This window comes from Monodelphis domestica, chromosome 1 (assembly GCF_027887165.1).
Source record: "Monodelphis domestica isolate mMonDom1 chromosome 1, mMonDom1.pri, whole genome shotgun sequence".
Lineage (NCBI taxonomy): Eukaryota > Metazoa > Chordata > Mammalia > Didelphimorphia > Didelphidae > Monodelphis > Monodelphis domestica.
In genome coordinates this window covers 587643178-587700177 of record NC_077227.1, presented here as the reverse complement: position 1 = coordinate 587700177, position 57000 = coordinate 587643178, and the positions used below count along the sequence as shown (strand labels likewise).

The window sequence follows — 57000 nt, the reverse complement described above, 5'->3', positions numbered from 1 at the left end:
GGCAGATATTTATTAGAGGTGCCTCTTGGCAAGGAAATGCCTCACAGGAGTACCTATGTCACCTACAAAGAGGGAGAAGGTTATTGCAACAGTATTAACTGTAGGACTCAGCAGACAACTATTCACATCCAGCAGAGATGGAAAAACACTTGGGCATGAAAGACCTTGTTCAGCAACCATCCCTGATAATGCTACAGAATTTTGCTTAGCTTACCGGACTATCTGATTTGCAGAATATTCTCCATTTCCCTTTTTATACAGAGAAAATTTTTTCCAGCCTTGGAGTATCTCTACTCTTCAGTCATTCCAAGATGCCTGCCCACAGATCAGTAGTCACATTTGCTAACTTTTTTAGTACCTACAGTAGTTTGACTTAACCTATTGAGTCCAAAGAAGTTCTTATCTCTTGATATCAAATTGATAGCCTTCATAAAACCCAGATAAATCATTCCCTGGCTCCGGAAGCTTCTGTGGCATATCCTCTAGGTTAAAATATAAATGCTATTCTAAAAAAGTCCTTTCCTATGTGGCTTCAACCAACTGCTTTCATTCTTTCAGCCAACCTGGCCTACTTGCTGTTCCCCAGGACAAATATTGTCTACCATCTTGGTGCCTTTATACAAGCTGCTCCCAATTCCTGCTGTCAACCTGAAAAATAATCAACACCACCACAGCAGTTTAAAGAACAAGTCTTTAATCAGGAAGAGGTAGACCATGATCATTGCCACCATGCAGTCTTGAGAAAGACAAACACAAATAATGTAATTACTGGTAATTTCCATTGAAGGGAAAAACTCAGGGTCCTAGATATACTGTAGAGGAGAACAGGGAAGGAAAGACAACCCACTAATTACTACTGAAAACTCTTGAGACAAAGGGTGTGACCAGAGGCTAGGGTGCCAGGAGGTGGGGGACTGGGGTTTGGGACCTAGACACTATAAGAGAAACTAAGAAGACAAAAAGGGTACTTAAGATTTGATTTTATCAGTCAATCTTGTCTAGGCTGATTGGGAAACACTAAAGAGTGGAGAGATCTCTCACAAAATCAGTCCCTCTGGGTAGAGGTACAAATTCTAGGAAATAGATCAGAACTATTCATAGTTCAGTCCATTTAGACTGGGAAACTTGTCAATTTGGGATTCCTTGAAGACAGTTATCAAAGATCAGGGTCAAGTTGGAGGCTATAAAAAACAAGGTTATTATTGGAATGCACCTTCCCCCCTTCCCCATACCTCCTGGAATCCTTCCCTCTCTTCCAAGTGTGGCCATCTCCAGAAGAAAATATTTTTTCTAATTTTCCATGTTAGTGCTCCAACAACCCAAAATTTTTTGTGTACATTTAGCATTTTCTTCTCTGTACCCATCTTTTTTCCCCACAGGAAATTAGAAGTTGCATTTTTGTTAAATATTTTCCGATCACATTTTTTTAGACCTTTGCCTTCTGCCTTAGAATTGATACTAAGTGACTTACTTACCTAAGATCACACAACCAGGAAGTGTCTTAGGTCAAATTTGTACCCCAAACCTTCCATCTCCAAGCCTGATTCTCAATCCACTGATCTCCCTTCTTTCCCCCATTACATTTTAATCCTGTTCAAGCATCACTGTGGGCTGTTGCAGATAGTAATAGGCTCATTTGACATCTTTGATCTATACCTTCACTCTGCCCCCAAAATGTTTCACTTCCATAATTCACAAATTAGAAATTCCTTTATCTGACCATAATTTCCTATCCTTTCATTTCTGCCTCTGCCTCACCTTGCCTTCATAGCCTTCTATATCCTTGCCACAACCTCCCTTCATATCACTACTGCTTTCTCAGAATGGTGTGGTGGGTCAAGAGCTAGCCTTGAATCTATATGAAGACTCAGGTTCAAATCCTGCTTCTGACACCTATTTTCTGTGTGATGTTAGGCAAATCACAACCCCTTCATCAAATCAATTAATATTTACTGAACATTTTTACTGTGTGCCAGGCATTGTTCTAAGCACAAAGACAAAACAAAATCTGTCCCTGGTGTCCAAGAAGGGAGAGACAATGGGCAAACCACTATGTGCAAATAATATACACAACATAAATTGAAGGATGGTCTTGAGAGGAAAGGCACTAAGATTAAGGAGGACTAGGAAAGGTTTCTTGCAGAAAGTAGGAATGCCAAGGAAGTCAAGAAGAAGAGATGAGGAGGGAGAGCATTACAGTGATGGAGGACAGCCAGTGGAAATGTTCTAAGTCGGTTGCGAAGATAGAAAGGGCAAGATTTAAGAACAGATTTTTCATGTGGGATGAGTGTATGTGAAGAACCAAGGGTGATGCCAAGTTTGGAGCCTGGGTACCAAGGTAGATTGTAGTGCTCTGAAGAGTAATAGGAAAGTTGGGGGAAAAAGCCTTGGGGGAAAATCTGAGATGGATTTACAGAGTTGAGTGGCCTTGTTTCTATATGTAATGGCCAGGAATTGGCTGAACCATCAGCAGGGACAATGGACTGGGTATAGGTTGCATTTTTACCTTAGATTCCCCCACTCATTTACAGGAGTTAGCTGAGAATCCTGAACCCTTGAACACTGTTGTTTTGTGGTTATTGGAATTTAAGACCATTTCCTTGTTTGTATTGTAATCTGCCGAAGTGCAAATTTAGGTAATGATTTGAATTATTACCATTTGTCCTAGTGAGGCCTCTTACCCTGGGGACTCAACCAGCACCCAGAAGGGTGGAGAGAAAAGGACATTAACTTTCTACATCCTGTTTTTTGTTTCAGAGAGCTTGGCTCCTGGGGCTAAAAATCTTCACTGGGACTTGAGTAAATTAACTGACTAAAAGGGTTGGACAGTACCCCCATTTGAAGGTGGAGGGGTCAAGAAATGGTCCAGGGAAACTGCCTGAGAAACTGCTGCTCCAGCAGAGAACTGTAGAAAATGAGAGACCCAGAGATGAATACTGCTCCAGCTACAGAAAAACCTAGGTTTAGGGTGGAATCATAATGTGAGGGGCAGCGAAAATGTATAATTATTTGTCTTGTTTTTATTTTTTAAGCAGAATTGGTTTACCTAAGACTAAGTTCAAATGCAAGAAGATAGATTCTTTTTAAAAAAAAACTGGTCCTGATGATGATAATTCAGAACTCATAGAATTTATCTAGTAAAAGGAATAGTGAACTTGGGACTTAGGGAAGTGTGGGAAATGCTTTATTATATTGTTCAGAAAATGTATTAATTGTTATTAAATTTGAAAATAAGTTTTTATATTTAGGTTAATTTTTTCACATTTCATGTCAGAACAATTTTTAATAATAATTTTCTGACATTTTATGATCCATGTTCTCTCCCATTACTTCTCCTTCCCCAAGACAGCAGGTAATAAGATATAGGTTGTACATGTGTTATTATACAATATATATTTACATGTTCATCATGTTGGAAAGATACATATTGCTTGCATTAGAAAAAAATTCATAGAGGAAATAAAGTGAAGAATGACATGTTCCAATCTGCATTCAGACATTGTCAGTTCTTTCTATATGTGAGATTAGAATCCGTTACCCAAAAAAACTATGATCCCCAGCAAAAATTACGATTTCCAAAACCCCACTCACTTCCTGTAGTTACATGCTGACATAGACAGGATAAATTGGGTGGAGTTTGTCTAAGGATCTTTCCTTCCTGTTGGCCGCTTTGGTGGAGCAGGCCCTTTTGAGCAGGTAGATTAACTTAGTTACATGGTTCTATTTTGTCAGATAATAAACTTTATAAAAATAATACTTGAAGTATTAGATATTTTTAACTCCTACATTTATGTCAACCATGAAGGAATGTTGAGAACCCTTAATTCTCTCTGAGTAGATTAGTTTGACAAAAAGCCGAATTTCTCCTGCCACAGCTTTTCACACTCCCACCCCCCCACCCCAGCTGCTACCTATTGCTGCTGATCCAGGTGCCTGCTGCTAACTCCCTGGGTGGTCCCAGCTACCTATTCCTCCTCCTGATGCTGCTGCTGTTGCTGTTGCTGATTATTACTGCTGCACCTTCAGAACACACAAGCTGGGAGTCCTTAGACCCACTTTTGCTCTCTGGGCAGCTGGTAAAGTACATTACCAACAGCTGAGTGCTTGCTCACTACTTACCTTGGAATAGCCTCCTAACCCGAGGAGAGCTTCTACCCTCTTAACTCCCTGTCTACGTGGCAGGGGAATCAAGCTGCTCCCTGGCCTTTTACCCTGAGGAAGAAAGGGAAAGAAGGTTATTCTTCCAAACAGGAAGTAGAATTGTAAGCATGGCTTACTCTATGAAAGAATAGTACATTGCCTATTTCAAACAGCTCCCAGTTTTAAAATGTTTTTTCTTCCTACCATTCCTGGGTGCACTGGTCCTTGTGATTAGCTTGCCTGAGATTCAGAGGAGAAATTCATTTCACTACACCCCCTTGCCATTTTGGCCTGCCCAGTCTCTACAATACATCCAATATGGGATTTTTCCACACTATGTTCAGCTCAGAATTCTCCCTCATTATTGGAGATCCCAAAAGGAATCTAAATGGGTAATGATCCTGGGGAGGGGAAGGAACCTTAAAGAGTTTGGAGGTGAAATTTTTAAGCTTTTTCAGACTCCATTGTTTTATGGAAATCTCTGTCGGAATTAGAAAAAAAAGACTCTTGAATTCAGTGCCTGTATCCTTTCACATGTATTGTATATGCTGATTACTTGTTTTAAGATTTTATTTTGTTTGTTAAGTTCTGTTACACTATGTCACTTTAAGTTACTGTGTCTTGACAATTAGCTATATATAGTTACATACTCTTTATTTGTACCTCCTCGTATGACTGGACTGGAGAAAATACCATTGTAAAAATCCAGAAAAATTTAATGATCTAAAAACATTTTTTTAAATTAAATTTATTTTAAAGGACCTTCTGGAATGAAATGCCTATATTCCCCACCTCAGAATTTATAAAAATCTGAAGTGATTTTCACTATTGTAGTCCTTGCCTCCAAAATACATTATGGGACACAAAAAAGACATGCCTTTAGAGCTGTTACAATCTCATGCCAAAGGAGGGAGAAAATCCCAGGGGTTTGATTACACTGTGATGGGTTATAGTCTTATATGAGAGATGGGAAAGTTAAGGGGCATGGACCTCTAAATAGTCCCCAAGAGGGAGCATTTCAGTTAAGATTGAAAACCATGAACTTCAGTGGCTATCTGAATTGATCAGTGTGTTTGTCAACACCTTCCTCAGAGGGGATTGTATAATTGTCATGAAATTCTAGTTTTATAAAAGTTAAGAAACTTGCTATCTCCCAGAATCCAGGAATTGAACTGCTTGGAGAAGGCATTATTGAGATACCTGCAGAAACCTCACACTGCACCAAAAGATCCAGAATGAACTTTGAATTGTAGTGAAATTGAATGGGGCGGGATTGGGGTGGGGGGGTTGTAGCACATTTATTTTGTAGGTATACTCTTATGCTGAAGGGGACTGTCCCCCAATTGGCTTTTTGTCAAGGTGTCTAGCAATCATTGATTTTGTTCTCTTTCCCTTTTATCTACAAATTATTGTAATTTATATGTTGGTTATGTTTGTAAGATCCATTGGGGAGACTAGTCTTCCAAAGGATCTTAGGAGAGATTGTGAAATTAGAATTTGTTACTGTAAAAAACTACAATCCCTAGCAAAACTATGATTCCCAAAACCCCACTCACTTACTGTTGCTACTCACTGACATAGATAGGATAAATTGGGTGGAATTCCATGTCTAGCACTCTTTCCTTCCTGTTGGTGGCTTTGGTGGAGTGGGCCCTTTTGAGCAGGTAGATTAACTTAGTCACTTGGTTCTAGTTTGTCAGATAATAAACTTTATTAAAATAATACTTGAAGTATTGCACATTAATTTAACTCTTACATATAGCAATGGATTGGGTGTAGGCTGGTGACTTGCTTCTTGGAGGTGACTTTGGACTTGGACCTTGGCTTTAAATTGGGACCTTGGCTCTTGGACTGCTTCTTTTTTTTTTTTTTTTAACCCTTACCTTCCATCTTGGAGTCAATACTGTGTATTGGCTCCAAGGCAGAAGAGTGGTAAGGGCTAGACAATGGGGGTCAAGTGACTTGCCCAGGGTCACACAGCTGGGAAGTGTCTGAGGCCAGATTTAAACCTAGGACCTCCTGTCTCTAGGCCTGACTCTCAATCCACTGAGCCACCCAGCTACCCCTTACAGAGGCTTGTTTTCTGAATGCCAGAGTTACCACACAGTCCTTAGAGCAGCTGCCCAGAACCAGTGCAGCTTCTCCTGGCACTGTAAGGAGATGTGTAATTAGTATTTGCTCCCCAGAACTCTAAATACCAGTTTCCCATGTTTCCTTTCACATTACATGCTAATATAGGGAGGATATAAATTTTGTTTCACTCCGCCCTCTTGCTCTTTTCCCCTGATCATGGCTGGGAAAGCGGGCTTTATGCTAGCTAGGAGAATTTACACATGTAGGTTTGCTTTTTGTTAGATAATTAGGTTTGAACTTCTATTTCTTTTATTTTCTTTCTACTTCAAGAAATTATGAATAAATGTTATAAAATATAATACTTGGAGTTATTGGATATTAATTTAAATCTTACAGAGGACTCCACCCACCACTCCAGAGAGAAACAGTTCAGAGATTCAAAACTAAGATCATTTGCTTTAAAACCCAAAGCTGTCTTGACAGGCTAGTGTTAAATTTTCACAATAGCAAGCTGGGGATAGGGACATGCTAGACACTGATAACACCTCTCATGTTGCCTGTTTCCCAGGGTCTTACTTTCCCTTCAGTTACCTGAAGTGGAGTTTGCATTGTCTCTGTTTTCTCTCAAAGTTAGAAGTCAGAAGTAGCCGAAGAGACTGAAGAGACTTTTCTAAGAGACTGAAAGAGCCTGTTTGGACTCCAAACAACTCTGGCCCATCCCTCATGCAGGTGGAGTAGATTGATCTTTACTAGTAAAGAGAGTCCCAGATGAATGGACTCTAGGATTTGTATTAAATAAGTTTTAGTTACTCTGAAAGGTTGGGACCACAGGAATTTTATAGATGGCAGAAAAGAAGGCAATGATTTACACATCAAAGAGTAAATAGCATCAAGGGAAGATCTATATACCCTGGGTATAGCTGGAATTTGCAAACTAACCATTTTTCTGTTTGATGTCTCACCTTGATTTCATAGACTCATGAGCTGTTCTTCTTAAGTAAATGGTGGTAAGAAAGTTAAACCAGAAATTCTCTGACACAGTGGAGAAAAATCACACAATGATTCTGATTGTGTCCACTACAGATTTATGTTACACAAACTCAGCTCTCACTGCTGTTAAGCAATCCTTCTAAAACCTCCTTTATTAATTCTACTGTCTGCAGTAACTCTTCCAAACCTTTTCATCCCTCCTGAAAGTCCCCATGGCTCTCCATCCCTCCACCTTTTCAGATGAGAGACTTGATTCCATCACCCATCTTTTTGAACTCACACCACCTTCTTCCACTATCTTTTCCTTTACTTCTGTCTCACATGGAGAGGAGGCCTTACTCCTCACCAAGGTTAAACTCTCTACTTGCCCAAGGGATTCCATTATATCCCATTTCCTCTAACAGAGTGCTCTCTTTCATCCCCACTGTAATGGAGGGCGGGTTGGGGATGGGATTAGATGGTTCAGATAGGGCCAGTATCAGAAGATATAACTGATTTGGGAAGGCCAACAGAACCAGTGAGTTGACAAGCTAACAGATCCAGGCCAGGCAGAGCCTGTCCTGAGGTAACAAACACAGACCACTATATAACAGGGATGGATGTTGGATTTATTATGACAAGGGAGGTGAAAAGGGAATTTGGATAATTCTAAGCTAATAACAACTACTTAAACCTCCCCCAGATCTAAATGTCTCGTCATGGAGAGTCTTCACAGATTTTGAGCTAACCTAATCCTTACCTATCAGTCTAAAGACCCCAGACCCTAATAGAGATAAACCTACACTAACCCCAAACCCCCGCTTTTGATGGTAATAGAGAGGTAGTTTTGGCAGTTTGGCAGGACAGGGCTCAGGGAGAGATCCTGGATCTAGAAGGACTCCAGATCTAATCTTACAGACAGATGGCCCAGAGGGTTCAGCATTATACCAGGAAGCTCAGTAGATGATAACAAGCCAGCAGGTAAGCAGATAGGATGGGAAAGACAAGGTAGAAACAGCCACCAAGGGAAAGCAGTCAATCCCTCCAGGTCAAACCAGAGAATGACCCAGCTCCAACCTCAGTTAACTGTTTCACCCTTTTACCCCCACATTCTAGAATCTATTCCCTGCATCTGCATCTCCCTGTAGACCCACCTCATATGTTCGAATCCTCTCTTCTGTCAACTAGAAAAAACACAGAACTATTAAATAGTCAAAATCACTCTTTAATCAAGGGAAAAGGGGTTAGAGCTACTAATACGACAACAGAGCTGCTTTCCAAGACTGCACAGAGTCAAGACGCCCTGGTCACCAGCCCCTGGGAGTGCCACCGACTCAGGATGGACTCAGGAACAAAAGAACTTGGGGAACCTATATACCACTCTAGGTGACCTGGGGGCTTTAGGATTAGAGGGACAGTTGACTGACTTTACAATGGTAAGAAAGGAAAATGAAGAGTTCCAGACAGGAATAATAGTGAGGGGCTGGGGCCCTACAAATGGACACAAAAGGGAAAGACTCAGCCTAGGGCTGGGTCACCTTGGTCATGGACCATAGCCTAGGGGGAAGAAACCATTGGGACAAAAGGGATGTTCAATATTGGATGGGATTAGCTGTTCCCACCCAAACTACCAGGAAGTTCACTGTCTGGTGAAGAGGGACCTTCCCTCAGGGGGAAATCTCTTCTGAGACAAGGTCAAAACCTGGGGTTTCTATACTCAAACTAAATAAACTGGGGATCTCTAGATTTCCATGTTGACACTTCCTTATAACACCATTCATTTAATTTTAATCTCTCCCTCTCTACTGGCTCCTATCTTGTTATATCTCTTCTGCTCTTTATGGCTAAACTCTTTGAAAATCGTCTACAATAGGTGCTTCCACTTTTTCTCTTTCCACTACTTTCTTAACCCCTTACAACCCATCTTTCTGACCTCATCATTCCACTGAAATTATCCTCTCCAAAATTATCAATGATCTCTTATTTGCTGAAACCAATGGCTTTTTCTCAACTTTTGTTCTCTTTGCCCTCTCTCTGCAGCCTTTGACACTGTTGATCACTCTCTCCTCCTTGATATTTTCTTTTCTCTAGGTTTTTGGGACACTATTCTAATCTCTCCTGGTTTTCCTATCTAATTATTCTTCTTATTCTTGTGTGCTGGATTCTCATCCAGATCACTTTCTCTAACTATGGGTGTCTCACAGAGTTTTGGCCTAAGCCCTTTTCTCTTCTCCTTCTATACTACTTCATTTAGTGATATCATTCGCATGCATTATCTGTCTACCTGCTCTGTTCTAGCTTCCCTCCTTACTTCCAAATTCCTATCTTCAACTCCTTTCAGACATTGTCAACTGGATATCTAGAAGACATCTTGAACTCAACATGTCCAAAATAGAACACATTATTTTCCCCCTAAACCCTCCCACCAAAACTTCTCTATTTCTATAGAGGGTAACACCATCCTCCTGGGCTCCCAAGTTCACAGGAGTCATCCTGGATTCTTCACTATTCCTTATCCTTCCCTTTAAAATTCAAGCTGTAATCAAGACCTGATGATTTCACCTTTGCAACATCTTCCAAATATGCCCCCTTCTCTCCTCTAACACTGCCACCACTCTAGTGCAGGTCTTCATCCACCTTCTGCCTAAACTATTGCAATAGCCTGCTAGTGGTTCTAACTGTCTCAAGTTTTTTCCCCACCCCAATTCATCCTGAATTCAGTTACTGAAATGATTTTCCTAAAACATAATCAAGTCAGACATACCCACTCCCCCACTCAATAAACTCCAGTGGCTCCCTATTGCATTCAGGAACAACTACAAAATTCCTTGTTTGGTTTTCAAAGACCATCAAAATCTAACCCCCTCCTACCTTCCAAGTTTCCTTATTCTTTATTCCCTCCATGTCTTCTTCAATCCAGTGACATTGTTCTCTTAGCTGTTCCATGAACAAATCTCTTTACTCTGAACATTTTCTCTGGTTGTCCCCATCATCCTAGAAAGTTCTCCTTCCTCCTCTAGAACTAGCAACTTCCCTAGCTTCCATTAAGTCTCAACTAAAATCTCCTTTTCTACAGGAAGCCTTTTTCAACCCCTCTTAATTCTAGTTGTCTTCCCTCTCTTAATTATTTCCCATTGATTCTGTATATAACTTATTTGTATATATTTGTTTGCTGGTTTTCTCTCCATTAGATTGTGAACTCCTTGAAGGCAAGGACTATCTTTTGTCTTTTTTTGTATCTTCAGTGCTCAGCACAGTGCCTGATACATAATAAGCACCTAATTAAGGCTTATCAACTGACTAGTCAAAAAAGACAAAAGTGGCTCAAGTGTTGGGTCAAGGGCAGGGGGAGGAAGAAAGGATCAAACTTGGTTATTCAAGGGGAATGGATGTTTATGATGACACTCACTCTACTCAGGTAGTTCAATACCTTCTCTACAATTTAGGTCTTATTTGTGTAGGATCACATTGGATCTCCCTAACTCAAAGTCCAGCTCTCTATCTATTGGATCAGGGCTACTTCTCTTTGTGGTTCTCTTACAATTACCATTTAAATTCTTGTTTCTTGGCTTTTAATCTATCAAAGCCTCCTCATATTCTGGATAAGGATAGTTTGGAAGTTTGATTTTCTTGAAATAGTTAGCCATTTGGTGAAAGAACTCTAGTGAAACTAAAGTGGGTCCATGAATTACAACATCCAGCATGTAGATGGCAGTGAAAGCTTGTGGGTGAGTGATCCAAGGTTTGTAACAAAAACAAAACTGCATCAGAATATTATTTGAAGCTAAATCTTCTATGATCAACTCATTTTCATGTTTAAGTCTCAGAGTGAATTAGCTCAAACTATTAATTGGCCTTGGTTCAAATACAGTTGCATCTTGTTACATATCATTCCTAATCATTTTATTTTAGACTCTTAAAAATTATAAACATAAGACCTTATCAACAAAAACAATCACATAGTGTTCAAAACCTCTCATTGCCTTTAAGAAGGCAAAACCAAATGAATTAAGAAATGATAAACACAATCCTAGTTCAGGCCCTCATCTCTCTTGCCTGAACTATTTACAATAGCCTTCTTTTTTCTTCTTTTTTAAACCCTTACCTTCTGCCTTAGAATATATAGTAAATATTTACTCTAAGGCAGAAGAGCAGTAAGGGCTAGGCAACCAAGGTTGTGAGTTTCCCAGGATCTCGCAGATAGGAAGTGTCTGACACCAAATTTGAAATCAGGTTCTCTAGATTCTAGGCCTGGCTCTCTATGCACTATGCTACCTAGTTGCCCCATTTCTCTTTATTAAAATTAAAACAATATATACATATAATAAATAAATAAACATATAAAAATAAAATAAATAACAATAAACAAAATAATAATAAAAATAAAATGATAACCTTTTAAAAAGCCTCCCTGCCTTCCATCTCTCCTTACTCTAATCCACCCGCTTTGAAAGAAATCAAAGAAAAAGCAAAAGGATCTATAGGTACAAAAAATTTATAGCAGCTCTTTTCATGGTAGCTCCAAATTAGAAACTAAGGAAGTATTCTTTGGGGAATGTCTAAACAAACTGTAGTATATGAATTTAATGGAAAACTATCAGGTGACAGGGTAATTATTACAAAGCAGGAGTCCTTAACCTGGGGTCCACTGATCCCCCAAAGGTTCACGTATAAATTTCAGGAGGTCCATGGACAGAGAAAAAACATTGTTATTGTGTCAGTCTTGTCTGACTCATTTGGAGTTTTCTTGGCAAAGATACTAGAGTGATCTGCCATTGCCTTCAACTCATTTTATAAATTAAGAACTAAGGCCAACAGGGTTAAGTGACTAGCCAAATGCTACACAGATAGTATCTAAGGCCAGATTGGAATTCAGGAAGATGAGGCTTCCTAATTCTGGGTCCACCATGATATCCATTGTACCACTAGCAGCCCAGAAAAAAATTACATCTTTATTTTTATTCATCTGAAATTAAAACTGAAACTTGATATTGTGGTAGAACAGGGGACCCTCTCCCTAACCCATCCCCCCCTAGAAATCTTGGAGATGGGACAAGCTGCCTGGCCCCCACCTCAAGAAGGTGGTTTGGCCTGAAAATGGGTCTACAAAAGAACAAAAACCAACATTCCCATTCCCATGCATATGCACATAAAAACCCCAGACGGATATGTAAATATGTGATAACTTACCCCATCTAGGCCTTGTTATGGGTGTGGAAAGGATACCCTTGGGGTTCGGGAAGGATACCTTTTGCAAGCATGCAATGACTCCAAACTTTAGCTTAAAAACAAAAAGAGATTAATTTAGAAAGTAATGTTGAGAGTGGCCAGGAGGATAGCAAGGTGGAACAGCAAGATGGGGAGCAGTTCCCTGGGAGGACAGCATGAAAGGAAAGGCTGTTCCTCCATGGGGACAGCATGGATGGAGAGGCTGTTCCCCCAGACGACATCAGTTCTGGGGATTTTATACATTCTTCACAACAGTTAGTCACTCAGGCATGAGGTGGGGTGATCATACTGGGGTCTGCCTGGGGACATAAAGATTCCTTAGTTTTAGGGGACAAGCAGATGTCTGATAGGATCGAGGTGTGGTCTGAAGGTGCATCTTTCTGACCATCTAGAGGAGGGAGATGGTCATCTCAGGACCCTAGGTGGGGTCATTGGATGTTTTTAGGCTCAGAGTCAGGAAAACAACAAGGGAGTTTCCTTGACAATAGTTCGCCTGGGTTTCTGGGGTACATTGCCCATGTCAGGCCTCCCCTTCCTCCTCCACCAACTCTTCCCCTTCTTTGTACACTCCATTTGTCCCACTGTATATCCTATATGAGCTCCCCCCTTCTTCCTCATTGAAGAGGCATCTCCATCTGGCCTCCCAACCATTTAACCTTTTCTCCCAATAAATTTCTTTCTTTTCTAAGATTTGTTGGAGCTTTGTAATTCCTTAGGTGAGCCAGCCCACCAGAACCGGATGGAACACTCCTCCCACTACAACTTAACCCCAGTTGCCTAGCCCTTTCTGCTCCTCTCTCTTAGAACTGGTACTAAGGCAGAAGGCAAGGATTTTTTTTTTAAAGAAGAATGTGTTTGTTTGTCCTGGAATGATGTTTCTGAGTAATCTATAAACATTTGATCTTTTCTTTTTTTTTCATGATCCTGAAATATTTTCTATTGTGGCTGAATGGACTGTTCTCCCTTGTACTGTCTTTTGCCTTGAAATCACCAATGACTATTTATTGATTTATATTGCACAGTCTTATGAGAGTATTTGTAAACAATTTCTCTCTGAAAATAAGGACTTTAATGTGTTGTTGTTGGAACTGTGAATGGATCTAACCATTTTGGAAAGCAATTTGGAACCACGCTGTAACAGTTAAAATTTAGGAATATGGGGAGACTGAGGCAGGTAGAAATTAGTTTCTCTCTGCAAGGAGTATTATATTTTTTTAGAGGTTTATTAAAGGTTAAAGATTAAAGAAAATGCAGAATAAGAAACATGTGCCTAGGCCAGAGGCCTAGACAAAATAACCTCACATCATGGAAGAGACGCCTCTGCTCCAAAACGGAATTCCAAAAAAGAGCCCCAAAGACCTTTGCCACCAGCTTAAATCCTTCCTCGATCTCAGCCCACCTCAGAATTCCCGTGAGATTACAAAGCATTTTGGGGAAGTGGAGCAAAGGCTTGTGGGGATTGTAGTCCTGTATTCGAGTCTATTTTTTACAATGCCCAGAAAGTTACTGAATTATGTACAACCTTTGATGTAGCTATATAACCTCTCCTTGGTTTATACCCTAAAAGAAATGAAAGAGAACAAAAGGATCTATAGGTACAAAAATATTTATAGCAGCTCCTTCATGGTAGCCCCAAGTTAGAAACTAAGGAAGTATTCTTTGGGGAATGTCTAAACAAACTGTAGTATATGAATTTAATGGAAAACTATTATGCCATAAGAAAAGAAGAAATGGACAATTTCAGCGGAAGCTGGGAAGATCTCATGAACTGATGCAGAACAAAGAGCAAGAGGAAGAGAATAAGTTATACAATGATAATATTATAGAGAAAAAGAACTTGGAAAAACTGTAAACCTTAAAATTTCACAGACTTATGAATGTTAAAAATTTTTACTCCACATTGAAGAATCCTCCAAATTCCCTACTTGAAATAATTCCCTACCAGATAGTGAGAACTCTACTTGAATGTGAAAACTCCTTGCTATGGGAGTATCCCTACTCCACCCCTACTTAAGACTGCTTTAGGGGAGAAAACTCCTTGCTATGGGAGGACCTGGATTCCACCCATATTTAAGACTGCTTTAGGGCAGAAAACTCCTTGCTAAACAAAGAAAGTACTTGGATCCATGCTTATGGTGGGGCAAGGAGTTCTTTGAGCCAGGCCTGTTTTTAGAATTGATACAATGAGATGCTAGGTACCTAAAAGGGTCAGGCAAGTTTTGTCTTAATGAGATTAGTTGACTCAGCTGTGTTTTCACTGGTTCAGATTTACTGAGGAGATTAGTTGACACAGCAGCATTTTTTCTGGTTCAGACTTACTGAGGAGATTTGTCGACTTAGCAGGAATTCAGATGGGCAGTCCTTTGGAAAGTGTCTACAGTGATTGGTAGATGTAAGGACTTAGGGGAGGTGACATAGGAGAAAAACCCCTATATAAAAAAAAGCAGAATCTCTTGAATAGATATCCTTTTGGAGAAATCTTTTTGGAGGATCTCTGATGAGGACTGCTTGGGAAGAATCTCTTGAGAGAGGCTATGGAGAAGGGAAGCTCTTGGAGGACAATCTCTAAGGAGGTCTTGTTGGAGCTCTCTCTGGTGAAGTCAGCTGAGATGGAGCTGGCCTGGTGTTACTAGAATCCTTGTTTAGTCAGACCTTGTGGTGAGTGTTAAAAAAACTGACTGATTTCTCTCTTAAGACTCAGGTCTAGGCCATATTGGCTTGAGGCCCTTCATACTTATTCCTTTCTTACTCTCTCTCTCTTTCTTTAATTCCTCATTATATTATTAATTAAAAATCTCTATAAAACCCAGTTAACTTGGGTATTTGAATAATTGGGAATATTTCCCTGGCGACCACCTTATATTTGACTTAAAACCCAAGACACTGTAGTGAAACATATTTTCTGCTGTCAAATTTACGCACCCTCCCTTATATCTATCACAATTTATATCTTCCACCATTTTAACTCACTATAGTTTAAGATCTCAATCATTTTAAATCTCACACATCTTTAGCATAGGGCTCATCCATTATAAATTTCAGTTCATAGAATAAATTGGTAAACTGAGGTAACCACTGAGTATTGAACAAAATCTATGGTAGAGTCAGGTTTACAATGAGCTTATTTACATCCAAACAATACTTAAAGTACATATTTCAACAGCAACTCACATAACATTTAAAAAATTTTCATAAAGCATTTAGTATTACAGGACCTATTTTAAATATAGAGATTTGAAACCTTTTAAGGACTGTAAACCTTAAAGCAAGCCTTTTGACAAGCAGGTTGATTATCTATTTTCAAGACCAAGAAGTTAAATGTAATAATAAAATTATTTCAACTTTAATACACTGGGATGAAAACCCCTGAGAAGAAAACCATTTGATAATTTTAAACAAAAACCCATTTTTGGTAAGTTTAAAACACTTAAACCTATTTTTTTTCCCTTAAACTTCTTATGGTAGAAAGGTAGATAAGGATGGAACGCAGTATTTTTGAGGCTATACTGCTAAAAACCTATTTTACAAAACCGATCTGTGGCTTTTCTATACAAACTGAAATTTTACTTTCTGACAAAATTAAAATTAGGATGTTATTTTCTAAACCACATAAATACATGATCACATTTTTGAAATAAAGTACCAATAAATACCTCTAATAGATTTAAGCATTACTTCCTTTTGACTAGCAGACAGGGAAAGGAGATTTATCAGGTCTTCTTATCTCTCCTTGTTTACCTCAAAACAGAAGATAATTAATGGGTTGTGCTACAAGTTGAAAAAAACCTTAGTTTTAAAAGTGTAAGACATTTAAAAATACCCAAAATAGGGCTTTCTCACCAGTTGTCTCTGTTCAGAATCAACCCTCTGGCTCTCTGCAGCAGAGGAGAAGGTAGATCCCATCAGTGAACTTATAAGCTTTCTGGTTTCCTTTTCCCCATCTCCGCCTGGATTTCTCGGCAGGCCCTTGCCTTAAAATCCAAGTAAAGAGTAGAGTTTGGAGAACTGGGATCCTGGTGAGGGAATAAATCTAAAAGGTAAGGAGCTTCTGTCCATACAATATGTCCAATTGCCATCTGTTGTTAGAATTTAGGGTAACAAAAAGCCAATTTCCTCATCATTTTTTCCTTGACATTGCTTAGCTATTTAACATGAGAGAAAACAAACAAACAAAAAAATCCAACTGAATTTTCTCTTAGGCTGCTTAGACTTGATCTCTTCCCAACAGGAGAGGCCTGCAAGCATGCTTATCCTTTTGTCTTAATTGGGTTGGCTAGTCCCTATCTGGCTTGACCTCAGGCTGAAAAAAAATGGTATTACAATTTTAGGGTGTGTAAAAAATAGACTTGAATACAGGACTACAATCCCCACAAGCCTTCACTCCACTTCCCCAGAATGCCTTGTAATCTCACCTGGGCCGAGACCGAGAAGGTATTTAAGCTGATTCAAAGGCTTTTGAGCTTGATTTTTGGGACTTCCGTTTTGGGGCAGGCCTGGTTTTTTTTATAATGTAGTTGAGGTTGTGTCTAGGCCACTCTATGGCCTAGACACATGTTTCTTATACTGTATTTTCTTTAATCCTTAATCTTCAATAAACCTCTAAAAAAATATAATACTCCTTGCAGAAAGAAACTAATTTCTACCTGCCTCAGTCTCCCCGTCTCCCCTAAATTTTAATCTTTACAGTTGGCGACCACTAGATTGGATGAGAACTTCTCAAAAATTTTTTTAGCCTAGAGAATTTTTTTTCAAAAAGCCATGATTCTCCAAGATGCTCTTTAGAAAACCATCTTGATCAGCTCCTGCCTGCAGCCCGCTCCGGCTCCTACTTCTGCTCCTGGCCTCTCACCGGCCCGCTGCCTGCCTATTTCTGCACCCCAGACCCACGAGCACCACCCCAGTTGGCTCATCACCCAGATCCTTGGAGCAGATCGCTCAGGACTCATTGTGACTAGCTGGTAACAGTATTGGCCACGTGGGCGGAGGGGAGAGAGGAGAGGGAAAGGAGAAAGGGTAATTTTTCCTTAGGCTAAGCCTCCATGTGGATGGGGGTATTGACCACAAGGGGATCAGAGCAGGGGAGAGAGAAAAGGGAGAGGAGAAGAAACAGATTTTTTCAAACAGAAACTTAAAAAGCAATGGGCTGTTTAAAAGGATTTTTGACTGTTCTGGTAATTTCATTGATTTTACCTGCCTGTCAGGGAGCAGACTCAGCCCAAAGATTCAACTTTAACTTTGGGGAGGCAAATGGGTGGCTCAGCGCCCTGATAGCCAGACGTAAAGACATTCAGTCCTGGGTTAAAATCTGGCCTCAAATATTTCCCAGCTATGGGGCCCTGGACGGGTCCCTTGAAACCCATTGCCTAGCCCTTACTACTCTGCCTTCAGACAATAGACATTTAAATGGATAAACCCACCCAAGGAACTTTGAAGAGACTAAAGGCTATATTCTAAGGCATTTCAAACTCCAATGGTTTATAAAAATCTCTGTATTCTATTGCATTTCTTGTTTAAGGTTTAACTTTGTGATTTTAAGTTCATATATTACTGGATTCAATATTATTTTGCTTGAACTGAAGGTTGATTGAATTTATTTTGAATGTACTGAGTTTTGAAATTCTGTTGTTTTTCCCCTATAACTGTGTTGAACAAATATTATTGTGAATAAGCCCATATATGAAAAAATAGCTTTTTTTCTATTTTGCTGAGGCGATAGATGGACTTCAGAACTGGTTATAATTGTATTAACAACCTTGGAAAAATTTAATGTGCTAAATATCTGATTTGATTTTAAGAGTTTTTTAAATATGATTTTTGGAATTTTTTTTTTTACAATCTGGTTATTTTTGCCAATTGTAGCTGAAGTGAAATTCATTTTATAACCCCCAACTTCCCACATGTGAATGGAAGTTGGGCAGTTATTCTCAGGGCATTTGTATCCCTAAAAGCCTCCAAAAGGAGTACCCCTTTATTTATACTCTTCAGCTCACTATCTTACTTCTACCAGAATGATATATAGATTTCTTGATTATGTTCTTAACCCAAGATGAGTTTTACTTTGTTTAAAAATATGTTTAAATACCAAGGTTGAAAGATTGCTATGTTTGTAAAAACTTGTGACAAATATCCATCAATTCATAGGTTTTAAAAATGTCATACAGCAACTTATGTGAAATATGAAAGTGTGTTTATTTGCTATTGTAATTAATTGGGCTGTTGAGAATTTTGGGGATTTTGATATCTACATATTTGTACTACTGTATTTTTAAAGATGAAAAAATTGTTAACCTTGTTCAATTCATTTGCCTTCTACTCACAGTGATCATGGCCAGATACAAAGAGGAAATGGATCTCATTTTTGGTGAGAAAGCCTTGCATTTTATATTTTCTTAGGTGACACAGAGTGTCAATGATTATAAGCTATATTTTTGAATTTTTTAAAGCTCTTTTATTATTATATTTTTATTGCATGTGCAATATACTTTTTCAGTTTTTAAAATTATTTTTTCTCTCCTTTTTATATTTGAGGCACATGTCACCAGCATTAAGATTTTCTTTAACTTTTTGACTTTTCAGTGCTACAAGTTTGAAATACATTTGCTAATGCATGCCCTAAAAAGCTTGTGACTATAAAAATGATGCCACTAATTATTTAAATAAATTATGGGACTTTGCTTAATGATTCTGTCTGATTCCAGGACAAGATATACACACAAGAGCCATTGCACAGGGCCAAAGAAAAGCCAATCCAGGATGGATTGATGCACTTCTAGGCCAATACAAAGGTCTTGAACCTAGTGTGAAGACTCGAGGTTACTGCGTTTAACATGTGTTAAGACATAAACTTTCCTTGTGTCCACACTCACTCTGAAGATACTTACAGACGAGTGTCCCCAAAACTTGGCTCCTATAATCTGGTTCCCTTTTCTGCCTCTCATAGTGTGGTACCTTTCTGTAGTCCTGGCTACTGACTGGATAAATGCCTCATTGCTTAGATCATTTTGATTGGGCCCTGATTGAAGGACCTGTTATAGATTAATTTTTCTTTTACTTGGAATTTTTACACATAAGACTTTGATAGTCTATATTTTCATCCAGAAATTTTTCTTTCCTTTTTGATTTTTCTGATGTCTTTTTAATATCTCTTGCCAATTGATTCATATACCTCATACCTCAGCCATGCATCCCTAACTGATTCTGTATCTTTCAATCACCCACAACACGGGGAAATGTAAAAAAATATTATTGTAAATTGCAAAGTTTAAATTCCTTTTGAGAAGAATTTTAGGTAAAGAAGATGCTACGTCTCTGAATCCAGAAAGTGAACTGTTGGAGAAGCCACCATGAAGAAGCCTCCAGACCACAAGCTGCACAAGATCAAAATGAACTTTGGGTGTGGTTGATTGAACATTTATTTGTATGTATACTTTCATGCCAAAGGGGACTGTCCCCTAAAGAGCTTTTTGTCAATGCGTTCAGCAATTATTGTTTTTATTCTTTTTTTCTCTTATCCTCACATTATTGTAATCTTTTAAGTTGATTATGTTTTTATGATCCTTTTGGGGAAAAATTAATTTTTCCAAAAATGATCACACGGAGAAATGTAAAAAATAGACTCGAATACAGGACTACAATCCCCACAGGCCTTCACTCCACTTCCCCAGAATGCCTTGTAATCTCACCTGGGCCAAGACCGAGAAGGTATTTAAGCTGATTCAAAGGCTTTTGAGCTTGATTTTTGGGACTTCCGTTTTGGGGCAGTCCTGGTTTTTTTCATAATGTAGGTGAGGTTGTGTCTAGGCCACTCTATGGCCTGGACACGCGTTTCTTATCCTGTATTTTCTTTAATCCTTAATCTTCAATAAACCTCTAAAAAAAATAATACTCCTTGCAGAGAGAAACTAATTTCTACCTGCCTCAGTCTCCCCTAAATTTTAATCTTTACAGTTGCCATGGATAGGCCATGCCTCTTGCTTATCAAAGATGTATCGTGGCCAGTCAACATTACAAAAAGAAATCAATTGCTTTTTCTTTAAGCTGTTTAGTGCCAATTTCCCCCCCAATTTTTAGTATACACCCCAAAGAGGAATCTCGGGGTTCTCTCTGTCTCTGTCCCATTTAGATGCGGGATGGCCAATTCCATACCAGGGGGTCAACAACTGTGCATCCACAGAGGTTGCCCATCCAAGAGCACTCAGTTTAATACTGAGGCAAGACTTCCCACACACCAGAACGTCTTCCAGTATAGAAGGAGAACCCGATAGATAGACCCCAAACTCCAGTGGCCAGACTGATCTGGGGCTGATGGGAGAGAGAGCACAAAAGAGTTCCCACAAAGATATCACCCAAAAGATGGGGTTTACAGGAGTCAAAGAAAAGGCTCCTTCCTACCTGAGAAGCTGTGTCCTCGTGGATGATCCGGGGTACAGGGGTAGCTTTCAGGAGAGCCAAAAACATTGGGTGTCAAAATGTTATGGGCGGGAAGGATACCTTTTGCAAGAATGCAAGACTCCAAAACTTAGCTTAAAAACAAAAAGAGAAATTTATTAATTTAGAAAGTAATGTTGAGAATGGCCAGGAGGATAGCAAGGTGGAACAGCAAGACGGGGAGCAGTTCCTTGGGAGGACAGCATGAAAGGAAAGGCTGTTCCCCATGGGGACAGCATGGGTAGAAAGGCTGTCCCCCAACGACATCAATTCTGGGGTTTTTTATACTTTTTATATGCTATGTCCTGGTGTGGACGTGACCTAGAGTATTAGTCCCTCAGGCATTTGGTGGGGTGGGGTGGTCATTCACCTCTTTGTCCATCTTAAATCTAGAGGACTATCAAAGTGGATAAACATCTCAGGACCCTGGGGGGGGGGGGTCATTGGGTGTTTCTAAGTTCAGAGTCAGAGGATGCAAAGGCAAGGGAGTTTCCCTGATAATAGTTCGCATGGGTTTCTGGGGGTACAGTGCCCATGTCAATAGTACCTACCTCTCAGGGTCGTTATAAAGATAAAATGAGATAATATTTTTAAAGTGCTTTGTAAACCTTAAATTGCTATAAAAATTCTAGTTGTTATTATTAATATTATGATAATCTGCAATTTATCCTGCAAATATCTTGTTTGTGCATAGTTGCTTGTATGAGTGTGAGCTCCTTGAGGGCAGGAATTATTTTTTGCCTCTTTTTATCTCAAGAGCACTCAACACAATGTCTGTCTAGTAGGCACTTCATAAATATTTGCTGAAGATTTGAGAGGAATAAATGCATTTTTTTTCCATCTTGAGAGTTTCTCACTTGTTTCCTCCAGACTGGAGACTTGGTCATGGAAGACTTGGCCACTGAGGGGCAGACTAAATCCGGTTAAAGATAACTCCTCTTCTGGGGACTTTCTCTCTCTCCACCAAAGCAGGTAGCTTTCTCTGGTTCCTGGCATTCAGAGAGTCACAGACTGCTGTATTTCTACCCTGCCTGTGTGAATCAGTTCCCCTCCCCTTTGAGGGTTCAGTTTGCTTGTTTGCTCCCTCTTTTCTGTTCTCTTTCATTCTCCCTGAGACAAAAAGTTAATTTAGAGTGCCAAGACTTCAGCAGGTTGAGATGAGAATTGAGTGGGGACAACCTGTGAGATAGGGCAGGTGGGAGGTGAAAGACAAGATCAGACAAACTCTAGAATTAGCAACACAACTTATGTGGAATGAAAAGTGTATGAGGAGGAAGAGTAATCTATTCTCCAGGTAATAATGAGCTAGTGAAGGTAGGAGGAGTGAAGCAGGAGATGGACAGGGTGTTAAGACTGATAGCAGCATCCTATTCAGGTTCGATTTCCTGTTTCCTTACTCATAAGCATTGAACCCTTAAAAAAATGGAGCCTTGGGGCAGCTGGGTGGCTCAGTGGATTGAGAGCCAGGTCCAGAGATGGGAGGTTCTGGGTTCAACCCTGGCTTCAGATACTTCCTAGCTGGGTGACCCTGGGCAAGTCACTTAACCCCCATTGACTAGCCCTTACTACTCTTCTGCCTTGGAACCTGTCAATGTGGAATCTAGAGGTCCCCAGACTTAGATGTGGGGATCCCCAGTTTATTTAGTTTGGAGGTAGAAACCCTAGGTTTGACCTGTCACAATGAAAATTCCTCCCAGAGGGAAAGTCCTACTTCATTGATCTCAGACTAGCAATAGACTTTAAGATGTTAAATATCTCTTTTGTCCCAGTGGTTTCTTCCCCTAGGCTAAAGTCCTTTACCCTGGTGGCCCAGACCTGGGTGGCATCTTTCCCCTTTGTGTCCATTGTAAAGCATCAGCCCCTCCCTATTATCCCTGTCTGGAATTCCTTCCTTACCTTTGTAAAGTCAATCAACTGTCCCTCTCATCCTCAGCCCCCATGTTTCACCTAGAAAGGTATTTAAGCTCCTCAATTTTTATGGCTCCTCAGAGTCATCATCTAGTGTGGTGGCATTCCCAGGGGTCAGTGTCCAGAGTGGCCAGAGTTCAATTTTCAGACTCTGTGCAGTCTTGTGGCATGCAGCTCTGGGTTGAGGCTTACTATTGCATTGAACCCCTTTTCCCTTGATTAAAGAATGATTTTTAACTATTTAATAGTTCTGTTATTTTTTTTCCAGTCAACAAACCAATCCACACTATTGATTCTAGAATGGAAGGTAAAGGTTTAAAAAAAAAATGGAGCCTTACTCTGCCCTAACATTATAACAAGGGTACCATGGCACTTAGTTTCTGCAGCCTTGCTCTTCTCCTCCGGGGTGTGCTGAAGCCAGCATAAAAAAAGTCTGGAGAGACAATTGTTAAATTTTCAATGTGAGCATATAGGTACTTTGGAAACTGGCAAACTACAAATTTACTTACTATTGTTGATTGTCTAGACCAGCAGTGTCAACCTCAAATAGAAATGAGGCCACTAAATTGTATATAATCCCCATGGGATCCATAATGACTTAGAAACCCACATATTAACATGATCTATATCTATTAAATTTTTAATTATTTTGTTAAATATTTATTAATTTTAAAATTTACTTTAAAAATTTCATAATTGTGGGTATTTTTCCAGTGTTGTAGGCCAATGTTTCCTGCCCCTGTGATTGACATCTCTAGTTTAGACCTAAGAAAGTGATAGAAAAAATATAAATGATGCAGATTAAACTTAAAAGTAAGATCTGGTCCTAGAAACTTCCTAGCTATGTGCCCCTGGGCAAGTCACTTAAGCTCAATTAGTTAGCTCTTTTTTGTAAAGATTAAAATTAATATCTAATACTACAAATATTATATTTAATACTATTTATTAAAATTCAACATGAAGCAAAGGGAAAGTAAAAAGCTAGATAAACCGAGAGAATGGCTCCTCTCCTCCACATGGGTCCAGTCAGAGAGAGAGCTTGAGAGAGTGGGCCAGTGGAAACCTAACTCAAAATCTCAATCAAAGAAAGGACAGACATAGGAAAAGGAAAAGGGAATTGTGGGAAATGTAGTCCAGGGCACACATTCTAATTAATACACTTCGAAATGATACTGAATATTGATTCTCAGAGAGAAAGTAAAGGTTTAAAAACAACAACAACAACAAAAACTTAAAAAGTATATTGTAAGGGGGGGGAAAGGGGTTATTTTTTAAAGGGTTGGATTTGATATTTAGGAGTGGTCACCAGGAATTTAATTAATTCCAAAGAGATTTATTTACAAAATATAGAAAGAATGAAGAAGAAAATCAGAGAGAGGATAGGGTAATATATCTAACCTAGGCACTAAGTAATTTACTCCTGGCCCCTCTGTCAGGGAGAATTAGTTTCAGTCAGCCTCAGCAAAGCCAAGACCCAGGAAGTGTCTCTCAAGAAGATAAGTCTTTCCTGAGGCTGGTCTCTTCAGAGAAAAGCCAGCAGTTAAGAGTCAGCTTTTTCACTCACCATGTGTCAGTCCAGTCAGCAGATCCTTCTGCCCCTCTTCACTAGCCTCAACTTGAAAGCATGAAGAATTCCTCCAGTTTCCACTTCCAAAAAATGAAGAACTCAATCTCACAGGAAGTAACAGCTCCTTTTCAAGACGCTTGTTTTACATCACTTCCTGTGTCTTCCCCTAATTTTATGTCTACCAATCACAGTTGATGCTTTGTTTTAGTCCTGCCAGGAAGGCAGTCAGTCGATTCTGATTCATCATCCACTATCACACAGGTGGGTCACAGACCTTCCCCTCTCAAGTGTGAATGGGGTGTTTGTACCTTTGGTGATTAAATCTAAAATGGCCAGATCTTCATACTTAATTTTTAAGTAGGATTTTTACACTTTTGGGCATTAAATCCAAGAATACTCAGGGGTTACAATTTAATCTTCACAGTCAGGGGAGAGTTAAATATTTTCATTGTTGTAATCAGGGGAGAATTAAATTTAATCTTCACATTATCTAGGGGCAGGTAGGTAGTACAGCGGATGGAGTGTCAGGCCTGGAATCTAGAGAACTTGGGTTCAAATCTGATCTCAGACACTTCCTAGCTGTGTGAGCTTGGGCCAGTCACTTAACCCTGTTTGCTTAGCTCTTGCCTCCTCTTCTGGAGATTGTTTCCTTCCTCTGAGCTGAGAGGGGAAGGTTTTGCTTCCACCCTCCCCACCAAGGCAGAAGGCTTTATCTTATTCTTTGCATTCTACCCTGCCTGTTCTGATTAGTCCCTGGCCCCTTTGAGGGTTCAGTTTGCTAGTTTGCTCTCTCATTTCTGTTCTATTTCATTCTCTAAAATAATTGAATGTGGAACATGGAGCTATTGCAGTTCTCTGGGTTAGAGGTAATTGTCACTTGGGTTTAGCCCTGAGAAATTTTCTTGAATAATTTTCTATTTCACTGGTATCCATAGCCATTTGGTACCATGGGAAGAGTGTTTTGCAGTCAAGTGAGCCATGGGTTAAAATTCCTTGTCTAAATCTAGCTCTGGGACTATTAGCCAGTTATTTTGCCATCTCTGCATTTTGGTATTTTCATCTATAAAATGGAGATAATAATACTCTTTGTACGGTAGCCTTATGTTTATTATGAGATCGAAATGAGAAAATATATGTAGCTGCTTTATAAAAGTTTTAATGCTACATGAGATTCTACTCTTATTATTAAAATATCAGATTTGGAAAGGTCTTCAGAGGTCATCTGGTCATGGGATCATAGGATTATATATCTAGAGTTGGAAGAAAACTCAGAAATATCTAGTCTAACTTTATTTTACAAACAAGGAAACTGAGACCCAAGGAAGATGTGGCTTGTCCAAGGTCACATAGGAAATAAATATCAGAGGCTGTGTTTGAATCTAGGTTCTATAACAATCCCTTCATTTTACAGATGTGGAAACAGAGGCCCACAGAAAGGGAATGACTTGTCCAGGGTTAAATAATGAGAGTAAAGATTCAAACCTTAGTCATCTGACCCTTACCTTCAGGCCAGTGCTGCTTAAACTACCCCATGATTACCATATACTTTCTAGTTCCTTTGTTTCTATTATTTGTTTTTTTTAATTCCCTTTTGACTTTAGATGGATTATTTGGTTTAGATTTTACTTTTGAGATGAAACAGGAACAGAAGTTATCTTCTGCCTATGAATTCTGGATCTAAGCTACCACTTTTGGCCAGGGGCAACAAGAATTTTGTGGGTCATCTCTGCCCCAGAAATGTCTAAATCCATGATATTCACAAAATCATGTGCTACCTGATCTTAGAACTTTCTTTCCAAAGCTCTTGGGAGCCATTATATAAACAAACTTCAAGTTGCAGCATTTCTGTGTGGAGAGAGAGAGAGGAAAAAAAAGAGAGAGAGGAAAGGAGACAGAGAAAAAAGAGAGAGAAAAAAGAGAGGAGAGAGAGAAAAAGGGAGAGAGAGAAAAAAAGAGAAGAGAGAAAATGGACAATTTCACATTAAAGGATGGTTCTTTTCTTTTATGAATTTATATTCTGTATGTTTACTTATGTACATGTTATTTCCCCCTACTAGACTGAAAGCTCCACAAGGGCAGGGAGGGACCACTGTTTTATTCTTGTATCATTTCTCAGAGATTATTACAGTTTTTTGCACATGGTGGTAGTAAATCACTGATAATCATTCCTTCATCTCTTCTTCCCTCCTAAGGTTCACTATCACATACACAATCCTCCTTGAAGGAGACACTTTATTGAAAAAATGAAACTTGAAACATATAGACAGTTTTTACAAATGTATTCTTTTCTTTGAATTATAGAATATTGAAAGATGGAAGAGATCCCAGGGGAAGTCTGCTTTGGCAGTATGGTGCTATTAAAAAGGACACTGGAATCAGAGTTTATGAGTTTGAATTTTTCTACTTCTGATTCCTATTACTTGTGTGAACTAGGACAAATCACAGCCTCCTTTAGCTTCTGGTTCCTTGTCTATTAAATGGAGAGGTTTGGATTAGATATTTCTGTGGTCCTTTCAATCTAGAGCTATGATCCCTCCAGAACGTCCTTGATGAGAAGCTGTTGGTCTCTATCAAAGACTTCCAGTGACAGAGAACTTACTATATTCTAAGACAGATCTTACTTTTTGTCCGCTTCTTTACTAGAAACATTTTCCTTATATTGAGCCAAAATCTTCCTTTAGGTAGCTTCTGTTTTTCATTGCTCCTATTTTTGCCCCCCTACACCAAGAAAAAGGAATTCTTTTCCCAATCATAACCATGCGTTCATTTGTTTCAGCCATACCCAACTCTTTGTGATTCCATTTGGGGTTTTCCTGGCAAAGTATAATATTTTAAAGCACTTTGCAAACTTTCAAATGCTATCGACAGGAAACTCCCCATTAGTGGCTTTGACAATGGATGGTAGGTTTCCTTTTGCCCAGGAAAAGCATAAATGTCAGCCAACTACCATTGGTAACCCTGAGTTGGGAGCAAGTCAGGCTAGCTGGTAAGGAGCATTGGAGAAATTAGGTCTTTCCCAGAGGATCATAGGATTTAAAACTATAAAGAAATTTTGAGAGTGCCCAAAAGCTGGGTGGAACAATAGACAGAGTGCCCAGACTGGGGTAAGGAAGAATCATCTTTCTGAGTTCAAATCTGTTAAGATTAAAAATTTAGTTTCTCTGCTAAAGGTATTATATTTTTAGAGGTTTATTAAAGATTAAGAAATAAAGAAAATACAAAATAAGAAAATATGTGTCTAGGCCCAGAGAGCCCATTCACAACCATTCACATCTTGCCTGCTAGATAGAGATCCACGTGTGCTAAGAAGCAGAAGTAGGGAGAGAGGCCTGAAGTAGGTGGAGAGTCAGTTTAAATACAATTTCTGTTCTCAGCCCAGATGAGAATTCAGGTGAGGTTACAAAGCATTCTGGGAAGTGGGCAAGGACTTCTGAGAATTGAAGTCCGGGGTTCAAATCTCCATTTTTACAAATCTGACCTCAGACATTTACTGTGTGACCCTAGGCATGTCACTTAGTCTTGCTTGCCTCGATTTCCTCCTCCATAAAGTTAGCTAGAGAAGGAAATGGCAAACCAGTTCAGTATTTACCCCCTAAAAACCCAAATGGGGTCACAAAACGTTGGATTGACTGAAAAAGCTTGAATCATAATTAGAATAATTAGAACAAAATAATTAGAACAAAATTAGAATCAGGAAGCTGAAATCAAATTATGGCCCTATTACTTACTGCATGAAACCATGAGCAAGTCATTTCCTTTTTCTGGGTCTCAGTTTTCTCATTTGTAAAATGATGTGCCACACTAGATGATCTCGACATTCCTTTCTAGCAATAAACTCTGTTATATCCTATTATATCATTACAATTTTGACTCTATATTTTACTGTAAAACAATATATAACAACACTTTGTTCTCTTTGCTTACACCTTCACATTATCAGTGATGGGCCCTGTAAGATTAACCTGGCTTCTGTCATGATTAGCTAGTGATTTGTTAAATGTCACCTTGCATTTTATTTGCATATTTAACCTACTGCTGTTTTGTTTTTCCTGTGTGAGAAATGCCAAATGTAGTAGGTGTGAAATATGAGTGATGGGAGACATTGAACATGTGAGGGTTAAAGGAAGCAGTTATTAAAAAAAATAAGCATATGGGGTCATTAAATAATTGATGTTGGGTTTTTTTTGGCCATAGTGGATGTATAAATAATACATGTTTTCAAGGTTATTTCCATTACATTTCTTTAGGGACAGCTAAAAAGTCTTCGCCTTTTGAGGTTGAAGAGAACTGACAGTTACAGAAAGGTCATCAGAATGTTCACTCATGTAGGAAAAAGAGTCCTGTTAGGAAAAAAAAAAGTAATTATAACCCAAAGCAATTCTTATATAACAAGACACTCAGCTCAGTTTTATGGAAGCTGGAGCCTCAAATAGGATGGGAGTGCCTGGGTCTCTTCCCAGGGTCCTGACACATAGAAGGTACTGACAACATTTGGATCCCATCCGAGGTATAGTTCCTGGCTGCGAAGAGTCATTAATAAGAGAAGGTGATCCCCAAACTACTCCTAGTTCTTTCCTTTTCTTGGCCAGCTGGGCAATGTCCCAGGGACTCTTGTTTTAAAAAGGTGATTGGAGGGTATCTGTCTCTCTGACTGCTTGCTAGACATGGTAGATGCCTAAGGAGGAAGTGTTGCTGGGGAAGAGCAGAGCTAAACATGACTTAAGGGGATCTAGCGGGTAGGGAGGCCCTTGAAGGCATTTGGCCCCAAATTGTCCAATGATAGCTCTGAGGGGACTCATTTCTCTATTAACTGAATGTAACAGGCAGAATTTCTTTTTTTTTTTAATTGAAAATTTTTATTTAATTAATTTAGAATATTTTTCTATGGTTACATGATTCATGTTCTTTCCCTCCCCTCTCCCCCCACCCCCATAGCCAACAAGCAATTCCACTGGGTTTTACATGTGTTATTGATTAAGACCTATTTACCTATTATTGATAATTGCACTAGGGTGATCATTTAGAGTCTACATCCCTAATCATATCCACTTCAACCCATGTGATCAAGCAGTTGTTTTTCTTCTGTGTTTCTACTCCCACAGTTCTTCCTCTGGATGTGGATAGCTTTAACAGTCAGAGTTTCTAATTAAACCTAACTAAACATTTTTTTTTTAAACCCTTACCTTCTGTCTTAGAATCAATATTGATTCTAAGGCAGAAAAGTGGAAAGGGCTAGGCAAGGGGAGTTAAGTGGCTTGCCCAGGGTTATCCAGCTAAGAAGCATTTGAGGTCAGATTTGAACTAGGACCTCCTGTCTCTAGGCCTGGTTCTCAATTTACTGAGCTACATTGCTGCCCCCCACTAAATAGTTTTCTAGCAAGAAGAATATAGCTAAATAATCTCCCTCTTGAGAACCAGATATGCAACTAAATTTAGTTTGGGAAATGGTTTAAACAGTGAAAATTATTTTATTTTATTTTTTAAATTATTAAAATCATTTTATTTTCTATTATCATGAAAAACACATTTGCATATTGGGCATTATTGTAAGAGCAAACTCATACACAACCAAAACTCCAAAATAAAACCATAAATACACCGATGTGAAAGACAACTCCAACAGATCTTTCTCTGGAGGTGGATAGTTTTCCCCATCATGTCTTTCAGGATTGTCCCAGGTCATTGCATTGCTGAGAGTAGCCAAGTTTTCACAAACCATTATCTAAACAGTGAAAATTGGGTGATAAATTATCAACACATTTTAGAGAAACAGAAGTTATTGTTGTTATTAACACCAAATTTTGAAAAACCCAGAATTTACCTGCTTGTCGAGGCACGAACCTGTTCTCTTAAAAACATTCAAACAAAACCCCATTCTTCCCTTTGCCACTCACCATGTGCCCTCATCATCATTTTGGAATGGAGTAGTTAATTTTTTAAAACTTAAAATTTGTTTTTTCTCCTTTAATTTTTAAATTAAATTTGTTAAATATTATATTTATATTTTATTTATAAATTATAAAGATATTTTATTTTACCAATTACATGTGATAACAAATTTTCATGTAAGTTTTCCCCAAATTGTCCGCATTCTTTCCCCCCTCCTCCCTTCTCAGAGCTGGTAAGCAATTTGATCTGGATATACATGTATTGTCATGTAGAACATACTTACATATTACTCATTTTTGTAAGAAAATAATCATGTAAAACCTAAATCCTCAAACAAAACCCCAAATAAACAAGTGAAAAATCATATGCTTTCATCTGCATTCTAAGGCCAACTGTTCTTTCTTTGGAGGCAGATGGCATTCTTTGTCATAAGTCCCTCAGAATTATCCTGAATCATTGTATAGTTGAGAGTACCTAAGTCTGTCACAACTGACCATTCCACATATTGCTATTACTGTATACAATGTAGAATGGAATATTTTCTTTATTTTTTAATTTTTAAAACCCTTACCTTCTATCTTAGAATCAATACTGTGATTAGGCAATTGGGATCAAATGACTTACCCAGGGTCACACAATTAGGAAGTGACTGAGCACAGATTTGAACCCAGGACCTTCCATCTCTAGGCTTGGCACTCAATCCACTGAACTACCTACTTGCCCCAGGATGGAGTATTTTATTTTATTTTATTTTATTTTATTTTATTTTATTTTATTTTATTTAAAACCCTTGTCTTCCATCTTAGAATCAAGGCAGAAGAGTGGTAAGGGCTAGGCAGTGGGGGTTAAGTGACTTGCCCAGGATCATACAATGAAGAAGTGTCCAAGGCCAAATTTGAACCCAGAACTTCTCTAGGCCTGGTTCTCAATCCATTGAGCCACTCAGCTGTGCCCCAAGAATGGATTATTTTAAAAGTTGATAGTAGATGAATGACCAAGATTGATCCTAGAGAGAATTGTAAAGTAGGTAAGGAGTACCTTTCTATCACTGCTTTCCATCTATTCCTTCCTTCAGAGGACCAAATGCCTTCAAGAGCCACCCTACCCAATAGGTCCCCTTCAGCCCTGGCTAGCTCTGCCCTTCTCCAGCAGCACTTCCTCCCTCCCTGTCAGGGCTAGACAGAGAATCATGTTCCTGACCTCTTTCTAAGCATAACTTAGCATCATAGAACTCAGACTTACAGAAGGAACCAACCTCTGATCCTGTGCAAGAATTCCTCCAATTTCGAGTAGCCCTGTCTAATGGTCATTTGTTTCATTTTAAAGACCTCCAAGTTATAGGGAATTGGTGATCTCCAAAGTTACTCTATTTCATTTTGAGAGTCTTTTCTTCCGTTCTTTCAAGAGTTCGCTGCTTGGAAAAAAGTAGCTGATAGATGAAACAAATCCCTGCAGAATGCAGATGTGATTGCTAAGTTAACAGGGCTTTAACCTTTTAAGGAGGGAGAGAATGCTGCTAATTTCAGGCATCCAGGAATGTCAGTGGAGGAGGTATTTTTGGTTATGGAAAGGCATCAGATCTTACCAGGGAGGGAATGAATAATTATCAGTCAACAAAGTGACCACTTGGGATAAAAACCAAGGACACAGACCGGAACAAATTTAGGAATATGGGAAATTGATGGCCTCAGAAAATGTTGATAGGACATGATTAATATTTTGGTATGTTCTTGATTACATTGAGATAGAACAAGTGTAGTCATAACATTAACTGACAAAATTTTCAACAATTTCCCTAAATTTAGGGGTAATTATTAACAATGTTATACAAAATGACCCCTTTAGATAAGTACCTAAGTAACCCAAGAGATGGAAAAACTCACTTTACTAGGGGCAAAAAAGATGAGGAAAGGAGAGCTGATTGGCTTTTTAAAAAATTAATTAATTATTTTTTTTAAACCCTTACCTTCTGTGTTAGAGTCAATACTGTGTATTGGCTCCAAGGCAGAAGAGTGGTAAGAGCTAGGCAATGGGGGTCAAGTGACTTGCCCAGGGTCACATAGCTGGGAAGCGTCTGAGGTCAGATTTGAATCTAGGACCTCCCATCTCTAGGCCTGGCTTTCAATCCACTGAGCTACTGAGCCACTCAGCTGCCCCCGCGATTGACTTTTAAAAAACAGGTAAAGAGTTACTGAGATGTAATAAATTATTTCAGTTTCGCAATGTGTAAAAAAGAGTCATTTGGACTAGCTAATTCCCTAAAATAAGGAGTACTAATATGTGATGTTCAGAATAATGATTTTGAGGCACATTAAGACCTTGAAACATCAAAAAAAGGTTAAATTATATTGTATTTCTCTATTAAGGGTTCAGGGACAAGACATAATATCTTTGGGCTTCATGTCCTTATCTATAAAATAAGGGATTTGAATCAGATTTTAATGTCTCTTCCAGCTCTAAATCTGTAGTTCTCTCCTGGCACCCATCCTTGTGTAGAGATGACCCTGGGTTCTTGAATCACAGAATCATAGACTTTTAGAGTTGGAAGGGATGTCGTGGCCTAACTCGTGCTTGAAAGGAATCCCTCTTATGAGCTATGATTTAAAAATCCTTAGAGGCTATATTTTAATTTATAATTATTTATTAGTAAAAGTGAGAAAGAGAGAGAGAGGAGAGAGAGAAAAGGAGAAAGAGAGAGACAGAGACAGAGAGGGAGAGAGAGGGATCAGGAGAGAGAGGGAGAGAGAGAGACAGGAAGAGGAGAGAGAAGGGAGGGAGAGAGAGAGAGGGAGGAAGAAAGAGAAGGAGAAAGAGAAGGAGGAAGAGAGGGGGAAAAGAGAAAGAGAGAGAGGGATCAGGCGAGAGAGGGAGAAAGAGAGACAGGGAGAGGAGAGAGAAGGGAGGGAGAGAGAGAGAGGGAAGGAGAAAGAGAAGGAAGAAGAGAGAGAGGGGGAAAGAGAGAGAGAGACAGAGCGGGAGTGAGAGGGATCAGGAGAGAGAGGAAGAGAGAGAGACAGGGAGAGGAGAGAGAAGGGAGGGAGAGAGAGAGTGGGAGGGAGAAAGAGGAGAAAGAGATGGAGGAAGAGAGAGAGGGGGGAAAGAGAGAGAGACAGAGAGGAGAGAGAGGGAGAGAGAGACAGAGAGGAGAGAGAGGGATAAGGAGAGAGAGGGAGAGAGAGAGACAGGGAGAGGAGAGAGAAAGGGAGGGAGAGAGAGAGAGGGAGGGAGAAAGAGAAGGAGAATGAGGAGGAAGAGAGAGGGGGAAAGAGAGAGAGAGACAGAGAGAGAAGGATCAAGAGAGAGAAAGACAGAGAGAGAGAGAGAGAGAGAGAGAGAGAGAGAGAGAGAGAGAGAGAGAGAGAGAGAGAGAAGGATCACCTGGCCATCCTACCTAAAAAACTTCCAAGCTGCTGGCCAAGATCGTCCAGTCAGATAAGGTCTATTTTTGCCAAGTGATAAATCTCCAGAGAAATGGAAGCACGATTCTTGAGTCAAAGAAAGCTTTATAAAAAAGGCCAATGACATCTCTTCTGCATCTATGATTGACCAGGTTTAACTTCAGCCCCAGTCTTAGTGTCCAGACAGGTCGCCCACAGGATTTCCCCAAGTCAGGGCTTCAGATAGGCACCAGACAATTTAGCCAACCTCTTTCATGAAGCCAGAGAGCTGAATGACCTCTTGTGCCCTTTAGTTTGGTGAAATAAGGGGTTACACCCAGACTGAAATCCTTGTCAACTCTGGGAGGGAGACAACACGAATCATATAACTTTGTGTGTAATTAGGATTTGCTCCCCAGAACTCTAATTACACATTTGGAAAACTTATGTGGAAATTTGTTGTTAAAGATAAAACATAAACATAAATATAATAAATTGTGTCTATAAAAAAAGGAATAAGGGGGTTATATTTTATATTAAATGCACACCTATGACACGTCCAACAAGTGGCTATTTCAGCTCTGGAGTCCTATTCTGATAAGTCTTACCAGGCTAGAAATGCTTCGAATATGGCCCCAGCAATGTTTGTCCTGTTAAGACAGTTGAACAGATGGAGCATCTTATGACCAGGTTGGCCATGGAGTGATTAATGGTTTGACTTATGGAACTCTCTGAGAGCACTGACCAAATCGTAGATGGAGGTCCCTAGTGGAGGGATTCCCACACCAGTGAAACTCTGAATTCATGAAGTATTGAAACATACTTCCTTTTCCAAAGCGTTAGAGTAAAGTTTTTGAAAATGCAGGTTGAAAAACAGGTTTATTCTGGTTTTTTTTTTTATCTTTAATATTCCCAGGATCTTACCCTCTCCATCTCCTCCCTCCACTATAGAAGACCTCACCCCCAAACTATGCATATATAAATTGTCTTTAGCATTTCTATTGATCAGTTCTTTCTTATGTTTTTATTTATCAGTTAGAAAACTAGAGGGTTTCTTGTTACGCCTTGGTTAAGCCTCCTCAGGGTAGCTTGTGAAAGAGTTAAGGGAAAAGGATCAGGACTTTTTACACAGTAAGTGATCAATAAATATTGATTGGCTAGTCAACTCCAGAGATGATTTAGAAAATGGAAGTTTGGCCGTAGACAGTTATATGAATGAAGCAGAGCTGGTAGCTGGCTGCCTCCTCTTTTGTGACTCTTACTGTCTTTCTTCCCTATCCAGGCACTAAAAGAGAGCCGGGTGACTGGAAACGAGATGAGTCATCTGACATCAGTTTGATTCACCTTTTTTGGAGGCTGCTTTTGTTGAGAGCTTCCCTCTCCGAAATCAGGGACAACTGTGTGTGTTTTGTAAATGTTGTTATTCTGCAGAAGGCAGTAGGAATTTGTAGTGTGCCCAGAGTGGGGCTGTACCAAGTAGCTGCCTGGCAGCCCTGGGACACATATCTTTATCCAGAAAGAGATCTCAGAGGGGGTTTGGATAATGCTGATGGAGACCTGGCAGATGCGCCTCCACTCTGGTCCGTATCTCTGGCTGTGCCTATTCATATCTTTCTTTAAAGGTAGGTTCTGATGATTAACCTGCTTTGTTCCATGAGCCTGATTTAAACAAATGCTTTTAATCTCTCTTTTCTTTAGCTGTTTCATTTAAACATAGATGACTGAAGCATTTAAAACTTGAGTATGTTAGTTTCAGCCAAAAAAAAAAAAGAAAAGAAACTGCCATTGCTGAGTGCATTACTTAATATATGTAAATTTCTATTAAGGAGCCTAGTATTAGGGGTAGAGGACCGAATTGGGGAAAATTGTGATGTGGAATAGAATAGCGTGCCTTTCACTTTGTGGGTTTACTTCTCCCTTATAGCACTGGGAGGACAGTTAATTCCAGGAGTTAAAAACCACTGGCTAGGGATGAGGTTTCCTATTTGTGTCTCTCTTGGTATGTATTTGCTGTTGGTTTGATTCGAATTCTTATTAAAAACTATCATCCAAAAAAACAAAACAAAAAAATCTCATCATCCAGGTGTCATTCCATCAGTTTTGTGGATAATCATCTATGTCTAAGGACCTTCGTTATGCCGGTATCTCCCCCAGAAAGTGAAACATTCTCTTTTTAAAGGTAAAAATCAGGAAAGAACAGCAGTAGGTTGCAATGAACCTCGTTTTAATTTTATATGCTGCTGGATATGCAAGGGAATGTCAGTTTCATATTCACAGAGGTTTCCTCTAGAATATTGTAGAGGGGAAAAAATGTGTTTTCTCTAAGGAACGATCATTCCCCCTTTTCTATGAGTTGCCAATTTAGAAACTTCCTCCTTGTCATTATTTATGATGACAATAATGAGAACCTGTATTTATAGAGCTTCTCTCTGTTTGGAAGCTCCTGACACATCACAGCAAGCAATTTTTTGGTCAGGCCAGGGTTATTGCTCATTTTATTAACAAACTTTATGAGCTTGAAGGAAGTGAAAGGTCCTTTTGGAGCTGCTCAATTTAAATGTATATAAAGTCTCCTGGGGAAATTCATAGAATAACAATTTCTGCATAAAGATTGCATTCCATAGGGACATTGAATTCTGAAAATGAATTATCTCAAGTCAAGAGAAGAGCTAAGAGGAACTATTGGACTGTTTTTTATGTATTTAATTTTTCCATGTGGAGTAATGATTCTTCATTAGCCAGCCCCAGAGTCAGAAATTCCTGGGTTCAAATCTTGCATTTAACATAGGGTGACTACTTAACCTCTTAGTAGAAGAGAAGGAAGTGAGAGAAGAGAGGAGGGGAGAGAGAGAAAGAGAAGAGATGAAGGGAGAGAAGAGGGAGAGAGGGGAGAAAAAAAAGAAAGGAAGGGAGAGGACCGGAAGGGATGGGAGAAGAAGAATTTAACCTTTTAGTACCAGTACCTCCTCCCAATATCAGTTTTCAGTAAGTTTTAGAGGAGGTACCAGATCTGCATTGGTGGAGGGAGTTTCCTCTCTGGGAATTTCTCATACCAAAGAAAATTATGAATCCATACCACACACCCACCCCCATCATGAAAAAAATAACTGAGAAGTATGATTGATATATTTGTAAAGTTCCTCCAGAAATAGGTTACTAAAAATATCAACAAAACAAGTAATGATACAAGTTTGTGGGTTTTTAAAAATCTCTATAGAAAATGAAGTTACAAAAAAGTAATCCACTCTATTTTCTCTTTTATGAGCCTTGCAAAACTCTAAATGATTTGGATTGCAAAGTTGAATGTAACAAGATAGGACATTTTAGGGTTTGGGTGAAATCACTGTGACATTAGCTTTGCTTCATGACAATATTGGGCTGCCTTGCTAAGCTCCTTGCTTATTTTAAAAGCAAGTCAGCCTGAAGACAAGCAAGGACAGGACTTTCCCATGAATAATAGAAATCTTTGCCATTAGAACTTTTGTGAGCTATAAATAGTGTCTCAACTAGAAAATCTGAGTCCTATCTCTTACCTTCCTTCCCCCTCATCTTCTCCCCTTTCTTACTCCCCCCCCCCCCAGCCCAAAACTTCAGGTCACAAAACACTGGCATGGGTAAGAGAATTAGTTGGAGTGGAAGATGGGGCAATGGGAGGGTTCCAGTTAAAAACGTGGGAGACCAAAGTGAAGTTCTAGCTGAATTTTGTATCTGGTCCCAAATGTCCAATGGTGTTTTAGTCCGTTTGAACTTTTTGCAAGAGTTATCCATTCTAAAGCAGGAAATCCTCAGTTTAGCTCCTTAGTCTTTTAGGCACCAAATCTCTTATTAAAACTAGAATTATCAGCAAACATTTAATGACTAACTGCTCTGGGTGAGGCATGGAACTTGGAATTTAAAATTTTTAAATGCAACCTGTGGAGGTGATATTTTAAGACGTTATGATGTTGTGCATTATATCTTGTCTATGTTATATATCAGCTGATGGCTCCATCCACAAATTTTTATTTTTTTCCTGCTGTGTCCAGTACATTAAATTCTCCTGGGTTCTATGATCTTGATCTATGATCTATGATAGGTTGTCTTTCCATCAAATATAGACTGTGACTTCTCTCTGAATTAGTAGTAATTGGTCTTCAAAGTTACCATGGCCAAAATACTTAATCACCTTGTTGGTGGAGCCAGTGTAATGAGGAGCTTCTCCAAAAGTGGCTAGTTAGGTGGATCCTGAAATGAAAGTCTTACAGTGTCACCAGGTCCAAATGGAAAACCTTTCTAGCTTAGAACCTAATGGAGCATACATTCCACACGTACAGCCTTGGAGAACCCAGTCTTACCCCTGTGCCCTCCCTGCCACAATTCATCAATGGGAAGTGAACGAAGCATAACTAGAAATTGCATAAGAATATATAGTCTGACAAAAGAGATTTTCTTTTTCAAAATATTGAAAAAATGCAAAAAAAAAGAAAAAATGCACTTTAAAAAAGATAAGGTAATTAGAAATTACCTAGGTAATATCTGTTTGCCTCAGTTCCTTCATTTGTAAAATGGGGATAATAATAGCACCTACCTCCAGGGCTGATCAAATGTGATAATACTTGTAAAATTTTTAAAAATTGTAAAATGTAAAAAAGTTGTAAAAAAAAAAGTGCCTGGCACACAGGAAGTTCTATATAAATGTTAGCTATTATTATTAAGAAGCTACTAATCGTGTCTTCAGTGATCTTATAATCTCTTTCTAGAATCAAGTCATACATGCATAAAAAAGACTAATAACATAAACAGCTAGGTGAGTACAGGAGAACACCAGGCAACCTGAGACCCTTACCAGCTGTGTGATCCTGGGCAAGTCCCTATTTGCTTCATTTTCTTCTGCTGTTAGATGAGCAAAAGAAGGAAATGGTCAATCAGTTCAGTGTGATATGGAAATCACTTTAAAAGACTGATATATATTAATTTAAGGTCACCAAGGAATTCAGCTATGTAATTCCTAAATGAAAACTCAAGTCAGCAATCAACCTTTTATGGAGTTTTTAATTACAAACAGGAGGAAGAAAGGTATTAGAGATAGAGAGAGAGGGGGGGGGGAGAGAGAGAGAGAGAGAGAGAGAGAGAGAGAGAGAGAGAGAGAGAGAGAGAGAGAGAGAGAGAGAGAGAGAGAGAGAGAGAGAGAAAGGGGAAAGAAGAGAATAGGGCTTAATACCCCCTCTGCTTAGGCTAGGCCAAAGGCCCAAACCCTTAGATAGCTGAGGCAAAGAAAAGAGATCAGTCCCTATCACTCACATGACCAAAATGGAGAAACAGTCTCAGGGGTCTCCACCTCCAGCCTCCTTCAAAGCAAGCCCTCCTCTCAGATCTCTCCAGGAGCTCTCCCCCCAGGACCTCTCTCCTCTCAGACCCTTCAGAGCAAAACCTCTCAGAGCAAAACCTCCTAGAGCAAAACCTCCTCCACTTCTCCTCAGACCCCGCTATCTTTAAGGAAACCATCTAAGTCCCCTCCCCTCAGTTCTCACATCTACCAATCACTGTCAATGTCACCCCTGTGCCAATGGTGGCTCTAGCTTAACCCAGGACTGCCCAGAGGTCTGTTTCCTTTGCACATGTCTGTTGAAGGTCATATTCTCAAATAATTAAATTTTGATCTTTGCTGCAACCCTTCCTAAATCCTGTTACTCTGAGTAGGGTGGAGATTGTAAGTTCCAAGATCTGGTTCTGTCATTCCAAGTATCTCTATTGTATCAATTCTAAAATCAATCATGACTCAAAGAACTTCCTGTTCTATGCTTAAGCATAGGTCAAAGCCCTTTTCATTGTTTAGCAAAAGGTTTCTGTCCTAAAATAGTCTTACGTAGGGAGGAGAAGGATCCTCCCATGCCAAGGAGTTTCACATTCCAATAGAGTTCTTACTATCAGTAGGAAATTTTTCAAGTATGAAATTTCCCAATGGGGAAATTTCCAACATTCATAAGTCTAAGAAATTTTAAGGTTTATATCAGCGCCTTTGTGAAGAAAAGCCCAAATGGGGTCACAAAGATTTAGACACAACTAAAATGATTGCACAATAACAAATAATACAGGCCATATATTATTTGTTGACTATATATTATTAATGAATGGTATAGCCATGGTTTATGCTTCGGCTGAACAGACGGAAGAAACCAATAAGAAGGTTCAACGGCTGAGATGGCGACCCAGCAAAGCACTGTGGAGTGCTTAGGGCGTGTTGGAGCACAAAAGACAACATGGCCATCCAATGCAGCTGACGAAGTCTCCAGGTGGAACGATTTTTCGTGCCACTGGACCCAGGCTTCCAACGCCGAGAGAGTGGGACTATCTCTGTGCATCGACTTTTCCACTTAAATCTCCTTCATGCACAAGTATCTTTGTACACACTCATCTATACACCATAGATGAAAACGCACAAAGACAATCGTCGTCCTCAGTTACCGAGAGATGACTACTATACTATAGCCAAGGAGTGCTACATCTATTCAGAGAAGACCTAGAAGAGTCCAGGAAGGCTTCTTAGAAGATGAAGGACTTGCACATGGCCCTGAGAAATGATGGGGATTCAGATTCAGAGTGGTCAGGGCAATCTCAATTCTCAGATCCTAGAAAGTATAAGACTTTGGGCAAAATGAGTGAACCTTTCTGGGTCTTAGTATTCTCACCTCTAAATGAGGAGGTATTTGGTCCACATGAGCTCTTTCAATTTAAAATCTACACGATGCTGTGTTTGAGGGAACTGAATAAATTGCTTTGGCTAGAAATGCAAGTCTGAGAACAGTAGTAGAGGGATATCTGATTGGAACAGTGATTGGGACACAGATTATAGAGGGCTTTGAATGCCAAGAAGCTTAAAAAATATGTAACATCTGACATTAATAGTTGCTTTGTAGTTTATATAAATGATCACGTTTCACCAAATCACAATCATATCATTATAGAAGATCAGACTTGGAAGAGGCCTTAGAAATTATGTAGCTCAACTTGTCCATGAGCACAAATTCCCTTCTATAACCCAGGCTCTCTGGATTATACATTTAGAACTGGAAGGGACCTCACAGGGCATCCATTCCAATCCCTCCATTTTATAGATGAGGAATCTGAGGGAGGCCCAGAGAGATTAAGTGACTTGCCAAGAGCACAGTGGTAGGAAGTAGTAGAACCAAAATTTGAACGTAGGTCCTATGAGTCCAAATCCAGCGCTCATAAATGGTCATACATGATTGAAATGTTCCATTGAAGAAAAACTACTGAAGTAGCCAGTTATACAGGTATCCTTTCCACATTAGGGGGGCATAGGGGAACAGTGTCCCATTTGGAAAGTCAGTGTAAATCTTTCTGGTTCTCCCTTCTTATCAGAGAAGAAGTCTGAATATCTTCTTTTTCTTTTTGGGGGGTGTTTATAGTACCTTATTGTAAAATTTGGGTTAAGTATTTGGTCATAGGCTATATGTAAATCAACATGAGCATTTCTAGCCTTTGTCATCTGTTGGCTTTTGAGTTCTTTTCGCAAACTTTAATTTTTTACTTATTTTAATTTTAAAAAAGATAGTGTGTACATTTGTGGTATTAGAAGATAACATATTTTGATATCATATAATATTGTGATTATTATGGTTTTTTATATTTTATGCATTTCTGAGTTTCTAAACTTTTTCTGTGTCATCTGGGGGCCTTTGTGGATCATCTAAAACTTCTTCAAAACTCTCCCAAAATTCTCATTTAATTTCTTATGCCAACCGGAGATATATCAAAATCACCATGGGGAAAATCATGATATGGAAGAGATACCTGGACTTGTAGAGTTCTGGAACTGTGAGGAAGTTTTTCCTTACTTGAGCTTGAATTTGTGTATTTGCACTTTCACTAGGTGGTGGGTGGACAGAATGCAAGGACTAGAGTTGGGAAGACTCATCTTACTAAGTTCAAATCTAGCTTTAGACATTTACTAGCCATATGACCCTCGGCAAGTCTCTTAACTCCAATTGCCTGACCCTTACTGTGTTTCTGATCCAGAGTCAATTGTATTATATTATAGAAAAAAATACTGGATCTCAAAGTCAGAAAATATGAGCTGAGTCTCAACTCTGACATTTATTAACATTATTACCTAGGGAAATCCTTTTGAGTTTCATTTTCTTCTTCTATAAAATAGGAATGATACCCACATCACTTATCTTGAAGAGTTCCTGTGAGGATCAATTATTTTTGTATCAATAATTAAGAATTTAAAAAAAGAAGAAAAAAGAAAATACATGAGGGTAATATGTAATTAGCCTGGAAAGATAGATTAAGGATTATATTGTGCTTTGAATGACTAATAAAAGGCTTTGTGTTTTTTGTTTTTTAAACCCTTACCTTCTGTCTTGGAATATGATGTGTTGGTTCTAAGGCAGAAGAGTGGTAAGGGCTAGGCAATGTGACTTGCCCAGGGTCACACAGCTGGGAAGTGTCTGAGACCAGATTTGAACCCAGGACCTCCTGTCTCTAGGTCTAGCTTTTCATTCACTGAGTTACCTAGCTGCCCCGGCTTTGTGTTTTATACAAAATAATAATAATAATAATTAGATAATAAGGGATTGCTGAAGCTAACTTTTGAGCAAGGAAGTGACATCATTAGCTTAGGGTGGTGACTGGATCCTCCAATCAAATATCATAGATCTTATGATCCCCATCTCATTGGCTTTTCCCAATCATTACTTTCCCAGCTATAGGCTTCATTGAGTCACTTTTTCCAGGTCATTAATATATGAAGCATTTAATCAGATTAAGTAAAAGCAAAAACATCACTTACAAATAAGAAAGATATAGACCTACTCCCTCTCTAAGACAGACATCTTTGGGGGGCTGAAGGTAAACCTTTCACCTCCCATTGGTTCAAGAATAGTAAACTTGTCAGTCATTCACAAATAACACAGAATAGATGCTAGACTTCCCTGTTATCCCACTAAGGGCTACAGGAACTGTGATCCTCACCTGAGACTTCTCAGGTCATCAATAAACAACATAAGTGCTTTGCTGGGGAAGGAATGTAGACAAACCAATGGCTCGACGAAGATGTTTGAATCTCACAGGAACTCTTCAAGGTTAGTGGTGTGTTAGTGATGAAGGGTAATAATATTAATAAATGTCAGAGTTGAGACTCAATTGGTATTTTCTGACTTTGAGGTCCAGTATATATTTTTCCACAATAGTGTTTTTTACAATAGCCTTCATAATGGTTCATTGACATCTTTCTAACATAACGTCACACTCTGGCTGCTACTTGCCCATCAAATGTTCTCTTTCATTAGAGTACAGGTCATCACCCGTCGGGCTGAGGGCAGATAATGTATTTTGTCTTTAGCCTGCTGGAATCGTGGTTTGCCATTATACTGCTCTAACCTGGTGGCATTTTGCAAAAGGAAATTTTGCTGTGACTTCCTGAGCATTAAGCAGTGGTTGACCAATTCAGAGATATTAAAGAAGGAATTTCTGCACTGAATAGAAAGATGGATTAGATGATCTCAAATGGAGCCCAAAGGCCCTTCCAGCACTAAGGTTCTGTAAGAAATTTTCCTTTTGATTGAAAAAAGATGCCACAGTAAAACTTCAGCCTTGGTATAACAGCCACACAGGAGTAGAATGTGTGGCTAAGAAACAGAAACTGAAAATATGCTCATTATTTTCAAAAATACTGCAGCTAAAGACATTTTTTTTAAACCCTTACTTTCTGTCTTAGAATCAATACTGTGTATTGGTTCCAAGGCAGAAAAATGGTAAGGGCTAGGCAATGGGAGGTTAAGTGACTTGGCCAGGGTCATACAGCTAGGAAGTGTCTGAAGTAAGATTTGAACCCAAGACCTTCCATCTCTAGGTCTGGCTTTCAAGCCACTGAGCCACCCAGATGCCCCTAGCTAAAGACATTTTGAGAGAAATTTGTATGCTGCTTCCTTTGAACTAACACATTTTGTCAATCAGACATTGAAAAATCAACCTCACCACCATACTTAAGTTCCATCGTTCTTAAGATTCTGCCCCTGCAGAAGAGTCCTCCTAACTTCTGAGGCCTTCTGGCAAAAACAAGTTGTTCAGAAACCACTTTGGAAAACTTGCATGAATTGGTTTTTTAACCACAAAAGTTTTATGCAATGCCTTTCCTCAGTTAGCTGCCATTTCCCAAGACTTCAGTTTTCTATTCACTCATGGGGCCATTTTGCTTTGAAAGCCTATGAAATACCACATTTCCCTTTGTTTGGGTCCAACGCAGGTTATGCCGCTTGTGAGTCTGAAGAACGCCTGTTTCATAAGCTGTTTTCTCATTACAACCAGTTCATCAGGCCTGTAGAAAATGTGTCTGATCCTGTCACGGTGCATTTTGAAGTGGCAATTACCCAGCTGGCCAATGTGGTGAGTGATGCGGAATGAAAGAAGCATTTATTTAGTCACACAGCTTATTATAAATGGTGGAACTGGGATTCAAAACTAGATTCCAAGGCCAGTGCTCATTGCATTATACCAAACTGTGAGGAGGCTAATTTTTGACTAGAGGTAAATATGAGTTGCTATCCTTTAAAGTCTTCGCTTTGGGATTCTGTACAAGTATTCTAATAAGATAGCATGGTGTAGTGGAGAGGGTGCTGGATTTGGAATCAGAGAATCTAAATTTAAGTCAATAAGCATTTAGTTAATGCCTACTATGTGTGATACAGAGCAGTTAGGTAGTGCAGTGAATAGAATACTGGTCCTAGACCAAGGAAGACTTGACTTCAAATCCAGCCTCAGGCACTTACTTAGCTGTGTGACCTTGGGCAAGTCATTTATTCCTGTTTGCCTCCATTTACTCATCTGTAAAATGAACTGGAGAAGGAAATAATAAACCATTTCACTATCTTTGCCTAGAAAACCTCAACTAGGATTAAAAAGAGTTGGACACAATTGAAACAAGTAAACAACAATAACAAATCTGGGTTCAGATCCTACTTCTGCCACTCTTGATCTAGCGTGGGCCAATGTCTATGCCTCAGGTCCATCATATGGAAGATAAGAGAGTTGGACTAGACCGGTGGTACCATATTTAAATAGAAATAGGACCACTAAATTATATAAAACAATCCCTGCAAGGCTTAGAAAACCATATATTAATATCATCTGTGTTTTATTGTATTTTTATTTTGTTAATTATTTCCAAATTACATTTTAATCAAGTTTTCAACACTCAGAAATGTCATGGGCCATGTGTTCAGGACTAGATGACCTTTAAGGTCCCTTCTCTCTCTAAATATAGGTGATCCTACATTTCTGTGTTTAAAATATATCTGGTATTATTGGCTTCAGAGCCTTTTACATGCCACCAAGAATGCAGGCTCAGTCTCTTTGTTTATGTATAGCCACATCTAATTTTTAAAGATTTAAAACAGTATTATGCCATTGATCACTCAGTTTATTCATCAAACCTAACTATGAATGCCTGTCAGTTATTTTTAAAGATCAAATAAATTTTTTTTTTAAACCCTTACCTTCCGTCTTGGAGTCAATACTCTACTGGTTCCAAGGCAGAAGAGTGGTAAGGGCTAGGCAATGGGGGTCAAGTGACTTGCCCAGGGTCACACAGCTGAGAAGTGTCTGAGGTCAGATTTGAACCTAGGACCTCCCGTCTCTAGGGCTAACTCTCAATCCACTGAGCTACCCAGCTGCCCCCGATCAAATAAATTTAAAAAAAATCTTTACCTTTCATCTTAGAATCAATTGATTTCAAGGCAGAAGTGGCTAAGCAATAGAGGTTAAGTGACTTGCTCAGGGTCACATAGTTAAGATGAGTCTGAGGCCAAATTTGAACTGAGGACCTCCCATCTCTATGTCTGGTTTTCATTTTTTTTTCATTAAATTTTTTTTTTATTTTTAAATATTTTTTCATAGTTACACGATACATTTTTTTCTCCCTCCCCTCTTCCTTCATCCCTTCTGGGGGTGACAAGCAACTCCACTGAGTTATACATGTGTTAACTATGTCTGGCTCTCAAACCACTCAGCTACCTAGTTGCCTTCATCAAATATGCCCTTAAAGAGTGAATCTCTGTCAAATATGGGTATATTAAAAAACCCTCAAAACCCACAAGGCTTTTTCTGCCATCTTGCAGAACCATCACCATGAATATCCTAGAAGCAGCTTTAAAAAAACATCAACTACTTAGAGAAGGGAGGAAAACACCAGGTTCTCATGAAGCTGAGCTCTAAAATAATTGTCTTCATCTTAATTGTGATGCCCAAGCACAGTTAGAGTGGCAAATCTGAGATTATTAATGATCAGAGAGCAGAAAAATTGCTGAGAACCCATGAGCAGATTAAATAAGGGCAAGTAGTTAGCCTCAGAATTGCTATTCAGTGGAAAGATCTACAAAAGAGGTAGGATTTAATATGCTCCTTTCTTGTCAATTTGGGTTCATTGTGCAGTGGGTTCATTCATACTCTCAGTTGGCATCAGGGAGCATAAAAAAGCAAGACAAAAACACACAGGTGGAAAAATCCTAGCATATTCTTTTTTTTAAGGGTATAAAATACATAGACACGTAAAATGTTCTAATGGAAAAAAATTAAAATTAAAAGCACTGTAGGATATTGTGAATTTTAGATTTATTCCACTCTGCTTAGGCTAACAAACAGGAATGTCTACACCCCTACTTAAGGATTAAGTGTTGAGAAGGATGGCCTATGACCGACATGTGCTAGCAAGTGGTAAATAAGAAACAATTGACAGACTCCCCCTGGGCTGTCCTAAGTCAAGTTTAAGCTACCACTGGTACATGTGAAACACAGGAAGTGATGTAAAAAAAAGAGTCTATATATTCGTGTCACTTCCTCTCTCTAGTCTCTATTTCGTGATGGAGACATGGCTGGTGGTAGCGTGCTAGGCGTCTTGCTGTCTTGGCATGCCTACAGCTTTTGTCTGGGTTTGGCTGTGAGCGTCTTTAGTGCGGTGACTGGGAGAAGCTCAATATTGTGGGTTAGGTGAGGCATCTTCCCTGTGCTCTCTCGGAGTTTAGGCTGATTCCTTTTTTTTTCCCTTTACCTTTCCTAAAAACACCATTCTCCTAGAAGGTCCCTCATCTCAGAGGAGGCCTCATGGCCGGAAGGTCTCTGAACTCCCCTTGGCTCAGGCTAGAGACCGGAGAAATCTTATACCCTTTTCCCTCTCTCTTTTTCTTAATTCCTTCCCTCTATATTAATTAAACCACCATAAAATTCCCAAACTGATTTGAGTATTTTTATTGGGATTTAGAAATTAAATCCCTGGCAACCAACTAAATTTATGTTCAGTTAAACCCCCCTAAATTTATCCTTAACAATCTAAGGAGAATTTCAAAAAAACTGTTCTAAACTTATTTTGAATAATAAGAGAATTACCCAGGAGTAAATTTATAGGCTCTCCAAGATAACTACTTTGATCAGGGAAATAGTGTTTATTTCATTTTAATCAATCAATCAATTAATTAATGAGTAATGTTTTTCCATGGTTCCATGATTCATGTTCTTTCTCTCCCCTCCTCCTTCCCCTCTCCTGGAGCTGATGAGCAATTCTACTGGGTTTTACGTGTACCATTATTCAAAACCTAGGAAGTAGTTGTTTAGATTAAGTCCTGTCTTATTAGTTTAAAAGCAGGGGCAGCCAGGTGGCTCAGTAGACATAGAGATAAGCCTAGAGACAGGAGGTTGGGGGTTCAAATAAAGTCTCAGACTATAAAAAATTAATATGCAATAATTTAAATATTATATTTTAAGAGATTTATTAATGATCATTAGAAATAACAAAATAAAAAGATAACAAATTAAAACCAGATGCCCATGGCTAATCAATCTGTTCAAAAAGCCCACTCTACCAGTCATGACAGAAAGCAAAGAGAGCAAGACCAGGAACCCACCCAAAATATCCCCCTGTCTATGTTAGCACACAATGACAGGAAGTGGGTTCCTGGGAAATGTAGTTCAAAGGCACAAGGTTTCCAATTACACAAGATACTTCTTAGGTGCTTGACCCTGAGCAAGTCACTTAACCCCAATTATCTAGACCTTATTGCTCTTCTGCCTTGGAAGCTGATATTAAGACAGAAGGTAAAGGTTTAAGAATTAATCAAATTTTTAAAAAAGTCATTCATGATATCTTAGCAGGTGTCTTAAGGCATTTTGTGTCACGGAGCTTTTTGGCCGTCTGGTGAAGCCTATGGACCCTTTCTCAGAGTAATGTTTTTGTCATTCAATGGTTCAACAAGCAGACAACTGTAGTATCTCCCTCCTAGGGTTGCTGTGAGACTCAAATGCAAAATACTTGGTAAATTTTGAAGCACTATACAGGATGTCCCAAAATTCTTAGGGCAGCTTCACTAAATGCAACAAGAGGAACAAAGACTTTTGGGAAACCCTATTTTCCAGATGAAGAAACAGAGGCAATCAGGGTTAAAAGTGACTTGCCCAAGTCACTTGACCCCCATTGTCTAGCCCTTAGCACTCTTCTTTCTTGGAACCAATACACAGTATTGATTCTAAGACGGAAGGTAAGGGTTAAAAAAAGTGACTTGCCCAGGGTCACACAGCTAGTAAGTATCTGAGACCAGATTTGAACTCAAGAAGATGAACTCAAGAGCCTGACTCCAGGCTCAGCACTTTATCCATTGTAGAACCTAACTGCCTCCCAGTTATTAGCACTGGTGGTGGTGGTGGTACTATAATATTTTGAGATTTTAAGTATGGAGTCTTCTGCTTTTGCACTAAAGTTAGTTACTTTTTCTAATTTTTAAAAAATTATAATAACTTTTAGTTTAATTAGAAATAATTTGGAATAATTAGAAATAATTTTTATAAATGTGGGTCCCCGTAGGAGCAACATGCTCCTTTTTTGTTGGAACAGGGGAGAATTTTTGTCTTTCTATTTCTAAAAGTCTTTCTATTCTGGGTCTAATCACCAATAGCAAGAGGAATCTTTTCTACCTTAACTGAATCAATTATTCAATCAACTTATTGCATATCCACTGTTTGCAACCCATTGGAGAAACATGACAAAATCCCCATCGTCAAGAAATTTAATATTTATTTGGAATTGAGACATAGAACACAAGGAAGCAACCACCAAGGGACAGCTGGATGGCTCTGTGGATGGAGAGCCAGGCCCAGAGATGGGAGGTCCTAGGTTCAAATCTGGCCTCAGATACTTCCTAGCTGTGTGACCCTGGGCAAGTCACTTAACCCCCATTGCCTAGCCCTCACCACTCTTCTGCCTTGGAACCAGTAGAGCATTGATTCCAAGATGGAAGGTAAGGGTTAAAAAAAAAAAGCCACCACTGACAGAAGGCTATATATGATAAAAAAAATAATAACAGATTTAAAAATAGTATTTCCCATTTTTAAAGGCATTTTGAGTATGTTAATTGTGAGGTAGGTAGGGCAGGTGTTCTGATGACCATCTGACAAATGATATACCGAAAGCAATAGCTTCAAGTTAAATGCCTTGCCCCAAGATCACATAAGTAGCACATTGCAGGACTGGAATGAGAACCTGTTTTCACTGTAGTCTGATGCTCTTTCTACAACTCTATTAAGCAGAAGGGGAGGCAAAGCATTTGCTAAATACTTACTCTGTGCTGGGTACAATCTAGAGACAATAAAAATTAGAGAAATCCATAGAGGGAGAGATCCCTGTGGGTTGGGCTGCTCAAGGAAAGCATCACTAAAGATGTGGAGCTTGAGCCCAGCATATCATCACATTCCCTTTCTTTTTAAATTTGAAAATTTTTATTTAATTAATTAATTTAGAATATTTTCCCATGGGTCCTTGATTCATATTCCTTTCCTCCCCTCCTACCCCCCCCTCCCGTAGCCAATGAGCAATTCCATTGGGTTTTACATGTGTCATTGATCAAGACCCATTTCCATATTATTGATATTTGCACTAGACATCGTATTCCCTTTCAAAGCCAATAGGGAAGAACGTAGGGAAGTTGGGTGGCTCAGTGTATAGAGTGCCCGCCCTGGAGTCAGGAGGACTTGGGTTCAAATATGGTCTCTGACACTTCCTAGTGGTGTGATCTTGGGCAAGTCACTTCACCCCAATTGCCTGGTTCTTCTGTCCTAAAACTGATGCCAAGACAAGCCAAGAGTTAAAAAAAAAAAAAAAGAAGCCAGTGGGACTGAGGCCTTACTTAGAAGGAGGCAAATGTGAGGGAGTCCAAGAAAGTCTGACTGTGTCTTCTCTCTGATTGTATACATTCAAATGTGAATTTTTTGGGGGGGGTATTATTATTTTTAATGTTATTCACACCATTTACCTCCACTTACTTTGGCTAATCTAGGATTGATTGTTAATGGAGTCCAAATTTTTATGCTAACATACAACTGTGTTCGATGGCATTTGTGATATTTAATATGGAGGTTATTATTTTTTTCCCTTTAGGATGAAGTTAACCAGATCATGGAAACCAATCTGTGGCTGCGCCATGTATGTATCCCAATTCCTCCTCTGTCTGTTTCTTACTGGATAAGTAATGTCTTCTTTCTGAAATCCACAGACCCTCTCTGTTCCTGTCTTTGTACACCAACAAAATATTCTGTCACCCAAAATTTCATCTTAAAGAATATAAATCAATCCCCCATTTGCAGAAGTAGAGTATTAAAGATTTCTGTGAGGTCTGGTTAATGAGGCAGCTAGGTGGTTTAGTGGAAGGAGCGCTGGGCCTGGAGTCAGAAAGACCCGAGTTCAAATCTGGTCTCAGACACACTTACTATCTGTGTGACCCTGGGCAAGTCACTTAACCCTCTCTGCCTCAGTTCCTTCATCAGTAAAATGACCTGGAGAAGGAAATGGCGAACCACTCCAGTATCTGCCAAGAAAACCTCAAAGGAGATCATAAAGAGTCAGACATGCTTGGAAGGAATGAAATACCATGAACTCAACATAGTTCTATGTCCTACGGGAATCCTTCCTTGATCCTTCCAATTGTTAGCGGTCTCCCTGATCCACAATTCCTAAATGACTTTGAGCATACTTTATATTTACTTATTTATAAATCTGTTATTACTTCTCTTCTCATCCAAAGGGAGTGGAAACTCTTTGAGGGCAGGAAATTTTTTTGTTTTTACAATCCTAGTACCTTGCATAGTTGTCTGCACATAAAAGGTACTTCATTGTGGCCGATTAAAATTAATTGAATTAAGTAGGGGGCAGCTGGGTAACTCAGTGGCTTGAGAGCCAGACCTAGAGACGGGAGGTCCTAGGTTCAGATCTGGTCTCAGACACTTCCCAGCTGTGTGACCCTGGGCAAGTCACTTGACCCCCATTGCCTAGCCCTTACCACTCTTCTGCCTTGGAGCCAATACACAGTATTGATTCTAAGACAGAAGGTAAGGGTTTAAAAAAAAAATTGGTAGTTTCTGATTAGAAATAGACCACCTTATATGGCTAGTATTTCCCCCATTCAATAAGGATATCTAAAAGTTGACTGATCACCTGTGTCAGGGATTATAAGGGGATTCCTGCTCACCATTCCCCTAGGTAATTCAGATCACAGCAGTTTAATAGAGACAGACTTTCCTTCTCAGGACTCATGTGAACCTCCAGACCCAAGTAAATACTATTTGTGTAAATACTTTGTGTTTTATTCTTTAAGATTTATTGGTCTTTTAAAAATTAATTTATTTATTTTAAATATTTTTCCATGGTTCCATGATTCATGTTCTCTCCCTTCCCTCTTTCCTCCCCGCTCCTGGAGCTGGCAAGCAATTCCACTGAGTTATACATGAATTATTTGTGTTAATACTTTAGAACACGAGGAAGTAAAAGTGAACCTAACAGAAGAAAGTTCCTGAACACCTGGTTTGAAAATGGCCATTTTCTCTTTTAGATCTGGAATGATTACAAATTACGTTGGAATCCGGCAGAATACGACGGAATTGAATTGCTTCGGGTCCCTGCAGATAAAATTTGGAAGCCTGATATTGTTCTCTATAACAAGTAAGCCCTGTTTTTCTTTCCCTTTCAAAAGGTGGCTCTATACGTTATCTTCCATCTGGCCCCACATAGCCGAAGCCTCATTGTCCGTGTTGCCCGGTTTCTTTTTCAGTGCTGTTGGGGATTTCCAAGTTGAAGGCAAGACCAAAGCCCTTCTTAAATATGATGGCATGATAAGCTGGACCCCGCCAGCTATTTTTAAAAGCTCTTGCCCTATGGATATTACCTTTTTCCCTTTTGACCATCAGAATTGTTCCTTGAAGTTTGGCTCCTGGACATACGACAAAGCGAAAATTGACCTTTTAATCATTGGCTCAAAAGTGGATATGAATGATTTTTGGGAAAACAGTGAATGGGAGATAGTTGATGCTTCCGGCTATAAGCATGACATAAAGTATAACTGTTGTGAAGAGATCTACACAGACATAACCTATTCCTTTTACATTAGAAGACTACCAATGTTTTACACGATTAACTTGATCATCCCTTGTCTCTTCATTTCATTTCTGACAGTTTTAGTTTTTTACCTTCCATCAGACTGTGGAGAAAAGGTGACGCTTTGCATTTCTGTTCTGCTCTCTCTGACTGTGTTTTTGCTCGTAATCACAGAAACTATCCCTTCCACCTCCCTTGTAATTCCTCTGGTGGGTGAATACCTGTTGTTCACCATGATTTTTGTGACACTCTCCATTGTAGTGACAGTGTTTGTGCTAAATATTCACTATCGGACTCCTACCACACACACCATGCCCAAATGGGTCAAAACTGTTTTCCTTCAGATGTTACCAAAAATCCTAATGATGAGAAGGCCTCTGGAAAAGCAGAGGGAGAAGCGTTCAGATAAAAACTCTGAAGAGTTTGCCAGGAAGCCTGCCAAGATCAAATTTGCTGAATGTAGAGATCCCAAGTTATTTGAAGAACAGGAATGTTGCCATTGTAACAAATCCAATGAGCTGGCTACCAGTAAGAAGAGATTAAGTTATCAGTCTTTAAAATGGATGACAGAACATTTGGAATACTCATCTGAAGTCAAAGATGTGATTGATAGTGTCCAATTCATAGCAGAAAACATGAGGAACCAAAATGAAACAAAGGAGGTAACTGCATGACTTTCTTTTAAAAAAATTCAATTTTATTTTTATTTTCAGGTCTATACTATTTTCTTCTCTTCTTCTTCCCCTGATTGCCCATTGAAAAAGCAAAAAAACCAAACCAAAACAAAACCCATAACATCATAAAAATATATAGTTAAGCAAAACATATTCCTAAATTGATAGTTTGTTTTCCCCTACCTCTCACCCCAATGCCTCAATCCTCATTCTAAATTCCTCATTATTTCCCTGGTGGTAGGTAGTAAATCTAAGACTTTCTTAGCTGATGGAATTCCACACTCCCATTGGTAATGTTGGTGACAGAGATCAGGGGCTCTGATAATCACCATTTATTATTATTATTTTTTTTATTAGACAGAAGAAGTGTTTAAGCATGTGGTAATCAACAGAAATGGAGTCGGTTATTCTGGAGAACCTAGACATACAAGACCATTGAGGAAAAGCAGTAAAATAGATCCCATTCTCTAAGATGTCTTTAGTAAAGAAAATTCATTTCTTCTTTTTTTGGATTTCAGGTGGAAGATGACTGGAAATACGTGGCCATGGTAGTAGATCGAGTGTTTCTTTGGGTGTTTATAATTGTTTGTGTATTTGGAACAGCAGGATTATTTCTACAACCTCTAATTGGAAACACAGTAAAATCCTAACTTTGTCTGCTTCCTTTCTCTTTTGCCTTCTGAAATGCAGGGTCTAGATTTGGTGAATACTCCTTGACACAATGAAAAGGGGATGAGGCCATCCCTCAAGTCCCCAAATTGTACAAATCTTCCCCTTCACACCAACCCTGCCTCTCCCCACCATTAATTAGGGAAGCTATTAGCATGAGAGAGAAGACTGTCCTTGCTGTAATGTCTTTTTTTGTGACATGTAGAACTCCTTTGTGGCAGTAGTGCCAAAAAACAGGATGCTAGCCTGCCTGTGCTATATTGGATTTTTGCTGTTTCTCATGGTTCTGTTTCAGGAAATGGATTTGACCTGTGGAGTGTCTGAACCAAGTCATATCAACCTATGGGTTTTTTTGGGTTTGCTCTCTGTCAATGTTACAATGCCTTCTAGTGTCAAAGTCACCTGATTGCCCTTCCTGAAGATTATAAATTGTGAAATACTGTCAGTTGTGTTGATCGATGCATGTCTCTACAATATGATTCAAATAATTTAGTAGTATTCAGGAAAACTAACAGGCAAGACCAAGGGATGGATAGATTTCTTCTTTGAGGGGTCATTTGTTTTCCCCTGCCTCTCACCCCAAAGCCTCAATCCTCATTCTACATCCATCATCATTTCTGTGAAAGGGAATTCTTTATTCCTTTTGTCTATTTTGAGTTAATCAACCAAGAACTTAAAGTACCTCATTTAACACAAAGTAAGAGAGTTCACAAGTCACTAACTAGAAAAAGTTCACAACTCCAAAGGCCACAAGCCCTGCCCTTTCCTGGGCAGTGCTAGGCACATTGGGAAACTGTGATTAGTTCCTGTGAAGAGGGGGAGCAGCAGGAAGTGATGTGAACAAAGGGTTGTAAAAAGCAAGACCAAAAAGAAGATTCATTCATTCCTTGGCTCTTCTGGGAGGAGCTCTCCTGGAGGACGATTCTGCGCTGGAGGCTTTCTGGGTGAGTGACTGGAGCCAAAGGAAGAGACTTCTGTTGAAGTGCCTTGCTGAAGGCACCACTGGGACTCCTGGCTTAAAAGACTAAAAAGTTGGGTCTGACCCAACTTCAGGCTGTCTGTCAGTAGATTTTCGCTCATATCTCCAAATGTTATCCCCTGTTTTCTCAATAGATACATTCTCCATTCAGTTAACTCATGAAAGTCCCCCTGAAAATACCCCTGAATGTAAACAACTTTTAAGATTTCTTGTTCAGGATGTAGTTTGACAAACTGTATTGATCCATCTATTTCTGCAACCACTGTATTTATTGTTAAACAACCACCATTTATTAGGCTCCCTGTGAACTTGACAACTGATTGATATGATGATACAGATGTTTATGCCTTACAACGAATTTCTAACAATCTAAGTCATCCTAAACGTTTTATTGCAGCCTTAATTTTGTCAGTAATCGCATCCTTGGCTGCATCCACTACTGCTCTTGTTCAAACAGTCCACACTGCACAACATGTAGACAATCTTTCTAAGAATGTTTCACTTGCTCTCTTAACCCAAGAACACATAGATAAGGGGTTAGAGGCTTGTTTAAATGTCTTAGAAGAAGCCATCATTTATATTGGCAATCAGTTACAGAATATAAAAGTGAGATTTAAATTAGCCATGCTGAGTACAAATGGATTTGTGTTTCTCCCCTTCCTTATAATCAATCAGATATTCCTTGGGAAAATATACAATAACACATATATGGAATTTGGAACCCCTCAGAATTTTCTATTGACCTGAAAACACTGCATAAACAAATTGTGGATATTAGCCATTCCAGTACTTCCCTTTATTTGGTCTCATCTATTGCAAATTCATTTTATGACAGTGTTTCTTCTTATGTATCCCATAACAGTCTCATTCACACCCTTATTGCCTGTGGATATGCTCTTGTCTTATTTTTTCTCATTCTTGTTTGCTTTCCAATTATCATCCAACGCTTAGGATCCAACATATGTCAAGTCCAAATCGAGATGAAGCCGCTTACTTTAAAAAATAAAAAGGGAATTGATGCCGGAGGCCATCATACCCCGACCAATTGACAAGGTCATGATCTGAGGAAGGAAGGTCAGCAAAACAGACCCCAGAATGAGGGCCCTCCGCTGATCCCCTTCTGTGACTTCTCTCTCCAAATTGTCCCCACTAATGGACTTGTTATGATTATTATTCTCTCCCCAGTATAGGAGAAATAATATGAGAGCAAATACTAATAGGATCAATAATCTTATACCCTACTTTAAGCCCCCTATGTTATTACCCCCAAAAAGATTGCAGTTACAGAATTCAAGCCCAAAGATTACTGCCCATAACCCCTCCTTTCTCAAGCACAAGACACGCTCCAAGGCCCTACAATAAACGACCAAAAGCTTAAGTACTATAATGAATCTTCTCCTACAGTTACCACACTCCAATGAATTTGTTGGAACAGAAGCCAAGCAGCATTGCTAGGCACTTTAAAGCAACAAAAGAAAAACAGAACTTGTAAATTGAGGAAAATCCCCAAACAGATCTGCTTTAAGTCCTCACACCTAGATACGAATATGTTTTGTTGTTCATCTCCCAAACAATTATGATGATACTGAAAGCTGACCAAAAGCACAGTGATCCTCTCAGCAGGTCAAGGGGTACTAACCTATAAAAGGCTTTATTCACATTAATCATATCTATCACAGAGTGTTGTAGAAACCTAGTAAATAATCACAGAATTCTTTGTTGTAGTAACATCACAAGAGCGTTGTTTAGGTGATTTGATAATATCCAAGTATAATGTAGAATGTCACATACATAGAGAATTGATTGTGTGTATGTATCTGAAAACCTATATAATAAACAAACCATGATACTATGGCAGAGCACTGTGTGTGATGCCTGCATATGTGGGTTGAATGCACGGTGTTTCTCATCTTCATTTCTCGACCGTGACGCCAAACCTGGGCAGAGACCCTGGGTCCTCAGAGAGGCCGCTGAACGGACTTCTGTAGTGGGGAGCACCAACAGCTTGAGGAAGAGCTCCTATGTGACATCTGACCATTAGAAAGCTTTTTCATATATGCTATCTCCCAATAACTTTGTGGGGCAGGTGATATAGGCATCTCCTTTTTGCAGATGAGAAGAATGAAGATGATAAAAGTTAAAGCTATTTGCTCAAGGTCACAAAATTGTTAAGTGGCAGAGATTGAATTCTACCCCAGGACTTCTAATTCTCAATTCCTTTGTCCTTTCCATACTTGGCAAATAGTGGGTGCTTAATAAATATATATTGACTGACTGTACCAACAAGGCCACCCAGTGTAGTCAGGGTTTGTCTCTATAGATGGGGGGTGGTGTTTTTAGTCAATATGAAATTATGATTCTGGGGTTTGGGAGGGGTGTTGCAGGGAAACCCCATTGGGACAATTCCAGGACTAATGCTGAATTTGTTGACTGAATGGAACACTCCCCTTTGAGTGCAGGAATGCTATCCTATTGTGCTCAATATCCCTAAAGTAATACTTTTAATAAAGTCGAGAGAAAGGAGTTTTGTAGCATTTCCTTGAGTCTTTAGAATAAAAGTACTTATGTAAGGAATTATGTTTATTGTTATTCAATCATTTCAATTGAGGCTGGTTCTTTGTGACCCCTTTTGGGTTCTCTTGGTAAAGATCCTGGAGTGGTTGGCCATTTCCTTCTCCAGCTCATTC

At 39.2% G+C, this 57000-nt stretch overlaps 1 protein-coding gene across 1 annotated transcript; it reads left to right on the top strand.

Annotated features, from left to right (window-relative positions):
• Nucleotides 1–34132: 34132 nt before the first annotated feature.
• Nucleotides 34133–56210, top strand: CHRNA6 (cholinergic receptor nicotinic alpha 6 subunit). Its single transcript, XM_001381900.4, has 6 exons — nucleotides 34133–35201; nucleotides 43832–43971; nucleotides 50003–50047; nucleotides 51450–51559; nucleotides 51669–52653; nucleotides 53184–56210. Exons 1-6 carry the CDS (start codon nucleotides 35123–35125, stop codon nucleotides 53313–53315), a joined length of 1491 nt encoding a protein of 496 aa, XP_001381937.1. The 5' UTR covers nucleotides 34133–35122; the 3' UTR covers nucleotides 53316–56210.
• Nucleotides 56211–57000: the final 790 nt, after the last annotated feature.

Bases quoted from the DNA above. Each gene is read 5' to 3' on its own strand.
- CHRNA6 (XM_001381900.4), top strand. From the start codon at position 35,123: ATGCTGATGGAGACCTGGCAGATGCGCCTCCACTCTGGTCCGTATCTC. The intron at 35,202-43,831 runs GTAGGTTCTGAT...GGTCCAACGCAG, and splicing joins ATTCATATCTTTCTTTAAAG to GTTATGCCGCTTGTGAGTCT. The intron at 43,972-50,002 runs GTGAGTGATGCG...TTTTCCCTTTAG, and splicing joins TTACCCAGCTGGCCAATGTG to GATGAAGTTAACCAGATCAT.